At 38.1% G+C, this 72,089-nt stretch overlaps 1 protein-coding gene, 1 long non-coding RNA gene and 1 pseudogene across 4 annotated transcripts in view; 2 read left to right on the forward strand and 1 right to left on the reverse strand.

The window, feature by feature from the left end:
- Nucleotides 1–1,010, forward strand: part of LOC116151498 (guanylate-binding protein 6-like) — a 22,325-nt gene extending 21,315 nt beyond the window's left edge. For both annotated transcript variants that reach the window (XM_064479203.1, XM_064479204.1), the window contains one exon: nt 1–1,010. This exon is cut by the window's left edge and continues 28 nt beyond it. In XM_064479203.1, coding sequence (XP_064335273.1) covers nt 1–200 — 200 coding nt within the window. In that variant the 3' untranslated portion in view covers nt 201–1,010.
- Nucleotides 1,011–9,797: 8,787 nt separating this feature from the next.
- Nucleotides 9,798–54,416, reverse strand: LOC135319334 (uncharacterized). Of its 2 annotated transcripts, XR_010377859.1 has the most exons (9): nt 53,767–54,416; nt 52,669–52,793; nt 51,849–51,959; nt 51,317–51,490; nt 42,277–42,372; nt 34,213–34,386; nt 12,648–12,739; nt 11,503–11,601; nt 9,798–9,952 (listed from the first exon to the last, which is right to left on the reverse strand). It is a non-coding gene; the product is annotated as an uncharacterized LOC135319334 (long non-coding RNA). The 2 variants fall into 2 exon arrangements; XR_010377858.1 differs by lacking the exons at nt 9,798–9,952; nt 11,503–11,601; nt 12,648–12,739; nt 34,213–34,386; nt 51,317–51,490 and adding an exon at nt 37,796–38,683.
- A 24-nt stretch (nt 54,417–54,440) lies between these two features.
- On the forward strand, nt 54,441–55,057 carry LOC135319333 (diphosphoinositol polyphosphate phosphohydrolase 2-like; annotated as a pseudogene).
- Nucleotides 55,058–72,089: the final 17,032 nt, after the last annotated feature.

A 72,089-nucleotide genomic window follows, 5' to 3' on the forward strand; every position in this document is an offset into this window, starting at 1 on the left:
TTAGAAAGAAATGTGAGGAGATGAATGCAGAGATAAATCGTTTGAGAAAGAGGATTGTTGATACTAAAAATGATGATAGTACCTTGCTTGCACAAGCCTTGGACAACCTTGGCAAAAGAATCACTTCATTATTGCCTGCCCCAGCTAACATTCTTGGTAATGTTGTGAAAGGAGTGGGCTCACTATTTAAAAAGAAGTAGCTCTCCTTGTAAAGGAATCAGATATATAATATATTATACATGTATATGCTCTGGCCTATTTCTGATGTCCATGCTTTTCACATTCATTCAGCAATGCTTTAAATATAAAAAGTGGCTTCTAGAGAATATTGATGTCTGGCCCACATTAGATAGAATAAATGCATGGACACTTTGATATAGCATATTTACTTTTAGGAAATATATATATGTGTGCAAAATCATATATATGTATATGTACATACATACAAGAGGTTCACTGAGGCTTCGCTTCTAACGGCAAAAGATTGGAAACCACTTAATGCTCATCTATGTAATTTGGTAATATATATTTTGCATGCACATAGACTAGAATACTAGATTGCTAGTAAATAGATAGTGGAGCTCTATTTGTGTAAGTATAGAACAATCTGGAAGATATGTTGTAGAGTGAAAAAATGAGGCACAAAACAGTTAGTATAAAGTGTTCACCATAAAAAAAGGCAATTATTATGGGCACTCATACATATGTATATATAGAACATTTCTGGAAGGTTCATTAGAAATTGGTATCATTGGTTCTTCCTGGCGAGAACAGCTTGACATCAGGGATGGAAAGGACACATGATTTTCATTATATACACTATCTCTTCAATTTTGCAAAGATAGCTTGTGTTATCATTTCTCAAATAACAAAGAAAGCAAAGTATAATAGTAATATTTAAAATAGTAAATTGAATGTGAATAAATGGAATTGCTCATTGCTTCTAGAAATGACATAATCTGCTCAGTAAGGGGTCTAAGACTAAGATCAAAATACTAGAAAATAAAATTTGCATCCTAATCTTGTTTTCACTTTGGCCTTGGTTTTTAATCCCTTATATTTGCCTCAAAAATAAGGTATGTACTTTCCTGTTACCCCTTGAAATCTCAGCAAGAGTAACCTTTACTTCATAGGTTTGAATTACACTTTTAAGTTGTTTAGAAACAAATTGCCAAACATTAAGAATATTCACTGCTGAGAGGAATTCTCATCATCCTTAATTTCAGTGGTGGCATCTCTGCTGCAGGCAAGTACAGAAGGGGTTATTCACCACTGCAGAAATGGATGCCTTGACAGTACTGGGGAATGATAAACCCAGACACACAGAGGCCAGGTGTTGGCATTTAAACATCAGAATCCAAGTACATATAATGAGAGTAATGAGCATTGTGGTTTGTCTTAGCTCAGGCTGCTATAGCAAATTACCATAGACTGTATGGCTTACAAAACAAACATTTATTTCTCCCAGTTATGGAGACTGTAAGTCAAAATCAGTGTGCCAGCATTGTTATTTTCTTGGTAAGGGTCCTCTTCCAGATTTACAGATGACAAGGTTCTTACTGTGTCCTCACATGGCAAAGAGAGAGAGAGAGAATGAATCTTATGATTCTGTGTTATATGGGCACTAATTAGATTCATGAAGGCCCCACACTCATTATCTAATCCCACCAATCCCCACTTCCAAGCACATTGGGACATTGGGAGTTGGGGTTTCCTCAAATGGACTTTGGAGAACACATTCAAATATTCAGTCTATAATACGGTTGGAGTGACAGCCAGCAGACCTGACCAGAGAAAAGTCTGAAGATGGCAAATAAAACAAGGTGTCTGTAGAGAAAAAAGGAATGGGGAGGAAACAATTAAATGGAATCAAGGATATTTATAGGAGACTGAGAGGTAGCATAGATAAAAGGTTATAATCACTAACCTTGATCTGAACCAATTTCAGATGATGGAACTGTCACCTGGAGGGGAGGGCAGGATTCTAAGAGAAAGGACCTTTAAACTCTGGGATAAGGATAAATGATAATGATTTTCACAGTCCCTCTCCTAGGGGAGTTCTGGAAATGTACTTGGATATGTGTGCTGGGAAATGATAATGCCCAAACATTTCAAGTATTCTCAGAATCAGAATCCAAGCTAACAGTGGTGTTCAGATCCTGAAAAGACATCACAGTTTCCCTGTTAGAGATGCACATGGCATCATGGTAATAAATGCTGTCTTGGCCCAGGTGCAAGTAACTTGGTCTAGTATTTGTTTTCAAATAAAAGTAAAGTTCATCTGAAGACAGACACCATTATATGTATTTTTTTTCTGTATATCTTCATAGTGTATGTTTTGGCACAGATGGTACTTAGTAGAAACTTCTGGAAAAAACAAAAAGCTGACACATGTGTGATTGTTTTCAATTGCCAGAATTCCATGAACACTCCAAAGTTCTGAGGTAATAGATTGTTTGGATTTTAAATATTAGATTAAAGTCTGTAAGTTGACTTAAAGGCCAGAGGAGCAGAAGAAAATCTTTCATTACAGTCTCCCCCTCTGTGACCTTATGCACACAGTCTCTGTATCTCTGTGAGGATGTTAACTCATCTCCACTGGAGACTTTAAATGATTCCATCTAGCCATGGCTTCAGGTGTTCAGAAGGAGGAATGAATGGCTTTGCCTTTTAAAGAAGAAACCATATAGTAATGAATATGTGACCAATATATTGTGGGGTTTAGTGGAAAAGCAAACTATTCTACAGAAGTATCTGTATATTTGTCCCCACTGAGAGCTTGACTTAAGCAGATGTTCAAATCCCCTGGACTAGACACACCCTGAATTGAAGAGCAAAGAGAATTCTTGCCTTTTTTAGAATCGACATGTAAGTGATATCACACTGTACTTGTCTTTCTCTGACCTATCTCACAGCATAATGTGCTCAAGGCCCGTTGATGTTGCAAATGGCAGGATATCTTCCTTCCTTGTGACTGAATAATATTCCCTTGTGTATATGTATATGTATATGTGTCACATCTTTTGTATCCATTCTGGTGTTGATGGGCATTTAGGCTGTTTTCATTTCTTGGCTATTGTGGCTAATGCTGCAATAAACATCAGTGCAGATGTTTCTTTGAAATACTGTTTCTATTTCCTTTCAATAAAAAATAATAAAACTGACTTATAATAATCAGTTAGAAAAATAAAAAGGCTTTAAAAAGTAGTTAACAGTTTATTCACATATCTATTCTAATCCTCATTAAGGAATGCTTAGTTCTAATTATTTACGCTATTTGCTAAATTCTTATGTCCTCCCTGCCATTGTTCTGGATTATGTAAAGAGAGAAAAATAAAGATCTTATCCTCATGCAGCTTACACCATGTATGGACCTTACATAATGTTATTTAGGCAGAAATAAATATTGTAATTATATATATGCGTATACGTGTGTGTGTGTGTATATGTGTGTATGTATGTATGTATGTATATGTGTGTGTGTGTGTGTGTGTGTGTGTGTATCTTATATGTAGTGACCAAGAATCTAAGTAGCAATCAAATAATCATTTTTTTAAGTTTGCTTTCAAACTAGTGCATCTTGCCTGGGGATATAGTTTTGTATTATAGAGCCCTAAGGACCAAATATGATAACATTAAAGTAAGGTAAAACCCAGCGTGCATGGTGATTGAAACAATGAATAAATAGATTAATAGTTGGATGAATGAATAAGTGTGGCATTTGTTTATCTTTTCAAAGGGTAATAAATATCCCTCCTATTACCAATAGGCAAAAATCTAAAGGCTTTGATGAAGAATTTTGTGTTCTTTGATCTCTATTCCTCTATCACCTGTATAAATTTATTATATTTAAACAAACTAAAGTGGATTCTGTTTCTATGACTCTACTAGGACTGATATGTCAACTCTGGAATGTTCTTCCTTGTCTCTCTTTTTCCATGGAAGTGTGGTTGTGCTACTCAACCGTGTTATTTGGATGGAATCTCTTTTACTTCAGATAATGTGATCTTTTTCTCTGACCACTGTTTTTGTGGACAAGTGGCCCACTGTTTTGTGGACATTGGTCCCAGGCTGCATTGAATATGGTGCCCACTCTTGGCCCAGGAAACAGTCCCTGATCAAACATGAGTAATGAATTCCTCCCCTGATATATTTGGTCTAAGGCCCCAATCTCTCTCTGTCCCTGCTGACTGTCCATTAATATAGAAAATGCAGTCAATCAAGTTGTATTTCCCTTCCACTTAAAGTACCTAATTATTTTATTTTGATGAAACATGCACAAGTATTTACTATTTTATCTATTTAAAGTGTACAATATAATGGAATTAAGTAAATTCACATAGATGTTACAATCATCATCACTATCTACCTCCAACACTTTTCATCATGCTCAACTGAATCTCTGTATCCAATGAAAAAGTCCCCATTTCCCTCTTCCCAAGCTCCTGGTAATCTTGAGTAAACTTTCTGTTTCTATGAATTTAACTACCCTGGATACGTCATAAAAATGACATCATATAGTATTTTTCTTTTTGTGACTGGCTTATTTCAGTTAGCATAATGTCCTCAGGTTTATTTAGGCTGTAACATGTGTTAGAATATCCTTCTTTTTAAGGCTGAATAATATTCCATGGTAAGAAGGTACTACATTCTATTTTATTTTTTTAATTTTTAATTTTCATAGAACTTTACATTTCCACTTAATTTGCAATTATTACATAATACTGGCTATGTTCCCTGTGTTGTGCAATACATCTTTGTAGCCCGTCTTATACTCAATATAGTGTTACTCCCACTCCTCCACACCTATATTGCTCACCCCACTTCCGACTGGTAACAACTGGTTTGTTCTCTATATCTGTGAGTCTGCTTCTTTTTTGTTGTTGTTTTGTTATATTCAATAGTTTGTTGTATTTTATACATTCTACATATAAGTGATATCATATAGTATTTGTCTTTCTCTGTCTGACTTATTTCACTTAGATAATGCCATCCAAGTTCATCCATGTTGCTGTTAATGGCAAAATTTCATTTTTTATGGCTGAGTAGTATTCCATTGTGTGTGTGAGTGTATAGTATACAGTAAATATCTATACATATTATATCTATCTATATCTATCTATCTATATGTATGTGCATGTTTGTGTGTATCATATCTTCTTTACACATTCATCTGTTCATGGACACTTAGGTTGCTTCCATACCTTGGCATTTGTAGATAATGATACTATGAACATTGACATGCATGTATCTTTTCAAATTAGTGGTTTTGTTTTTGGTTTTGGTTTTGGTTTTATATACCCAGGAGTGGAATTGCTGGGTCATATGGTAATTCTGTTTTGAGATTTTTGGAGAAACCTCCATAATATTTTCTACAGTGGCTGCATGAATTTACTTTCCCACCAAGAGGCTACCAAGGGTTTCTTTTCTCCACATCATTGCCAATATTTGTTATTTGTGATCTTTTGATGACAGCCATTCTGACCAGCTAATACACTAAAATTTATTTACCCATTCATATGTTGGTGGATAACTAGATTGTTTCCATTTTTTTATTGTTTTGAATAATACTATTATAAACATTGATGTACAACTATATATTTGAGTTCTTACTTTCAGTTTTTTGAGATATATAACTAGAAGTTGAATTGTTGAATCAAATGGTAATTTTATGTTTAATTTTCTAAGGAATTGTTATACTGTTTTTTACAGCAGCTGTTCAATTTTGCATTCCTACCAATGATATACAAGATTATCAATTTCTCTACATCCTCACCAAAATTTGTATTCTGTTTCTAAAGAAAAGGCAACCATATTAATGTATGTGAAGTATATCTCATTTCCTTAATGAATAATGGTGATGAGCACATTTTCAGGTACTTATTGACCATTTATCTCTGTTATTTGGAGAAGGTCTCTTCAAGTCCTTGACTATTTTTGAATTGAGCTCTTTGTTTTTGATTTTGTTGTTGCTGAGTTAAAGGGTTCTTTATATATTCTGAATATTAATTTCTTATCAAATATAAGATTTGTAAACATTTTCTCCTATCCTGTGAGTTGCCCTTTATATTTTGATATTGTCCTTTGATATGCACAAAAGTTTTAAGTGTTTGTAAAAACCAATTTATCTATTTTTTCATTTGTTGTCTGCACACACCTTTGGTTTATATCCAAGAAATCATTGCCAAATGCAATAGAATGAAGAGTTTCCCCTACGTTTTCTTCTAAGAGATTTTGTTCAGCTTTTACATTTAGATCTTTGTTCTACTTTGAGTAAATGTTTGAATATGGAAGAAGGTATGGTATAACTTCATTCTTTTGCATGTGAATATCGAAATTCCCCAGTATCACTTGTTGAAAATATTGTGCTTTCCCCACTGAATGGTCTTGACACTGTTACCAAATCATTTGACCGCATATGAGAATATGTATTTACTCTATTGGTCTATATGTATATTTGGATTACAATAGTTTGTAGTCAGTTTTGAAATCAGGAAGTATGATATCTCCCACTTTGTTCTTCTCTTTCAAGATTTTTTCTTTGCTTATTGGGGATCTCTTGAAATTCCCTATGAATTTTACAATGACTTTTTCTTTTCTGGAAAAATATTCAAAATTTAATAAGAATTACATCAGATCTGTAGATTGTGTTGGGTAGTACTGACATCTTAGTGATATTAAAACTTCCAACCTATGAACATGGATGTATTTCTATTTCTTTATGTCTTATTTAATGTCTTTTGGCAACGTTTATAGTTTTCAGTATACAAGACTTCTTCTAGGCTAAATTTACTTTTAATTATCTTAATCTCTTTGATCCTATTTTAAATAGGATTGCTTTCTTAATTTTTTAATTGTCATGTTAGTGTATAGAAATGCAACTGATTTTTAATTGTTGATTTGTATCCTCCAAATTTGCTGAATTTGTTTATTTTTCTATTATTTTTTGGTGAAAACTTTGATATTTCTATATTTAATACCATGTCGTGTATTAAGAGAGAATTTATTATGTCATTTCCAAATTTAAATCTCTTTCTTTCCCTTGTTTTGTTACACTGGCTAGTACTTCTAATAGTATGTTAAATAGAGGAGGTAAAAATGGGCATTACTGTCTTTTTCTTTACTTTAGGGGAGAAGATTTCAGTCTTTCATCATTGAATATGATGTAGCTGTGGATTTTTCATGCATGGTTTTTATCATGTTGAGGAAGTTTTCTTCTATTCCTAATTTTTGAGTTTTTTTTTTTTTTGTAAAAGAAAGATTATTAAATTTGTTCAAAGGATTTTTGTGAATCAATTGGATGACCAATTTTTTTTCTTTGCTCCCTTAATGTGGTATATTATATTGATTGATTTTTCTATTTGGAATCTACAGGATATAATCAACATTTATAGAATACCAAAGACATCAGAATACACATTCTTCTCAAGCTAACATGAAACATTCACCAAGATAAACCTCATTATGGATCATTAAACACGCCTTAAGAATTGAAAGGAACAGAAATGTTACAATGTATGTCTCAGACTACAGTGAAATTAAACTAGAAATCAACAATGGAAAGATAGCTGGAAAGTCCTAAAATACCTGGATAGTAAACAACAAACTTCTACATTATACATAGGTCAAGTAAGTCTCAAGAGGGATTTTAAAATGTATTCAATGAAATGAAAATAAAAATACAACTCATCAAAATTTGTGAAATGCGGTGAAAGTTGAAGGAGACTTGTACGACACTTTTGTCATGGTATATAATCTTATGGAGACCATAAACTCAATTTTGTGAAGAGGCAAAGAAGACACAAAGCAGCAGTTCCCAGGAATGGAAATGATCCTAAAATTAAATTAAGAAATGATTTCAAAGCAAAGAACAAATCCAGGGTGTTGCCAGATAAGAAAAGAAAAAAAAAAAAAAAGATGGAGGGCTCAAATATGAAATGAAGAATGTGACTGAAGAGTCTTTTGTTTAAACCTCAGAATCATTAAGGTTGGATCCTTGGAGTATGACATAGTAAGAAAAAGACTCTCTGAGGAGATACAGTGTGTATCATAGATGCTGTCAAACAATTGGTTTTCTAGAAAGTTTAAGGGAGTTTTCCTCAGCCTTCTCAGCAAAAACCCAAGGTAGGGATAGGGCTACATTGAAAGTATTTGTGGGTTCAGCATTGTTGAGCCTTGATGAAGCTCACCTCAGAAGGCTTAGACCAAATCAGAGGGTATTTGTGCTAATGAAGAGCTACAGGGGCACCTGTTGATCCAGCCCTGGCATTCCCATGCATGACTATACTTTTATACATTTTTCCTTACCATTTTATTCTCTTCTCTGTTTTTACCCTTTGTTTTTCTTTTTTCTTTTCTCATTTCTTTACCTCTTTTTGGACAGTTTTATGTAAGTAATGGACAGAGGACAGGCCTTGGAGTCAGAGAACTTGCATCTGAGACTAAGCTCTAGAACCAAGCTAAGTGACATAGAAGAGATTAGACCTAATCTCTTCACCTGAATAATTGTAAGAATAATATCTAATTTACTGTGTGATCATGAGAATTAGAGATAGTAAGTGTATTCCTTAAAAGGTAGAAAGTGTCCAATAAGAGTGGCTGTTATATTATTTTTATTACTGTTACTACAATTATGTTTATGTGGTTGATTTGAGTTCCTGGAGCAGCTGTTAGTAAACTCTACACTGAGTCTTTATACTCTTTACATATTCTTTACTATGATTATTTTTATGAGGTTGATTTAGATTTTGATAGCTGCTATTGAGCTCTCTTAGTCTCTTTACAGCAGAGTATCCATCCCAAGATGTTATGAGTGCTGGCTGCTGGAAATGCTCACATGATCTCCCTTGAGAAATGCCTGGCAACCTCCTGTGTCTCCACTTCTCTAAAGATTTTTTCTTAGAGGATTCAAGCAACAAATCATCTACAGGAATTGCCATCTTATGCTTTGCTTCTAAGATACTAACATTAGAAAATTATTTTTTTAATTTTTATTTTTAATACTACAAATATATCTTAGGCCTTCCACTAGCAACCAAAGATACACCAAGCCCTCAGCTAAAGAGAATGCTAATCTATACTGGATCAGTTTCCCCTTCTTGGCTCCACTTCTGGCACTATGGTGTGCAAGTCAGAATCACTCCTCAGCAAAACTGATGAAATTTTTTAAAAACCCATTTAAAAATAGTTGGCCTTATAAGCATAAAAAATGGAAGTGCTGCTACAGATATACAGCAAATAAGGACATATTTACTCAAGAATATTTACTAAAACTCCATAAAATGATGAGTCTTTAGTATTTGAAGATCTGTACTGTTACCCCCTCCACTCATTGAGCTGGGAACTCCACCCAGACTTGTACAACCAAGAACACAAATTTCTGACTCCCCCCAGGTCCTGGTTGCAGGGTTGTCTTCCTGGGAAGGACAGGATATTAGCATTTCTCATACTGTCCCATGATGCTTGTTGCTGAGGCAAAGTTCTGGACAAGTGCAGCCAACAGGTGGGGACTCCATCCTTACACCAAGTTTCCTCTCATGAGACAAAGTTTGTACCTTGGGCATGGTAGGACACTGAGGTCCCAATTGCTCTTGACTCAGCTCATAGGACAGGGGATTGTGCCAAGGGAGACAAGCCAAAGACACCTCGGGCTCTTGCTCATATATCCACTGAGCACTTAGTTCTTCGAACTGGACTGTCTCTTAGAATTGAACTATTGGTCCTTACTCCAGCACCAGAGTTGTGGCTTAGACATTTTTCCTGGGAGGAAAGGTAGTCCATAGAACAGAGAGCTCAAATTATCTCCCCAAAGGAGCCAACTTTATTTCCAACAGCATATGAAGTTCAAATCTAAGGGTGCTTTCAAAAACAGTAGAAGTGTTGGTGAGAGGCAATGGAGAGGAGACTGATAAATTCATTGAAGATGCAGGCTAAATGATAAGCCAATTAGTTGCTGGAGAAAAATGAGAAAACAACTGCAAGAATTAGAGTCTGAATAAATTTCAAACATTGGCCATCAGGAACTGTCCCTTCATACCAGCCTGAATATGATTGGATTAGGGTGTAAATAATTTATTCTCCAGGGCATTGTTACAAACAATAGAGCTTTTAACCAGCAGTTAGTGGAGTTTCATAGGTTAGTGTGGTCAGGTAACTAGACAAACACTGCCAAAGTCCTGCTAAAACCCTGTTATCCCAGAGTGGCTGGGCATATCCAAGGACAAATCTCTGAGGAAAAACATCAGAGGCTTTATTCTGTGTCTGTTTAGGGGATAGAGGGGGAGGAGCAGGGAACAGACATCACTAAAATAATCCAGTTAGTCCTTAAACAAGTAAACAAGCTAACAACAATGACAAGCACTGAAAGAGGGGAGAGATGAAGTCAGTACCCAAAGTTGCTGCAATATCTAAAATGTTCATTTTCCAAAAAATATTTTGAGACATGCAAAATAAGCAGGAAATTATGGCCTAGATACCAGAAGAAAAGCAGGCAATAAAGCCACCTGCAGGAGTGACCAGATGTGAGAAAACAAGCCATTATAAATATGTTCAAAGAAACAAAGGAAACCATGATTTTAGAAGTAAAACATGATGACAGTGTCACATCACATACAGAACATTAATAAAGAGACAGCAATTATTAAAAAATAACCAAATGGAAATTTGGGGGCTGAAAAGAGCAATAACTGAAATTTAAAAATTTGCTAGATGGGATCAATAATACATTTAAACTGGCAGAAAGTAAAAGTACTTAAGAATAGATCAATAGATATAATGCAATCCAAAGAACAGAGTGAAAAAATAATGAACAAAAAATGAGCAAAGCCTCAGAGAAATGTGAGACACTAATGTATACCAACAGACAAGTAAAGGCAGTACCAGAATAACAGAGAGAGAAAGGAGAAGAAAAATATTTGAAAAATTAGTGGCTAAAAATTTCCCAAATTTACTAAAAAAAAATTTAAATCTATATATCCAGGAAGTTCAACAAACTGCAAGTAGGATAAACTTAAAAAGACCCATGAATAGACACATAGTAAAAATGCCAAAGAAAAATTTTAAGGCAGCAAGAGAAAAATAACTATGTGTATCATCAGAAAAATAGAGGGCTGAAGGCAATAGGATAATGTAATCTCAGCCCTCAAATTTTAAAAAACTCTTAATCAAGAATCCTATATCCAGCAAAATTATCATTTAAAAATGAAGATGAAATAAAAAGATGTTCGGATAACAAAATCTGAAAGAATCTGTTGCCAGTAGACCTACCTTACAAGATATACTAAAGTTAGTTCTTCAGGCTGAAAGCAAGTGACCCAAGACAGTAATTTGAATACACACACAAAAAAAAACAAAGATCACTGATAAAGGTAATTATGCAATTATAAAGGAGTATAAATGCCTATTTCTTATCCTTTCTTCTCTTATCTTATTTAAAAAGCATAAAGCAATATATATTTAATTGTATTTGTGGGCATATAACATACAGAAATGTAATATATTTACCAATAGCAGGGCAAGGAGGTTGGTGAGAACAAACCAACATTGGGTTAAGAATTGACCCCAGATGTTTCACTTGAATCCAAAGGAAAAAATGTATAGAACCTGAAATGGAAAGAAGGCTAATATGAGAAAAATTATACATATAACTTAAAAACTGTGTTCTACACTGGAAACTGACAAAACATTGTAAACTGACTATAACTCAATTAAAAAATATTATACATATAAACTTGCTCTCGTTTCTCCTCTCAGTTTCTTTAAAAGGCACAAAATTACATAAAGGTATAATAATTATACTGATATATTGTTGGGCTTATAACATGCATAGAGATAATACCTATGACAAGAATACCACAGTAAGAAAGAAAAGAGAATATGGGAATGCTGTTTCTACATTCTCTGAAGTTACTGGTGTAATTCTGAAACTGTTTTTGATAAGACATATATGGTAAGGCCTAAAGCAATCACTAAGTAAATAATTAAAAATATATAGCAAGAAAATCACTAAAGAAATTAAAAAGTAATTTTAGAAAATATTCCATTAATGAAAAAAAAAGCAATAATGCAAAAAAAAAAAAAAAAGACTTGAGGTATAGAGAAAATAATAAATGGGAAGTGTAAATCCCATTGTTTTGCTTAATTTTGTTTTTATGAATTCTGGATGCAAGTCCCTTGTCAGATATATTATTTGTGAATGTTCTCTACCATAGTGTGAGTTGTCTTTTCATTTTCTTAACATTAAGTTTTTTAATTAATGCTATTTCTCTTTTTTTTTTTCACTTAAAATGAATGAGAGCAAACAGAACATGTGTACAAATGTATAGATACAGGTGCTCTGGAAGAAAGGCATAAATACATGGCAAAGAAATGAGACTTGGCATTTTAACACTGATCATGCCATCCTCAATGCCATAACACCAAATCTGTGCTTGCAACACAGTAAACTATGTGTATCTGCTATACCCTACTTCTCAAATCCAGGACTTATGAACACAAATAAGAATTTGCCATCAAAACTCAAACTTGAATTCTTGTTCTAGGAATGTCTCCAGAAAAGAGCACTAATGTTTTTTGAATATTCGGTGTAAGTAGCTTTAATTGAAATAAGTCTTAGGAAGGAGTTACAACCCTTTCCCATTCCCACATACCTGGGTACACAAGACACAGTCATTTATTCCATATCCATTAACAGTTTACAGAGCACCCACTGTCCCCAGGCACCACATTAGGCCTTGGGATCCTGAGGAGGAAAAGATACACTCTTACCCTCAAGGAATTTAGCCTAGTGAAGAAGACTGCCTGAATCCCCTAATAACCTCTCCTTCCATCAATCAAGGAAAGCATTTACTAATTAATCATACACTTTCCTATCACAAACTACATACATATATGTAGAAAAGCACATGGACTCTAAGCATTTGAAAACAATCAGTTCAGGAGGGCCTTAGAGAAAATCTAGTCAAAATCTCTCATTTTATACCTGGAAACTTTAAACCCAGAGTGGATAAGTGACTTAACCAGGATCACGACAAGAGCTAAGATTAATACGGCACTTCCTATATGCCTAGAACTGCTTTAAGAGTATTGTTTATTTAATCCTCACCACAACTCATATTTCAAATAGAAAATTAAGGCACAGAGAAATTAATTAACAACAAAAATCAAACAGCTCACAAGAGCAAAGTCAGGATTTGAATCTAAGTAGTCTTGGTCTAGAATCCATACTTAAAGTCACCATGCTATATTTAAGTAGCTATGTCTAAAGGCAGTCATGATTTTCTGACTCATGTTTTTACACTGTCTTGCTATTTTATACTTTCAAGGTTTCCAGCATCTCTAGAACCCATTGGTCAAAACTTGTCATAGAAATCTCAAGATATTATGGTACTTTAAAGTCACAAGATCCTTGATTTGGGAAAAATGACTCAATTCAACTTGGATGTATATGTTACCAGAAGGTGAAGATGAAGACATGCACAGCCATGAGAAATATAATAAGTAATCTTGTAATAAGTATTTTTTTAGCTTACTTTGACAAATTTTGCCACTTGTATCTCATTTCCTTGTTTTCCTGAATCACCCCCATGTACTCCTTCTCACTTCCAAATCCCAGTCTTTAAGTGTGTTAATTCCTCAATCAAGTAAGAACATGTTAATGTAGACAGAGCTAGGGATTAAATCTTGAGAAGACACTGCACTATACAAGATAAAGAAGATGTGCATTTCAGAAGTCTCAGACTTTATTTCACTCATTCATTCATTATCTAACAAATATTTATTTGGTGCCTTCCCTATGCACAACAATGCAGTGGATTCTGGGGATGTGCTAGTCTATGTGATGGATGTGACCTTTGCCCTCCTGTGGTCCACATTCTTGCAGCATTCCTGCAGAAGAAGTTAGGGAACCATAGTTAAGCACTTGTCAACTCTCAACCTGCTAGGCCTCTGAATGACGGCTGAGCTACAGGAGGATGAACAGAATGACTCAGCAAGACTGGGGACTGCTAATAGATGCTGTCACTCTCAGGTGTACAGACTACAGAGGAGAGAGCATATTATTTTGAAATGACAGTAATACACTGAGTGATATGCATGAACTATAAAATAGTTTATAAATAGAAATTATTTGCATTATGACTGTGTTTTGTCAGAATGCACACATTTTTTTTTGTCCTTGAGGACCCTGAAGAGCAAAATATTATATCTAATTATTGAATTGGTTAAGTAAATTAAGCAAATCCAGGGATTTTATTTGATAATCAAGTTCACTCAAAGAAGAAGGTAAAATTGTAAAATTTATACCCACTTATATATTTGTTTTCATCCTTCAGTATGCTTCCCCTCTCACTTTTACTTGTAATTAATCTGTCTTTAACTGCCCCAGTTACACAGAGGCCTTTACCAGACACCAAAAGTTATTCTGCTCACAAAAACAACAGGCTTCCTTAAGCCTTAAGTTCTTTAATTTGCCCTTTAGGTCTCAATTTCTCTGAGAAATCTGGGAAGTCCTCTGCACTTTAACCCACTCTTTCATCTACCAATGTAAGACTCAACTAATTTTGCCCTTCAATTTTGTAATGAGATAAAGGACGCCTGATTTCTTATCATACTGCTCTTTTTCATAAGGTGACCTGGTTACATTCAGCTATTATAAAGCGTATTTGAGTCATAGGCTCTGAACCATGTCAATATCCTGTATTAGAAGATTCTACTCAGCCCTATATTTGCTCATATATCCAGCTACATATTTGCCTCTTTTTTTTTTTAACTTTAAGCTTCTTGAGGGCACATGTCTTTTTGCTTATTTCTTACAGAGATCCCTCCAAAAACAATTTGGTAGAGAGAGTGAGTTGGATACAAAGAAGGTGGCAGAGATAAGTTAGTAGAAGAATAAGTGGATAATTGGAAGATGTGTTTGCATTTGGATACGTAGGATTCAGGAGACAAAGCCAAAGAGAATGGTGGTGTGGGGACACACTGGGGTTTGGTTAGCTAGTCCTCACTGATTTATCATGCCCAGCCTAATGGTCCCTGGAGGAATGCTTGGAGACTTGTGGACCCCAGAAGGGCAAAGGCCACATCCATCAAATGGACCAGTGTATCCTCAGAAACCAGTCCAGTGTTTTGTGCACAGTAGGCATAGAATAAATATTTGTTGGATGATAAATGAATGAGTAAAGTGAAACGAAGTCTAAGATATCTGGAACATGAAATAGTCCTATCTTCTCTTCTGATATAGTCCAGGATAGATACATTAAACACATAGAAAACAGAAACTCCTGTCTAGACTGTTAGTTGCTTGCCCCAGATATCACGGCCAGAAGAGCCACAAGCAGGACCCAAGATACCAATTCTCATACACTTTCTGGCACATATCTCTTTTTCTCTATCTCTAAAATGTTCTGAACCTTGTTCTTTTACAATTTATTTTGATTCTTAAAAATTCTTAAACTATATATACACAAACATACACAGACACATGCATACATATTATGTCCTAGTCTTAGAGAATCAGTTAAGGTTAGAATTGAAGTTCAGTATTAAATGTGTATTACAATTAACAGATAGCCTAATATTAGGCCAAGAAACACATGTGCACAAATACATACACACACAGTCATTGAGGAAAAAATGATGGGGGGGGGCATGGAATCAAGGTCTAGCTGGTACTAGACCTGGGTTACTTCTAATCAAAGAAATGAAAGAGTTGACTATGAGGAACCTCAGAAACCAGCTGCTTTCACAGTATCAGGAAAACTTTTGCCCAGATTTCAACATGGTCCAGGGAACACAGGTTGAATCCTTACAGGGATCCCAGCAAGCACTGTCTCAGTCACTAGCAGAACCCATCAGGGCTTTTTTGATCACTTCACAGGAGCTAAGGAGCACCAATTCTGCTTTAATTCTAAGCTTTCAGCCTGGCTTCACTTGCAAATATTTTCTTAGAAGTCTTCATTTTATGGATGGGAAAGAGACAATAGTCAATAAATGGCTGGCTCCTGTGTGGCAGATTTCAATATGGGACCCAGATGACAGTACATATTCTTTAAATGGGATGCATAGGGAACTTTCAAAGAAATATTTGGACATCTTCCCAGAAGACAGATTAGCTGGAGATGGCGGGCATCCTGCTGCAGGAAATTGTGTTTTTCCTTTGAAGAAGAGCCTGGAAGGTCACCTTCCTAACACTTGTCATAAAAGGAAGGGATGTCATATAGTTAAGGCAGAGGGTCAATCAGCACAGTGGGTACTGAGAACACAGAGTAATTGGTCATGAATATTTAAGACTGGGACCATGATAAGGGATCAGCTCACACAGAAGTGCATAGCTGGCCTTGCACAATTACAGTTTCTAGTCAAGCTACCTTATTCCAAAAACACGTGCAAAGTCCACCTCATTCTGTCCTTGGAATTCTCACCACTGAGCTCATTCTCAGGAGTCATTCTCAGAGTTTCTCCCAGGCCTGAGCAGAGCTCACCTTAAACTTCTGCAATCAGGAGATTGAAAAGGTCAGGAAAACATGGTGAAGTCTTTGATCAAAAATAAATAAAAATCATTTATCAATGACAATATGCTCAATTATACACAGTTGAACCAGCAGGATGACTTTCTGAGAATGCAAAGCCATGAATGCCTTCTCACTTTTGTTATTTTCTTTTGAACTGCTGTCTCAGTATAACTAACAAACTTGAACCTTGATGTTGAGAAAATATTCCAAAGTAGTATTTCAATTAAGCACTGTAAAGCTAGCCAAACTTTCCCAGATCCATGTTCCTATGCTCCTCCTTCAAACCTGCATGGCCCCCCAACCTCTCCTCCACTTTCAGGTGCTGCATGCTTCCCCTGTAGAGTACATACCTCTGAGAAAAGGAATAATAATTCCTGTTTACCTTCGTATTCTGCCTCACCTCTCCAGAACTCCAGTGCTTTCTTTTATACACTGTAGACTTTCAATGTTTTAATTAATTTAAAGAAATAGAGAATTTTCCATTATCAGAAATAATTTTAGAATACAGAATTGGAAAAGAACTGTTAATACTGGATAATAATCTCTCTTCCATTAATCATAAAAATTTTCTCATGACAGAGAAAACTGAACTCTTATCAAGGCAGCCACATGGAGCAAAGCTGATGACACTCAGAGTCTCTCTTTTTTATATGTAATTTTTATTTTTTGGTTGGTTTGGCTTTTATTGTTTTGTTTTGTTTTTCAGGGAATCAACTCAGAAGGGCCATGCCAAACCTAGGAGTGAGTTGATTGTTCCATGTGGGTCATGCAGTTCAATAACACAATTTATAGTGATACTTTCATTTCTGTTATTTGTGACTGCTTGTGCCATTGGGCAGAGGAACTGACCACATTGCTGCTCACAGTCATCCCCTTTATCATATGAATGTGAGGAGCCTACCCCTAGATATTTCCCCAAACCAATGAGATGCTGTAGAAAACAGAGTATTTCTGTCTGTTTCTTCTGGACATTCTCAGCTTACCAGAAAGAGATTGACTGAGCCCTGAGGGTGGATTGGTCATTTTAAGACAATATTTGGGGCAGATAAGGCAAAGGTATAGAATTTAGGTCTTTCTAAATTTTGCTTCTCTTTCATGAGACTCTTTCTGATTATTACCACCTGCACTGATCCATCTGTTCATATAAGTAGTACCTGGTTGTTTTCTATGTGTTCATCTAAGTTCTGAGCTGCTTGAGTTCAGAAACCAAGACTGATGCTTTTTTGATATCGTGCTTGATATCTAGCATACTGATGGGCACAAAATGAGTGCTTAATATTTATGATGAGACTTCTAAACACAATTTTACACTTTGACAAATTTGGCTCTGGAAATAGTGACTGAGTCTTTTAAAATTTTCTATGAACAGAATAATTGACTTTCTTTGATCAAAATAAATTGATCGAGGGTCCCTTAGAGAATATCAGATATTCCTCTAAGGACTTGAGCATATTTCAAGACTCTACCTGTCATGTTTCAAAGAGATTGCAATGTAGTCAAAAAACTGTGAACAGGCATAAAACACCAAGTGGTTTTGTATTTCTCATTATAAGGCCTACCCTGGGATGCCAGTAATTTCTGGTTCCTAAATATTCTCTTTTCTTTTGGGGCCCGAATCATGTGAGTAATATTAAAGTTCTTCAAGAAGAGCGTTTGAGGTTATTCAGTTTTCTCCCCACTGTAATGCAGGCAGCAGTTTATGTGAAGTGAAACAGGAGGAAGAAGAAACAAAGAAACATCTATTTGATGCTACAGTTTCAGAGGAGGATTCCCAGGAGCAATATCCCAAGTTCAGAAGTCCACTTTTTCCAGTGTTAGTAATATGTGTTGTTACCATGGAGGGTGATTTTATTAATGAGAAATGGAATAAAATAAACACACTTATAAGCTACATATTTGAGATGAACCAAGAGTTGATATGGTTTTAATAAACTTGAGCACTTTATCTTCCTGCTAATGGTGACTTGGGTTACCAAGGATGGGAGTCACTTTTTTACTCATATCCTCATTGGAATTGAAATCTTAACAGATCACCTAGTTTATAATCTCTTATTTTATAGATAAAGAGATTGACTCCCAAGGACGTTAAGTGACTCCCCCAAATCACATAGGTAGTGATATTGCTGTGACAGAAGAATGCATTCTCTGTTCATAGATTTGGAAGGGGAGAGAATATTCCTTTCTAAATATTCAAAGACACATATGGGAAATTAGACATTTTCAATTTTTAATGTAATGACTTCACAATGAGTATTTCTCATAACACTCACTTCTTCCCCTGTTTTATGTTTAATTCTGTAGCTTTTATTGTCCCCTCCAGATTGTAGTCAGTTTGAGGACAAAACCCAAATCTAAGTTACCTTAAGAAATCTGTCCATAAACTCATACTCTCATCTGTCTCACAATCATAAGCTCAATAAAAATTCTATCGATGACCAAAGGAAGGGATGCTCTTTCAGCCTTTCCTCCAAGACTCAGGAAGAACAGGTGCCAGCTCAGAATGGAGTGGACAAAGATAGAATAGAGCAGTGTCACTCCTTTTTAGGGTAATTCAATCCATAGTCCTAATCAGTCTCTGTCAGACAAATCTCTGTCTCATATAATGCAGTTGTGCCGTTTATTTTCATTTATACAAACTGATCAGATATGCTTCAAATGCTGAGTTTTTTATAGTTTTTATTTTATTCCTTTGGGAGGTTCCTGTAAAAAAAATTTTTTTTTTTAATGGGAGTGTGATCCCTGTAGCAATCTGGAGATAGAGATGTTGCCTAATTGAATCAGAGTGTTGAGGATGATGGTCTGTGCAAAAAGAATCAGTTAAATCTGGGGTGCGGATGAGAGTAGGGGTTGAATGAGGAAAACAGAAATTTTAAATCCCCCAAATTCCTGAATTTGGATTAATTTTCTGTTTGTTCGGCAAGGCTCTTTGTTACTTTTCAAAGGAAGGCCACTCAACTGTAGAAGGAAATGAGCAGGGCAGTAGATGGGTGTACTGGCAGTTTATTAGCCATAAAACCCTCTTTAAGAGTAAAGCAAGACCCCTCTGCCACGGTATTCCCTCCCTATGTTGAGGGTAAGGATTTATGAGAAGCGGATGCTCCTGGAGGCCCAGAATCCTTAATTAAACATCTTAGTTTAATACAAGTGTAAACTGTCACATGGCCCTGCAGCCTTTCTAGGTATGAAGAGGCAAAGCCCACAAAGGAGCCAACACGACCTCCCATGCAGGGTCATTGCCTTCCTACTTTTGTGCTTCTGTAAAACCTCTTGGCTCTAGGAAAACAAAACTTACCCCTAAAATTCCATTGGTTCCCAAAAGCTCACTCCTAAATGGTTCCTTTCTAACACCTCATTTGCATATGGTGCAAACTTAATTGAAACCTAAAACCCTATAAAAGACTCTGTAAACCTAAAGACAGGGCCCAGAGCTTGGAGTGTTAACTCCTCTGGGCCCATTGGCATAATAAACCTGAGTTATCCAACCCTCTGAGCATTGTTTGGTCTCTCAATAGGATTCAGGTTTCTGTAACAAGCACACAGTGTAAGAAAAGATAAAGAGATTTCTGTGTATGAGTTAAGTTCTTTGATGCTCCTCCGAGTCTTCCCTTAGGATCCAAAGCACATCTGTAAATAACAATTTACTCAGGATGTACCTGTGAGAAGGTGGTGGCCCAACACAAATACTGTACTTCCAAAGTCCCTTGCATGTGGACCTGGACAGTCCTAAGCATCTCTCCCAACTCTTGAAAACAGACCCCCGCTTTTCTAGCCCATGAGAGGGGTGCAGCAGTGCCCTGCTGCCCACTCTCAGCAACCCTCTTCCCTCCTCCCAAGAGAAGGGAAGGTAAGTTTTAAAACAAAAACCTATCTGTTAATTTTCTTGAATAAATTTGCCTTACCAAAAACTTCTAAAAGTCCTTGAAAAGATATCAGTATGAAAATTTTAAATTGCAAATACGTGATCAAATTAAAATAGGCTGTGTTCACTGCTTTCCAATAGAAAATGAAATGGCATGTATTTTTATCAGACTGTTAGGTCTGCTAAACCTAAATGTTAGTTTGAAGACACAGAAGCAACCAAACTGCAGTATAATTAGTTAACAATTCCAGTACCCTCCATGTGTTCAGATTCCACCTCCTGAGACCCCAAAATGCTCTTTGGTTTGTGAGTGCCAAGATAACTTTCTTTTGCCCCGGCTTTCTTAGTCAATAGCTTCACCCTTGAAGGAAAACAAAATGGCAGACAACCGCACAAGTAACTGGGTCTGTGTGATTTAAGAATATAAGCCATGACATATCTGATGTTACTCTTAGTTCAAGTAGTGAAGGGGACACAGTTGTCACTGAGTGTACAGTTGAGTTATGGCACTTACACTTACTTACCACTCTACTATATGTTAGAATTAAATTTACAATTCTTTGAAACTTGTTCTGTTTTTATTCATTTGGAAAGGTGTTCCAACATGTCCAGCCTAACATGAACATTCTTACTTTGAGAGTGATTTATTTCATTTTCAATGATTTAGATTTGCTGTTAAGATTTGTTTTTTAAGACCATTCCTCTCCCCATTGCTGTTTCAGTCTTCTGAATCCTTAGAAGGAAGCACTAATATCAGTTAAAATGAAAAGTGCCCTAGTCAATATAACTGGAAAAAGATATCATGTCTTCCAAGGTTTTATTTTGTTTTTTAAAATTTATTTTTAGAGCAGTATTAGGCTCACAGCAAAATTGAGAGTAAGTGCCCAGTCTCCATATACCCCGTGCTCAACTCATGTACACTCTTCCCCATTATCAGCATCCCCCACCAGAATAGTACATTTGATACAATCGATGAACATACATTGATGCATCATTCTCACCCACAGACCATAAGTAGCTTACATTAGGGTTCATTTGGTGTTTTTTACATTCTATGATACATCCACCATTATAGTATCATCAGAGTGTGATAATATATCATATTATCACTGACCTAAAAATCCTGTACTCCACCAAAATCCACTGTGCTCCACCTATTCATACCTCCTTCCCACCTTACCCTTGGCAACCACTCATATGTTTACAGTCTTCATAGTTTTGCCTTTTCCAAAATGTCATATCACTGGAATCAGTCTACAGCCTTTTTGTATTGGCTTCTTGCACTTAATATTATGCATTTAAGTTTCCCTCATGAATTTTTATGGCTTGACAGCTTATTTCTTTTCAGTGTTGAATAATATTCCATTATCCTTCCAAATTTTTTTAGACTGTGTGGGCATTTTCCTGCAGTGGCTTGAAATTAGTGATTTTTTTTTGTTTTGTTTTCTGGGGTCGAAGGGTGGAAATATTTTAATATGTAGAAGATTCTTGCTTAAGACAGTTTTTCAAATTTATAAACAAGGGTTTTTTTTATTTAAAAATTCTCTTGATGGTACTTGAGTATTTTTATATTCCTTTTTGATTTTTTACTGCTCATTCAAAAATAGCCTGTTTTGTCTAATCTCTGAAATTTATTTAGTGTCTCTCACATTGAAGTTCCAACTTTTTTTGTTTGTTTTTTCTCATTTCCAGCATCCATCTTGCATACACTGATAACATCAGGGAAAATATACACTTAAGATTGAACCCAAGACCTCATGCAAGCTAAGCACTCACTCTGGCACTGAGCTACCCTCTCCCCCAGCAGCATGATTTTCATTGTCTTCTATACAGCATATTCTTCTCTGCTTTCCTGACTTGGGGAGTACAGGATGCTCTGCAAACAATTCTGATCTGTGACCACTCAAAAGAAATTTGGGTGGTCCAATTATAGCATAGAGTTTATTTAACTAGTTGTAGAATGCATTGTCATTTCTGTCATGTCTGCTTTCACCTTACTGCCTTTCCTTTTTTTGCTATTACCCACTTGTATTTTATTTCCCATCTATATTTTATAAATTTCCTGTATACATTTATTATGATTTAGTTGTGTTTTTTCCCCTTCTGCTGTTTAAAGTAGTGTCTTTGGCAGACATAACAACTTATCTTTCCCTTTCTGGACTATTAAGATTGATCTCAAATAAAATTAAGCCTGACTCCAATCACTGGATCTCTGCTAAGTTCTTATCAGTGCTATTCATTTAGAAACTGAACAAAGGGTAATAATAAACTCCCTGTTCTATGACTTCCCCTCATTTAGGATTCCACTCAATTGCAACACAATTTATATTCACTTCTTCAATGCTGTTGCGAATCTGTGTAAAGGAAATGAATAAAAATGAGTTGTCAGGGCTTAAACTTTAACCTTTCTTTCTGCCTTTTTGGGCTTTATGCTGTCTTTGATATGGGTCATGTGACGTGGCTTGTCTCTTTCCTGACTGTGCATCTTATCTCCTGCTTCTCTGATTTCAGGGTTCCTTGTAATTCTTCCTTATCTATTTCACCCTGTGGCCATTTCTAGGGCTCTGTTCCACACTGCCCCCTCCTCAGTCAGCAGTATCTTTCAGAGACATAGCTTCTGATTCCTTTCTCTATCCAGATCCATGCAGGTGAAAGATCTTTCTCTGTCCATCTCTGATGGAGACTACATTCTTTACTGCCCAGTAGCATATTCCCTTTGATTGTCTCTTAGGTATGCAGAATTGTGAGCATATTCGAACATTCCTTCTTTTCTTCTGTCAAATTCTTGTCAGCAGTTTTACACACACACACCAATCTCTTGCCCCACCACCAATCTTTTGCAGATTATAAACAGGAGTTCTTCAGGCTTCTGCCTAAGAGTGTGGACTTTGCAGACTGCGGGCCTGGGTTTGAACCTTACATGATAACTTTGGATAAGTTTCTGGATTAGTTAAAATTAGTTGCCAGTTACAGAGACTGAAAGGAACTGTGTCATAAACAAAGTGATGTTTGTTTCTCTTTCACATTAAAAAAAAAAAAAGTTCTATAGAGACAATCCAGAACTGGTATTATGATTTCACAAGTCTCCTAAGACTTAGGCTGGTTCCACCTTTTAGGTTCAGTAAACATCAGATGAGGCCCTCAATCTCATGGTCCTAGATGGAGCTTTATCCATCACATGCAATGTAGAAAGGAGGAAGGAAGAAAGGGAAGGAGACAGAGGAAGGCAAGAATCTATGGTCTCTTAAGGAAATTTCCCAGAGGCTGTCATACACTTCCTGTCACATCTCATTGAACAGAATTTAGTATTGTGACCTCACCTAGCTGGAATAGAGACTGGTGAATACTGTCCTTATTCCAGATAACCTTACGCTCAGCTGAAATGTGGGAGGTTCACAGCCTTAGAAAGAAAGGGGGAAAGGAACATTGGAGTAGCCAAATACCAGTTATTCTATATCTCTTTTTTCTTGACTGTTATTACCCATCTCACAGGAGTCTTAGGATTAAAAGAAATATTACTATGAAAGCATCTAATACAGTATCTAGCATAAAACAAGCTTTTGGTTAATGTTAGTTCATATCCCTCCTTATTCCTTTTTTGTGAATTTTCTCATTTCCCTGCTACCCCGTCATTGGCATCCAAACTCTATTTTAAATACTTGCCCCAGTTGACGGTACTAAGCTGTGGTCTTGTACCTTTTCATGAGCGGGAGCAACAAACACATTATTATTCAATGTCAGCATTTATTTTTAGCTTAAAGTATGGCTTAGATTTAAGACATAGCTCTTGGAATCAAATAGACCTAGATGTGAATCCTGGCTCTGCCGCTTAGTCAGTTTCTAACCCCAGTTTGTTGCTCCCTCCATTTCCTCATCTGTGACCCAGGGGTAAGGTTCAGATATGAGGATTAAATGAAAATAATAGAGATAGAGTGCCTGACAAAGTAAGTGGTAGTTTTTTTCTTATCTTTTTAAATTTGGCCTAATCTGGCTGAACCTTTTTGAAAATGAACTCTCATTCCATTAAAAAAAAGTTTTAAAATTGGTCATCTCCATACATATCCAAATGAGTGTTGTTAAATTGTTAGTCAAACCTTTTGATAATTGTCTCCAAAATCAGTTTAAACCCAAATAGCAGAAAAGTGTTTCTTGTATTTTTTTAAGAAAAAAAAGCATAGCTGAGCCTTAACTTTATTTAGCCTTGATTTGAATGATTTTTGGTAGATCCACTCTTAGAAGCAGAATCATTTCCACTAATGAGTATATTTCATAGTATTTTTCCCCCAGTGGCTAGTTGTTAAGCACCTACTGTGTGCCGGAAGCTGTGCTAGTTTCTGGGGACATATTGGTAAGCAGAAATGCACATGGTCCCTGCTGTTGTGGAAGTTGCAGTTACTGAGGGAGACAGGTGAATCAATCACTGCAAATAAATGAAAAATTGCCATTATTAAAGTTGTTAGGAAGGAGATGTACAGGTGCTGTGAAAGTATGTGGAAACATCTTATGATCCAAAGTTGAATGGTGACTTTAGGAACAAAAAATTGGCCGGTGAGCTGAAGTAAAGAGATGTTATGAGCATATGGTTTGAAATGAGCTCAGACACAAGGTAAGGCTACACTCGGCATGGACCAGGACATGCCATAGTCTCCAGCACCACTCCAAAGAATGCATTCCATGGTTTGGGGCTGTCTTTAAAATAAATGCCCGTGATATATAAGTTCTCAATGTGATACTCTGAAAGGGGCTACATAATTTAGGAATAATTTAAATATTTCATAATTTATTCATGCTATATTGATAAATATTAAATTCACATATCTTTTTTTGTTTTTGATACACCAAGCAGAGGCATCTGAGAGAATTGGCTGTAAAGTAGGATTTTTTCAGAGAGGGTCAGAGGGTTGATCTGCATTACCCATAGTGAGAATTTGAATTTGAAGCCATTTGGCCGAATAGGGTGGCATAAGAAACACTGCTGGCAGAAGAATAGGTAGCCCACAAAGTAGCAGTGGAAGATGACCACAGGATGAGAGGTGTGAGCAGTGTGTTCCAGAGAGCAGGCAGGACTGTACTTGGGATGGCCCATCTCAGAGCCAGCAGGCAGCCTCAACGTCCCATCTCTCCAAGGCATTCCAGGTTCACATAGACAAGAGCCCAGCTTGGCACCTTGGCAGTGGGCACCATTTCTCCTTGTCCTGTCCAGCTGAGCTAATGGGGCATCTTTTGGGGGAAATGTTGCCTCTCTGGTCTTTTTTAGGGTTTTGGAAGTTGGCTGGGAGGCTCTGCTCCCATGTAACATGTTAGGGCATGACTGAGCCTCAGGGGCAGTACTGCCTGCCGTTGGACTGTAGGTGGTTTCTTGTTCTGCGCTGATAAATTTAAGATGAATTCCATTCATCTAAATATTTTTAAGTTCATCTCTCTAGGCAAACCTAAATGAGTTTTAGTTAAATGAGTTATCAAAATAGACAACTGATCAAGGACTTGTCTTCCAAAAGCATTTGTGAGTCATGATGCAGTTTCTAGAGACAGTGTTGTGCATGGTGGGTAGGTTCCCAGCCCTTCCCAAGAGTATTTATGTTATGTATTTACCCTAAGGGGTCACAAGCCTTTCACTTTCACCTTCCCAGGAATGCCATTGGAACTAGGAATTTCCCCAGCTCTTCACTTGCTCTGTATTTGGAAGTCCTCCCTCAGGGTGCAGCAACCTTGTTTCAACCTCGGGGACTTCTCAATCGCTGTTCTCTGCCTGGAACATTCTTCCCTTAAGAATCTGAATGACTGCTTCCTTCTCAATGGAAGGTCAGCTCCAGTGTGACCTCAGGGATACTTTCCATAATATCTAGATAAATTACCATTGCCTGCCACCATCATAGTCCTTCAGGCCTAGGTTCATTGTTTGCTGACTTGTTCATCTTCTGTCCCCCACAACACAGACACCAGAATTTAAGTTCTGTGAAAGCACGGATATTTTCTCCCTTGTTTACCTGTTCTTAAGCCTAGTAGAGAGTAAACTTCCCAACCTGCTGCATGTGATAGTGGGCAAAAGATTTACCCCTTTGACATAAAATGGGGATAACATCACCTGTGCTACCTGCCTCATAGGAAAAATGAGGACCTGGAGTTAGGGTGCTGAAAATACTTTTTCTCCCTGAAATGTGATTAATTTTTTGATTATATATATATATATATATATATATATATATATATATATATTTGCAAATATCAATACCACTTACTCAATTACATAACCCAAAAAAACTTAGAACAAATTTTGTGCTTCTCTTTGCTTTGCTCCCCACTAAACTACTCCTTAAACAATACTAATCAGTTTGTCCAGAGGCCATATCCTTAAGGTCCCTCCCTTCAGCACCCTTCCTTTACAGTATCTTGATTGCCTTGAGTCTTTCCAGGACCACTGCTAATTGTCTTCCAACCAGTAGTCCAGTTTGTATTCTTTCCCCTCTTCCACCTCCCAAATTTGTCACCTACACTGCAGGAAAATAATTGTTGTGAAAGGCAAATTCCACTCCACTACTGCTTAGTTTAATAATCATGTAATGACTTGCTTTGTCACAGGATCATGTCCAAATGCCTTGGAGAGCCATGTGAGACAGTCTTCCTCTGTGTGCTTCTGCAATTCTCCAGCTTCACCTATTTCCCCTCTGTCATTTCTAAATCATCAGTGCACACACCATGGACACAACGTGCACAGTCACATGCCATGCACCAGCCATCTCAAACTGTTTGCAATGCAGAGAGGAAGGTACTAGGTTGCCAGATGGCTTCACTCCCCTCTATTTGTGGTGTTCACCTTGCCTTGTCAAACACCTGCCCATCTTTCAAGAGTCAATTCAAGCATACCTATTCTGAAAGACCATTCCAAACTCTTGCCCTCTTCCCACCACTTCCAAGATCTCCTCATTTCTTTCTCTGCTCTGCCTCTAAGCCTTGTACTACACCTATTATAATACCCATGCCAGAGATCATCTCTGCCTCCTCCTTAGTGTTACTTCATGATCAAGTAATTTTATTCATCTCCTGAGCTTCCTGGCCCAGGCATTATACTTGGCATGTAAATCAATATCTGGAAAAGAATGAAACAGTCAAATTCAGTGTACTTATTATCTAGTAGAGGGCTTCATTCAATAACATACTTTTGACTGATATTTGAAAAATTGAAAGATCTTCTTGAAGGCTAGAGGTAGGAAGGAGGGATATTGTATTTATGCTGTTAATAGATATCAGTTGAATGGCCAAAATATTTTGTCAATGACCTAGTGTTAACTGAACATTTACTGTGTTCAGAGTTCTGGATTTGGCCATTTGCAGGGGATGCTTGAAATAGCTTTTGGATATTTCTGAAATGACTCTGGCTTTATCATTTTATTGGGTCAAAATGTTAAATGGTCAGCACAGGTTCTTGGCTTCCAGGCACTTTAGAATAAAGTGCCTGAATGTTTTTTCATCCACTACCCTCTAAAAGGATTTTGAAACACTGTGCCCTTTCCTCATCCATTTAAAAAGATAATATGTAAAAATTTTAACTTGACTTTAAATCATTATAAAAGATGGTGCTTCTGACATTATAAATATTGATTTACAAAAACCACTCTTTTTAATGTACACAATGGAAGCTAAATTAAATACCAAAGTGATTTTGTATCTACCGTGTCATCCATATAAACAAACACATTATAAACAAACTCTTCTAGAAAAGCCAGGAATTTTACATAGTTGTTTCTCTTGTGGAACTCATTTCATTCCTCTTCTCCTATAAAACTTAATCCCTATATAACAGTCTCATGTTTGATATCTTTCATTGATTACAAGTGCATTCTTAGCTCACTCTCATCCATGTACACCCACCCCTTTTCTCAGGACACCTGCTGAACATTGGTTGAACATCTCTTACTTCAAGAGACAGAAAGGGTACTCACAAAATTGGGAAGGAGAAAAAAGAAAAGTAGAAAAGGAAATCAGTGCAGGACCTGACTTTTGGTGAAGGAGCCAAAAAGGGGAAAACACTCTTACCGGGACACACACAGAGAGGTCAGTTGGGATTGAAGTGGTTCCAATGAGGGTGAGAGGAGGGCACAGCAAGTTCTTGGCTGACAGAACTTAAAGAAACCAGCACAAAATATTTCTGTAATCAATCCTCAGACCTTAAGCTGCTGATGCTGAGCTAGAAATGTCTGCTGAAGCTGAGGGAGAGGGCTGAGGCTGATGGCACAGACTGTGTCTCATGGGGTTGGAGTGTGTTGTTTGCTGTGATTGGTAGTGTCTACAGAACAGAACTTCCTGGGACCTGAATTCAAAAAGCAACATTGCTGATGCACATGGTGTGGATTATCTAGGTATCCCATGGACATAGTCACTATATCTGCAGATCCAGGGCACAATTTGGCATTTTCTCAATAGAGGAGAAGCAGGGCTCTATCAGAACCATCATAATTTTGGTTTGAGGGACCCAGGGGAAGTTGGGGTAGAAATCAGAATCCATGGCCAAAGGATCTGCACATTTTATAGGCCAAACTGTGATTTCTACCGGGTCCAAGGCAAAGGGTGAGGATATGCTCTGTGGTTGCCTTGGTGGTCCATGTCACAAGGAAGAGAGTGCCAAGAGCAGAGATCTGGGTGTACAGCTGGGGAAGTTGAAACCTTTCCATCAGCCTTGTCTACCACATGCAAATGTGACAATAGGGATGGCACTGACCTGGTACTGCACTGAGGACCCAGCTGGGAGACTGAAGGATCATTGCAGCAGGCCCTAATGCATGACTTCTTTAGATTTGTTTCCACTGGTGTTTCTGTGTAGAATTTGGACATTCCCATGGCAATAGAAAGGACAAGGGAACTGTCATGAGTGTGTATTGGAAACATTCCAAAACCACATACCACAACCTGCACCCCAGAAATGGTTTGGAAGCTTCAATTCCAATAAAAGGAGGAGCCCTAGCCACTCTCCAATCTGTGATAAACACCTAATCAAAATGAGGCTCTGCTAAACAATGAGTAGGTTGTGTTCTCCACAACAAAAACCACATAAGCAATCATAGAAATAACAGGCAATGCACACACAAAAATGACGTGGCTTCACACCATACCAAAAACAGATCTCACAGCAATATCATGGAAATGTGCACAGCCAATATAAGAAACCTTCCACTTAAAAAAGTCCTTCAAGTCTACAATAGATAACTGATAATCTTTAACCCATAAAGATAGAGAGATATAATAAAATGAAAAAGAAGAACCATTCCCAGACCCAACCTCCATCACACTTGGAAACTGAACAAAAAATAATTAAAAAAGGAAGCATGTGAAACCCCTTATCTACAGATCAGACTGAAATAAAAATTAGATTATGACTTCTGTAAAAAAAATTGTTTTGCTTTTGTAAAAAGTCTGAATTTTCAAAGCCATATTTTATATTCTCCACCTTCTTTTTCTTGTTAGTGAGCCTGAAAAAGGTGTTTCCTCAATGACCAAGGAGATCTCAGGTGTTGTCAGCAGGACTTAAGGCAAGCTTCCTCTTACTTGCTTCACCAAAAGAATATCGACATACAGTTCCTGCCACTGAGCCTAGAAAGCAGGCAGTGAGACAACATTCAACATTGTTAATCATCAGAGAAATGCAAATTAAAACCACAGTGAGATATTTCCTCATACCTTTCAGGATGGCTATCATCAAAAAGACCACAATAACACAAACATTTGGCAACAATGTGGAGAAAATGGAACCCATATATCCTGTTGATATACAGTTTATACAGAGACTAGTGTGTGAGAGCTGAGTCCTGGAGGCCTGTGACTTACCCAGGAGTTCAAGTCATTGCAGGCAGCAGGTGCTTCTTGAAATCAGTTTTCAGCCCTGGCTGTCCTTGGGCATCAGTCTCCCCAGGAGCTGAGTTCCCCAGCATCACACCCCCCCACCCAGAGATTCTGATACAATTGGCCCAAGCATCCAGATTTGAAAAGCTTCCCACTTAATTCAATGTGCAGTCACATTAAGAGACACTGTGAGCAACTAGTTCACTCTGTGTTTAGTCAGTATAATTTATACACCAAAAGCAGGAACAGTAGGAACAATAGAAATGCAAACTATTACAACCACCATGGAAAACAGGATGGTGGCTTCTCAAAAAACTAAAAATAGAACTACTGTATGTTCTAGCAATTCCTCTTCTGGGTATTCATCCAAAGAAAATGAAAACATTAACCTAAAAAGATATATGCTCCCCAACGTTCATGGCAGCCTTATTTACAATTGCCAAGATATGGAAGCAAACTAAGGGTCCATCAACAAACGACTGGATAAAGAAGTTGTGATATATATACAACGGAATATTACTGAGCCATAGAAAAGAATGAAATGTTGCCATCTGCAATAATATGGATGGACTTGGAGAGTATTATGCTGAGTGAAATAAGTCAGACAGGAAAAACAAATACTGTATAATATCACTTATATATGAACTCTAAAAAAGAAAACTAGTGAACATAACAACAACAACAACAATAACAACAACAACAAACAGACTCACAGGTACAGAGAACAAACTAATGGGTATCCATGGAGAGAGGGAAGAGGGGAGGGCAAGACTAGGGTAGGGGATTAAGACATACAAACTACTATGTATAAAATAAATAAGCTAAAAGATATATTGTACAGCACAGGGAATACAGTTGACATCTTATAATAACTATAAATGGAGTATAACCTTTAAAAACTGCAACCTGAAACATATAATATTGTACATCAACTCTACCTCAACTAGAAAAAAAGTCTAAGACCAGTTTGCCCCATGTGACCCAGGTCCCTCCAGTTTTGCCTTCTTTTCCTATCTGTAGGGCTCAGTGTCATCATCTGTTAAATAAGGTACTCAGGCTACAAGACCAGCCCGACTTCAAGAATTCCGTAAATCTACTGAACGTGAACTAAATGATCAAATGAGAAAACTCAACCCCAGCATGAGCAATCCTTACTGCTGGCAGAATTTTCATCTCCACCATGATGAAATGAGGACTAAATAGTGCACATTTGTTCCTTGCTTTCATGGACAGGAAGACACAGCTAATGTTATGTGAGATTAAAAAAGTAGGCAGAGCAAGACACATAGTGCACTAAATTTAATACTCCCATCTTCCTTTGCTTTCCCTTCCTTGCACATTTACTGGAGGAGAGAGGTGTTTAATTAAGATTATATATCAATAAAAACCAAATTATAATTTGTTTTTACCCATCATAGTTGTCTATATAGGAAAATGTTTTACAATAATAAAAATAACATTTGTTAACTATAAAATTTCAATTAATTTTAAAACACAAAGTGTAGAAAATAAGAGTTATCCATCTCTCATGCCCAGAAATATTTTATTTCCTTTAAGGAGTTTAGCAAATATCATTCAAAACCTTTCCTTATATATATATGTATAAAGTATATTTTAACTAAAATGAAATAATACTATGTGTAAATTTTACAACTTGCTTTTCCATTTAACAATATATACTGTAGACATCTTTTCATTTGAATTTACATTGATTTATCTCATTATTTTTAAAGACTGAATAGTATTCTACTGTCCAGATGAAATAAACTATATTAAGCCCTCCCTACTTAGCCTGGCCCTCTCCTCCCTAAGGTTCAGGTCCCTGCATCTGAGAAGGGAAGACGTGGTCTGGGGGGAAGAGCAGGACATGCAGGCAGAGGTGAGCAGCCAGGGAAGCAGGGCTGGCTGACCACCACTTTCTGACCCTTCCCTCTGGCTGTCAGCAACTATCCCTTCATCTGACAGTTACATGAACTGCCTTTTTCTCCTTTCAAATTTCAAAATTCCCTGCACTCAAAGAATTTTGGAGAAACATTACATGAGCATTTTCTGATTGTTCATTTCAGGTTCCTCCTTCTCTCTGACAACAACACATCTGGCACTAATCTAATACTCACGAAGCAAGACCAGCGAACTCACAGAAAGCATGAGGGGAAGGACCCCCTTGATCTTTCAGTCAACATGGAGGGTTAAAATTGTCCAGTTTAAAATACAGCTGGGCAGATAAGAATAAGAGATATTAGAATTTTTAAATCAAATACTTCTGGTTAACTGAGTCATATTGCCAAGTATTTAAGTCATCCAAACTCCAAGAAAAATATTTTACCAGGAATCTGGCCCTTAACAAATCCTATAAAACAGAAGTCAAATAGAACTGTCTGCAATCTGATGTTAAGAATCTATTTTTCTCAGAATGCTGGGCCTTTAATTCCAGAATGAAATCCAAGCACCTTACCCAAGCAGCTTACACCTTATACAGCAGATGGTGGACATCAATGGGACAGTTCTGTATTACTTTGTCAACAACATCTGAGATGAAGTCCATAAAATCTGGGTTGGCAAACTGAATTTTATACAGATATAAAAGAAATATTACGCATTTCTCTCAACAAGTTTTTTAAAAAGTAACTTTAACAAATACAGAATTCACTATGCCTTGAAAACCATCACATTGGAATGAATGTGTCAAATTAATCCAAGTGACTCTGTGCATGGAGTGATGATGACATGTCCCCTCAGGAGATGAAATGTGTGGCTTTAGTGAAGGAAAAACATCAAACAGTAACAAAGACAGACCAGCCCTGCGTTAGAATACACAGTGACTCACAATTTATGTGAGGTTGTAAAAACAAGTGCACAGTATATGTGACGTGTAATGAAAAATATTGTGAGTAGATAATGAGCATATCATGTATAGACACTAATGTCATGAAAAAGTTAGCCAGGATATAAGAAAAAACCTAGTCAGTGACTCACACTGTAAATCTGAGCTAGAAGACTGGGAAGGGGGAATGGTGGTGGCTTCTAAGTGAAACAATCAATATGGTAACAATCATGTTATTGAGTAAAAAATCTTACATTCAATTCCATAAGTGAAATAAGCTAAAGTATAAGTAATTCAGCTACAAAATTCTGAAATATGCTTTAAAAATCATTGAAAGTGTTAATGTGCTCGAGGGAAGAAGGCACCATGTAGCTGTTCACTGGACGTTGTTGGTTTATGTGTATTTTAACTGAAGACTATCACAAACGATGAGTACCGTGATATTAGGTACAGTCAGACATACATTGTGTGCAATTTCCCTGAACAAATGATCATACACATCGAAGAACAGGCAGTGGTTTGTATTTACCTATTAAATGTAAACTGAATGAGGCAGAAAAATATACAAAATACAAATAAAGTCCATTTTACTTAAACCTTAAAATATTGCCTCTTAGTTACTGCTTTTGCAAAAGCAGTAATCATTCTTTGTGACTACTCATTACACTGATAATATATCTAATTCTTCTTTCCAAGGCTGTCCTCAGACAGAAGCTTTAACTTGCAGCAGGGAACACAGCAGGACCAGCTGTCCTGGGTTAAAAGTTGGAATGAGGACGGATCGTCATGAGTGATGGGAAGGTTATACGTACACTATCATACTCTTACACAAATTCCAATCAGTCCTTGAGATTAACTAGTTTTCATATTAGTATGAAATGAATTTCAAATCCATTATCTTCTATTGCTCTTAAAGCTTCTTCCTAACCACAGTTGGTTTAACCAACCATTAACTATTTAACTGATAGCCAGACCCAAAAAGGAGCACGCTGAAACACCCAGTCAAGTGGGTGGACCATGCAGGAGCCAGAGCAGCCACTGAGGCTGCAGCCTACACTCCCAAGGTCCTCCCTGAAAGGTGACCACCTCACTCAGGAGCCCCACGGAGAGCCACTCTTGCACAAACAAGGTGGCAGCATCTCTCCACACACATCATTCTCTGCACACTCAGAAAGCAAATGTCTTACCTCTGGATGAAAGAAAATTTCAGGGCCTGGGAAACTTTCGTAGCCAACATCCATAATGAACTTCTTCTGGCTGATGGTATTATTCCCTGTGTGCTGTTTGATCTACTTCCACGGATCCACGTCATACTTGGCAAACTCCTTGACTATATCGGGGCAAATGTGACAATACTTCTCCTGCAGACACACACACAAAGATGTCACCAGGCATTAGCCACCACCCAGTCTGTCCTCCAGCAAACACCCAGTAGCTCCAGCATCACAAACCCCGACATCAGTCCTGCCCATGGCCACAGCTCCAAGGGACACTGGACACAGTGATGTCTAACAGCTATGCTCTGGCCATGTACATTTGCTTTCTTTCTAGCTCTGCTGTTAGTCCCAGCCTCACTCTGTCACATGTTGCTGCCTACTATCTGAGATGATGTCTGACGTTGCCTACCAAGTCCCTCGTCTCCATCTCCTCTCACCTTACTTCTTGTATGCCCCCACTTGGCACCTGCCCAGGCACTCACTGCCACCCACTGGGACCAGCAGACCCGCATCACAGCCCAACCCAGAACTGAAGGCAGCAGATCTGGCCCTGTGCTCACCAGAGCCGAACGGCAGGTGGTTAACCTGCTGTGCGGTCTGACACAGCACACTCAGTGGCTCCACAACAGAGTGAGTGCCTAGGAACGTGGGATGCACAAGTGACTAAAACACACACAGACCCCTGCCCACTGGCCCATACACTGGTTGAGAGTCAGAGTAACCAGTGATGGTGATAAATAAGTAAATGGCACAGCACTTTTTAAGGTTCTGGGACCATGAACCAAAGAAAAGGTCGACTTTGGCAGGATGGAGCTGTCACACATTGGGCATGAGCACATTCTCAGTGCCAGCCCCAGCCTGTGCTGTGCAAAGTGTTTCCTCAGCTGATGATGCCTGACTGGGGGTCTCTGGGTTGATCATCTGTCCTTAGAGCTAACCTCACAAGAACAGCAGGTGGCCCCTGGGTACTGGATTCTGAAAGTCAGCTTCCGGTGTGCCAGGTGGGCTTTGTTCAATGCCTGCACTGTGTCAGGCCCAAAGCTGGTGCTCAGGAGGACCTCTGAAGACATTTTCATGATACTAAGTTCAAAATTTCTTAGAATCCCTGAAATGAAACCTAATACTATCCTTGGTATACTCTGCACAACTGTAAGACTGATGGGCCAGACGCTACACACCCCTGTGCTCACTGATAACTGAGTGAGTGGGTCAGTCCATACAACTTCAAATCTACCAGGCTGAGGGCAGAAACAGTAAGTTGTCCTAAAACACCAGGTCAATGTCTTGTAGTATCTCAGAGGCTTAACTGAACGCAGGAAATACCTCCACAGAGTTGACTGTGTGCAGTGTGTCAGCTCCAAGACCTGGACCACCGCTGCCCCCACCAACAGAATCCACGCATCCACAGGCCCACTCCTGCCCACAGGGGCAACAAGACACAGGGTAACTCTGACCCACCCCCACAGAGAGAAGTGGGGCAAGAACTAACTGACAATGGGGTTGGGGCAGCTGACCTGCAGGGAACACAAGGAGCTCTTTCACTCCCGACCTTCATGGCTGAGTGATACACTGTCACTGCCCAAATGGGCCAAACCTGGTTCAGGGTCAGAGATGGACCCCAGAGAGCCAGTGAGGAAGGTAAAGCCCACTACGAGGACTAGGAGAGCAGCCTCTGTCAGTCAGCACACTCAGGGCCCCGCTCACCTGCATGACAACCCCGATGGTCACGAGCCAGAGGCTGTGAGACATATTGGTAATAGGAGTGGGTTGGTGAGAGAACTTGGGTCAAATATCCAAATTTATTTCCTTGAAGAAACACAAGGAAAGGACTAGGGGAAGTTCTAGGAAATATTTTAACATGAAAAGAAAGTTTTATGCTACTTTTGTAAACCTTCCCCCAGAGGGAAAGTATTGACTCCCATGGGCTGCCCAGGACCACACACCCAAGCTCTGAGGTGCCCCAGCCCAGGAAACTCTAGTCCTGGGCACACCCAGTCACTTGGCCACCCTACTCACAGTAGCCCTGTCCCACACCAGTGCACCCTGTCCTAAAAATTCCTCTGCATCCACCGAGTGTCGTGCAAAATGTAGGACTCCCCCCAGACACTACATTTCCTTCAACAAGCCTGTTACTGGGTGCAAAGGGGGGAGGCTAACCTCCCTTAAACTCCCCTGCAGCTCAGAAACTGTGTGTTCAATGTCACATGTCACCTCCATGCTTAAATTCTTCTCCAAAAACAAAATCTTAGCTCTTTATATAATAATTATCCTTGTATTACTAAGAATCTCTTCATTTTGACTAAAACAAAACAAAAATGAAACAGTAATTTGTCCTGATTTTGCAACCTGAAAAGAAAATTGTTTCAAAAGGGGTCTGTCAACTGCTACCTACAGAGTGACACAAAGACCAAACTGATGGATCAGACAAGTGGGCATTTTAAATAAGGACCAATGAGCCATTTTCCTCCGAATCTTACTGATTTAATTTTAGAGCATCCTGTAACTCCTCCAGCATGGTAACGGAGTCTAGAAAGCACAGGTGGACTCTGTTCAATGATTTACCCTCGAACAGCATCCCTCTGAATGGTAATTCTCAGGGTACAGAACCAAACATAGCAAGAGCTGGAAATGAGTTTGAATTCTGGCTGACTGCACAGGATTCCTCACAGTCACTGCTGCTGCTGTCTGCTCCTTACTTGGGAAATGAAGCCTGGAGGGAGAGGTGCAAGACACATTGGCTAATTGAAGGTTCTGTCTAATCAGGCTCCAATTATATGACATCGTACTACACAGGATGCTCAATACCAGTTATCAAGCTGCTCTCATTTACAGCTGGAACCTCCACAAGCATCCATGTTCAGAGAAGAGGCTGAGCTTTCAGCCCCTTAATTCAAGTGGTAAGCAGATGGATACCCACATTCATGGGGAGGGGAGGGAAGACATGATGGGACCAGGGGTGGCAGCCACAAGGGGAAATGTGCAAACACCATTTCTCTCTCACCCCCAAACTGGCCCATTTCCCATCTTTTTTTACATTAATGGCCTTTGTAGTCTCCAGTGGTTGCTCAGGAGGGATTCCCACCTCCCTGTCCCTTGGCAGCTGTTGAATGAAATACATAATATCTCTACCTGCAATAGGGATATGTTTGATGCAGCTTCCAATTACCTAACCTTCCAGAGACAGAGAGGCAACACCATGTGAGTAACCTCAGGAGGGAAGCCCTCCCTGGACTCTAAGTTAGACTCCTGCCCCCACCTGCCCTGGCAATGCAAGCATTTACTGAATCCCCACTCTGTGCAAAGCTCAGGACTGGGGGATGGGGGATAAAATGACCATGCATGCAATTCCATTAGGAGAACCTGAGATGATCTGTAAGCAACCAAAGTGGCCTTTCCAATAGGAATGTGAAGAGAAAACCACAGAAGGTAGTTAATTTCCAAAATGCTGCTGTCTGTCTGAACAATGGATCATTTTATTTTGTTCCTCTAACAAAAAGGAAAAAGTTTTAACTATTAATTTTATAAATATTTTTTATTGATTTATAGGCATTTTACAATGTTGTGTCAAATTCCAGTGTAGAACACAATTTTTTCAGTTATACATGAACATATATATATTCATTGTCACATACATTTTTGCCGTTTAACTATTAATTTTTAAACCAACTACAAATTGGCTTGCATTTAAAAGTCAACAATCTGGTTAGCATGCAGGACTTAGAGTGTAACAACCTGGACTCAGATCCTGGTTCCATATCTGTGGGCAGAGTAACCATGGCCACACCTGTTAACACATATGTTTCAGTCTTGGCACCTTCACCCATCATATGAGGAGAGTGGGTGCACAGAAGGGACCTAGTGACAGGCAGTGGGTCAAGCACACAGCATGGTTTAGGCATGCATTAAGGACTCAATAACCGATCTGCTCACTCTAGTAAGAGCTGCACTTGGTAGGAAGGAACAGTCTGGCAGGTTCCCCTCAACCCTATGCTATGTGAGATCCATGCTGGGGGGAGTTTGGATCTGCTCACCCAGCTGCCCTCCCGGGCCAGTGACCAGGCTGTCAGCCATCACCAGCAGGACAGGGCCAGGAGCTGCTGTGTGACCCCAGGGCCTCACCAGCCCACCAGGGTGCCACTCAACATTCAGGCCACAGGTTGGGAAGATCCAGCTCATGCTGGTGGGAGCAGCTGGGCAGAGTGGACAATGTCCCCAACTGCACCAGGTAGAGGAGGCACTCTGAGCTCCCTGATGGCACTGGCTGCTTGTCACACACTCATGGAGACAGAAGGCTGGAGCAAATCCTCATCCATCTGACAGATGTATCAGTTCCACCGAGTACAAGCACAGACAGTTACCAGTGAAGTTGCAAGAACAGGTGACTGAATTCCTCTTATGCCTTCTGAGGTGCCCAACTTCTAGAAGTGAGAGAGTGTGTAGCCTTTCTCAGGTGTCCAAGCCAATTGTAAAATATTTAAGATCAAGATAAAAGATATGTACATATTATTAAAATCAAAAACTTAAATTCATAAGAACAGTAGCTCTCACAAACAGAAACTATTCATGATTTCTATACTCAATACATTACATATAAATTTTTCTAAAATTAATTCAATCCATATTAAGTAAGTATCAGCTTCATCACAGATTAAATATATTAAAATAACCCACAGCCAACAATAGGAAAACAAGTAAGTGAATTGTGCTATACCCACATGATGGGCTGTTAGGTTGTTACTAAATATTTTTCCACAGAGTATTTAACCATAAAAACACATCAGGGATAAATCAATATGCAAAACACAACTTCAGGAGCACATTGTACAATTAGAACATTAAATCAGATGGAGGGTATCCCAATTGTGTTTAAAATATGATCATGTGTCTAAGAAAAATAGCTCAGAAGGCTATACCAAAAAAGTGTGGCACAGTCCTCTGGGCAGGTTTGTGGGTCACTCTATTTTCTTCTTTACATTTCTCCATTTTATCTAAATTTCGTACAATAAATAATTTTTATAATTGGGGGAAAAAACTGCACTAAGAAACAGAGAAAAATTTGAACAACAACTTTCTCTGTAGGCCTGCGTGCAGTGTGAAACTTGTTTTAGATGCACAGGGGAGGACAGGAAGCAGGCCCACAGGCACTGGCCCTGACCTTGGCCTGCACTGACCTCTGAGGATATGACCTCAGAGAGGAGCCAGGTAGGACCACACAGCAGGTGGCACCAACACACCTCACACCCACGAGGGGGAAGTTTTCTGAGACTGGCTGAAGGGGCTGTGAGCACAGAGCACGCTCTGCAGGCTTCCTGCCTCTCCTCACCCCAGGGCAAAGGGAACACTGGCAGGGTGTGAGGACAGAGGGGAAGGATTTAGTTTTTTCCTCCTGACCGCAGACATGTCAGCCTCCCCCTGCAGTGATTTCTGAACTTTGAGGAATTAAAGCACCATCATATTAGTACATCATCCCTGCAACGTCCTGAAATAAAACAGTGATTATTTTTTAATTGAAGTAAATGAATTGTTTTTAAAAACCCTAGTTTACATTTTTAAATTTAAGTCTTAGTTGATTTACAAAGTTGTGTTAGTTTCCAGTGTATAGCATAGTGATTTATTTATTGCATTTTTAAAAGGAGCTTAACACATACACACATAAACCTATATTCACTCAAAAGATACTTGTAATACACAAAATAACAAACATCAGTATCAGGGGTTGCCTCCAAGAAGGGACCTGTTGGAGGAACGGCAGGTCTGACTTCACACTGTAACTGCCTCCAGATGGCTTCAATTAATTTTCAAAAAAACAAACAAACAAAAAACAAACTTTAAATAATTCATTTAACTAGTCCATTGGACAAATATATATAGTCTCTTGAAGCCTGAATTAGGAATCACTTCTGTAATATTTTGAAAGTTAGGACCGTAAAGTGACATTGCAAAGCATCCTGCAAGTCAAGGTGAACAATCTCTCCTTCTTGGCTCTTAAATAATTTTTAAAAAACAAGAAGCAATCCTCTCCAGCCCGATCTTGTCACAGAACACAGATTCACCCTCCAAATGGCCATGCAACACACCCACTGATATCCAGATAACAGTTCAGAATGAAAGCCAGGAAGACCCTCCTGGCAAAGTGACACCAGGGCCAAGCAGAGCTCGGGGACATCAGACTGCACCTGACTGCAATAACTGCTACCACAAATTTCCAACTGCCAGTGCCAAAGACACTGGGCATCTTCCACTTTCTCACATATCTGGGTTTAAAGACTCTTGTTACCTTTGCTAAATACAGGTATGTCTTCAAAAGTGGTGCTTTAATTAACAGAAAGGTTTTTTCCTTTCACTGCTTCCTTCACCTCAAATCAGGTTAGGCCCACAGAAAGAGCAGAACTGGGTGCCCTGTTGACCACTGGGATAGCATGAGTGACCCCGTCCCTACTGTCAATGATGATTCCTGTTAATGTGTATTCACCAACTTGTCATGATGTCCAGTACACACCTAAGGCCAGGCCTGCCTGCACAAAAGCCACAGAGACCATCAGCATGGGGACTTTCTCAAGTGTTCCACCAGCCTGTCCTCAGGTTTGAGCAATAAGCCCTTTCTTTCTTACTGAGTCTGAATGAACTTTCCCTTCCCTACCTTCAATCTTCCTCCCAAATCCGAATTCTAAAGTGGACAACTAACATGTAAATTTGGTGCACTCAATCTGGAGGAATCAACTTCTCAGTAAGATAAATCAATGCTTTGCAAAGAAAAGCCAGTGAGAAAGGAATTTTATTGTGGAATCAGGAGGTTTTAATTTCTAATTCTCTGGTTTCCAGTGTGGGTCCACAGATGGGTTGCAATAAGACTACTTGTGGAGACTTTAGAAAGACAAAGTACTGGGCCTGTCACCCAGAAACTCTCATCTGGCAGGACCAGGATGGTGGTTCTCAACCAGGGGCAATTTTGCCCCCAAGGAGCACCTGGCAACATATGGTACCATTTCTTGCTGTCACATTTGGGGGAGAGGAAGCTGGTGGTGGTGCTTCCCCTGGTGGGTCAAAACCAGAGATGCTGCTAGACATCCCATAACACACAGCTCAGTACCCACCTCTCCCCCAATGACTGTCTGATCCAAAGTGCTGAGGCTGGAAACCCATGGTCTGATATAAATTCTGAGAATGTGTACTTTGAAAAACCCTTTTGAGGAGACCTTGCTGCACAGACCACTTTGAGAACCACTGGTCCAGTGTTTCCTAAAGTGTCTCCTAGTCCATGGAACAGAAACAGCTTAGGGGAGAGGAAATATTTCTGGTTAAATTTGGAAGTGGTGGAGTAAACACAGTTCTCTAATGCAGGCATTCTCAAAGCCTTTACAATGCTGCTGTGTACTGAGAATCAGCACACAGTGGACACAGCATGTGGAATTTTCCAAGTTAATCATCTATGCAACTCCTCCTCTTTTTTCCTACATTAAGGAAATAGAAAATGCAGGAAACATTTTGGAAACAATTTTATCATTTATTCCCCCAAATTTCAGTCAATTCCCTTATATAGAGTGACAGATACATTACACCTAAAACCAACAACCCCCCCCCAAAAAAACCAAGCAGCTCCAGGGGAAGTTCTGCAAACTCATGGAACCACAGGAGCTCAGATCCACAAGGGGCAACCCTTGAAAGGCATTTGTTTTCTTTTCTTTTTTTTAAAAAACAGATTCTATGGTATGTTTTCTTTTTTATGTTCAGAAGTAAAAGAAGCCAAAGAACCACACCTACATCTTTATCTTGTCTCCCTGATGATACCTTAGATTTGAATGCATGCAAACAGACATAAGCTGGACAAATTACACCAGCAGTAAAAACAAAAATCACAGAACTTACTCTGTACAGTGTTTGAGTTTGGACCTGAATGGGACGTGTTCGTGTGCACTTGAGTGAATGGGAAAGGAAACCACACAACACAATCTTACCGAGGCCTCTAGAATCAACATTTCTTCCACATTAGACAACTAAGGTCACTTGGGAATCATGAAAGTCACTTGTCCTTACCTGAACTGAAATGTAGAGTCCTAGTACATTATATAATTCAAACATAATTTCTGCAAGATATTCTCTATTTTCTGGTGTATTCAGGGGAGGTTCTGTCTGTAAGAAAACATTCACTATATTTAGTGTTCACCCAAATTTCATGTAATTACATCAGAACCACAAAAAGTTAATCTAAAAGCATGTTCATTAAGATGCTGTACAACTCCCTAATTTGACAGACAGTGTACACCTAGAGTGATTGATTAAAGATATTTTGGCTGTGGGGTTTATAATCTTTGAGAGAGCAAAGCCTCTCTAAACACTTCTGCTCTTACTAATCCCCCCCAAAACAAGAACAAGTTACAGAAAAGGAAACTCCACCTCGGATAACAGAACACCCAAACACCGTGAATCTGAAGAGATGTGCATTGAGCTGCCAAGGGCAATAACAACCCCATCGAGACCAGATGAGTGAGGACATGGAAAGTGAAGACCAGTGACTCCAGACACCAGGCAATAGCCAGTTCTCCAGAGAAGAGCAAAAGCAGAGAGCCCTTGCTTGGAACCAGAGCAGTCTGAGCTGCACAGCTGCAGGACCCTTGCTCCCCAGGCCCCTGCCCTCAGACCACAGGCAGAAAGGTGGGATTGAACACCTCCACCATCAGCTGTGAGAAAGACAAGCCCAGGGCAGAAGCTGTTTCACCCAGATGCTGCCCGCCACCCAGCCTAAACTCGCACACACAGCCAGTTCAGGAAGAGCTCCCCTCACTCAAAGATGAGGAAAGAACACAAAAAGATCAGCCAAACACCATATAAAAACACTCATAGAAAAAGAGATGGGAGGGAGAAAATAGGAAAAATAAATGGAAGATAAAAAACATGTATCCAGGAAAATATAAAAATAAAGCAGATGAAAATCATGACATAGATATCTGAATTTTTTGAAATGTCTATTTAAAATAATAACTTATCTTATAGGAAATTAACAGGATTACAGAAAGATAAAAATTAATAAACCTGCTTTTTGTCATTCAGCAATATGTTGTGAACATTTGTCCATGTCAATAAATATGGATTTACATCACATATTTAAGCTGTAAAGAAAAAAAAAAAAAGAAAGAAAAAAATATCTGGGCTTTTTGACAAAAAAATAAATAAATAAATCCACATTAACCTTTGTTATATACTGGGCTGTGTGTCCCAAAACTCTTATGCTGAAGCTGCAACCCTCAGGTGACTGTGTTTGGAGATGAAGCCCCTTGGGGGGTAATCCAGGGTCAGTGAGGTCACAGGACAGCACTAACATCTCTGCAGGAAAAGGCAGAGGCACCAGAGAGCTCTCTCTCACTCACACACAGAGGAAGAGCCACACAATGACCCGATGAGAAGGAGACCATCTGCAAGCCAGGAAGGGAGATATCACCATAAATCAACCATGATGGCACCTTGATCTCAGACCTAAAGCCCCCAGAACTGTGAGAAAACAAATGTCTGTTATTGAAGCCACTCAGCCTGTGATGTTTTGTTAGGCTTATTGAGCAGAGCAACATATTCTTAAAGCAGGAAATAGGCAGCCTGTCTCAGCCATTGGCACAGCTACATGTAGGACACTGGGACACACAGGGCCACACTTACAGACTCTTCCAGCAGGAAAATACGACCCCAGAATTCTACACCTGGCCACATGCCAATCAAGACTGTTGCAAAAACAAAATGCCTTTAAACATACAACAACTTGAGAGAATTTGGTTTCTATGAACCCTTCATGAATTAACCATCAGACAATAAGCTTTAGCCAAATAATAAGAATGCCTAAAGTACAGCCAAAGACTTACAGTGAGCAAGTAGTCCATTTAAGATGTAGGGATAAATACTTTTCTTTTCTAGGAGAATCTATAGCTATAGCTAACAGAAGGTAAATATTATAAATTAAAACAGCAGAAATAGTATCAAGTTGGCAGGCACAGATGGAAAGGAGAAAAATATAAAGACACTGATACCCTTGTGTCATGAAATCAAAAGATATTGTTTTATTGGTAGAGCAGCAGAGACATCAGTAAACATAAAGTTATAAACATAAATATCAGAGTAAGTTCACTAACATAAACAATCAAAAGCAGGTGATAGAAGAAAGGATGAGGAGGTAAGAAATGTGGAAATGTACCAACTTGGTCACTAAACACAGTAGGAAGCAATCATCCCTAAACAAATACAGGTAAATATATTATACAAAAGTACAGTTATGTTAAAATATGTTTTAAAAGATACCAATTATCAGAACGAATATGCACCCAATAGAAACCAAAGAGAAAACCAAGCCTGGGTTTTAAAATATCCATACATAAATAAAACACGTTAAAACCAAAAAGCACAGCGCCCAGTAAAGCAGCTGGGTCCACAGACACCTGCCACACAGCCCAGGCCATTTCAGCACGGTCAATGGGAGAGCTCCAAGTCCAGTCAGCCCAGCCACACCCCACCTTCAATTTTACCAAGCTTGGAAAGTGATTTCCTCTCTCCACACATAATTAGTACTGACCTCACAGGAGTCTAAACAAAGTGCTCATGGCAGCACCTGGCATGGGGAATGTACTCAGTGAAAGTGCATTATTATTACTAAAATCATCAGTGTGTACCAGTGAGAAACTCACCTACTGAAGAGAAAGTCTCTGGGCTAAGACTATGAGACAAAATCAAATCCCACTGTCCAGCCAAGGGACATCTAAAATAAGGTGCCTCAGAGAGGTTCACATTCAACACAGCTTCCAAGATCAGAAACAGCATAACTGCACATCACTAGGAACTGATTACACAGATTAGGCCACATCCATAAAATGCAACATTTTGCAGCAATTAAAAAGGATGGGCAGTGTGTCTGCAGATATGAAACAATCTCTACTATAAACTTGCCACATGAAAAGAGGTCTCTCCATACATGCACATTCTTAAATACACTTCTGTACCTACAACATTTTTTAAAAAAACAAGATGTATGAGGGAAAGAAATGAGGAGCTGTTTATGGGCACGAAGTTTCAATCTTGCAAGATGGAAAAGTTCTAGAGGCCTGTTACACCACAATGTGAATGTGGGTAACATTACCAAGTGATACATTTAAAAATGTGTTAAGGGGGTAAATTTCATATATTTTAAATTATAATTTCTAAAATGTTTAAAGTAAAAATCAAAATATACAATAGTATGTGTAATTTGTTACCATTTTGTGAAACAAGTTTATGTATAATCCATGTGCCTGCACAAAATTATTGCTGGTTAAGCACCAGTAAAGGTGGTTTCCTCCAGGAAGGGGATATGGAAGGCAACACAGAGGTGGGAAGGAGACACTCTTGCACTGGAAATCCTTCTGCATCCTTTGAATTCTGTGCTGTGTGTATGCTATCTCTTCAAGCAAATAATCAAATCTGGTTATCAACTAGCTGGGGGCTTTTGTTTATACCCCTGTCTTATACAAAGCTCAAACATCATGCCCCAAGTAAGTTTCAATTACTCGAATTAGAATCAATACACTCCCTGCATGGGAGAGAGAAAGCAATCTTAAGACATAGACAAGAAGTAATAAAGTCATCAAAAGTAGATTGTAAGTAAAAGATCTAAAAGTCACTCAATAACACACTACTTATTTTAATGTGCCTACCTCAAGGGGCTGAGATCAAATTAGTTAATACCTTAAAGTTCCCAGTACACATTTAGCACTGTGTTAGTGAATACTATTCAGATTTTTTTTTTTTTAGTTTTCTTTCATTTAAAGCACATGAAGAATAGCTACAGATTCCAATATTTAGGTTACAATATGTCTCCTTTTGGCACCTCATATCAACCTGAAAAATAGGCCTAATAACTATCTACCTCACAATTGTCTGTGGGATTAAATAAGTGAGTGAATTCATGCAAATACTTGGAGGGGAGAGGGCTGGGCACTTAGCAAGTGCTGAATATATCAACAATCAACTGTAATATCAACAATATATCTTAGACCAGAAGAAATTGCATGTATTAACTCCAGAGACCTACAGTCATCTCTTACCTTGAAGAGGAATCCAAGCATCTTAATAAGTTAACTTTATAAACATAACATTTAAACTTATTAGAGGGGGGATTAGGATGAAGAGAGGAAGGCTAGAAAGGTATGCAAAGTGGGAGCATAGTCAGGGAATATTTCCTGCCTGCCTGGTTTAAAACAAAAGTGAGACTATAGAAGACAATCCAACAAGAAGTAGATTAACCCTGGCTCTGGATTCTCCCTGGGTTTAAATTCAGTGTCAAGTGATGTTCCAAATAAATCCCAGATGATTGAAAAATATATATAAACATCAAAGGAAAATAGGTTTACTTACATAAAAATTTACAATTACAGATGTTCAAAAATATAACCTACAAAAAAATCAAGTGAGAAAAAAGTATCTGCTTATGACAAAAACTTCTTATTTGTTATATGAAAGAGTTCACACCATAAACAGATTGTGGTCATACATACAACAGAATATTATTCAGCCTTAAAAAAGGAAGGAAATTCTGACTTGTGCTACAATGTGGCTGAACTCTGAAGGCCTTATACCAAGTGAAATAAGCCAGTCATGAAAGGACTAATACTGGATGATTCCACTTATATGAGGACCCAGAATAGTTACAGTCATAAAGACAGAGGGGTTATGGTGGGGGCTAGGGCCGGGAGAGGGGGAAAGAGAGTTATTCTTTAATGGGGACAGTTTCAGTTTGGAAGATGAAGAAGATCCTGAGATGGATGTTGGTGATGGCTGCACAACAATGTCAATGTACTCAACTCACCAAAGTGTACATTCAGAAATGGTTAAAATGGTATATTTTATGGTATGTACATTTTATCACAAAAGAAAAATTTAAGTAAAAAAAAGTTCAAAGAAATCATAGCAACAATAAAAGCAATAAAACACTGATATATACAAAACCCAGGACATGAATAGGCAATTCACAAAGGAGAAAATACAACTAATAAATACATGAAAAAAAGTTTAAAGTCAAAGTTATTCAAAATGCAAATTAAAAAGTCAAATAATCAAAAATGATATTAATCAATCCTAAGAGTTCAAATAATGTGGCTTCTTGTAGATTGAAGATTTCAGTGTGAAATGGTATATCAGAGATTCAAAATTATTAACACATCTGGACCCCCAAATGATATATATATATATATATAATTTTTAAATTCTTAATATAAAAATGCTCTAAATACAGAAAAAAACTGTGCAAAGATTACTTTATATTATTTCTTACAAAACCAAGAAATTGGAAACAAAAGTAAACATCTAAAAATAGTTGGGCTGCTAAACAGATAGGAAACATCCACTGAATACATGATTGTATGGCCATTTAAATGAGGATTATGAAAACCACACAAGAAAATGGGGGGAGAGGGATGGAGGACACAATATTGAATTCAAAATCATATAAAAACATGAGTGAAAAGATTAAATGTAGCTATACTAAATGTTAATATTTATGTTAATGGGACAGGAGTGTGAAAAGTCCCACGAGCATCTTCCAAATTTTCTAAATCACTCTTATAGTTCTATAATAAGAAAAAAAAAAACAAAACTTTACAAGAGTTGTGAAACCCTGGATTACAGCCTGTGTATGAAGGCCACAGAAACTCCCAGTACAACTTCCTGGTTTATTTCTCCACAGGCAGAGAAGCTAACAGAAAAAAGACATCAGCCCAGGGCAGAAGCTGCAGCACATCCTGGTGTGGATTTTCCCTAGCCTGTTGGCTCTGTAATGTGGACAACACTTTCCATATCCAACCACAGTTGTGAAGACAGCTGAATTCTTGTTCTGCCACTGTTTTCATACCTGTAGTCACATCATTATGGCAGGCACTGCAATTTCTGTATCCAGTATCTATTCTGCCTTCTGCCTTAATGACATACCACTGATAAATCACAGGCCCAGAAAACAGCATTTCCCAGACTTCCTGATGGACAGGGATGGCTAAATTCTGGCCAATAAAAAGCAAAGGTTGTTGGATGTGTCTTCTTAGAAAGCTCCTTACAAGGTTGAAGGTAGACTCATGTAGTAGGCCCACTTCTGCTCTTAGCCCCTTCTTTCCTAAAATATGGAGGTGATGACTGGAGGTGCAGTAGCTAACTTGTGATCTAAGGCAATCTTAGAATGGAAGCCATATTCTAAATATACTAGAGCACATAGATTCCCTAATGACACCAGGAAGCTGACATACCAGCACTGCCCTCCCTACTACAAATGTCTTTAAGAAAAATAAAAACTTTAACTTTCTTAAATCACTGATTTTTACACTTTAGTACTTGCTGCCAAGCAATTCACTATCTGTGAAGAATTTACATTAAAATCTACACTTCCATTAAGAGAAAGTTTACAATAAAATTAGGTTCTCCTGGTTCCTGAATCAAATTCAGCATTATTAAAGGCACATTCTTCTGGGTTCTCAGAACCATAATCATAAGTCTATGTTTTCCTCAATCCTCCTTTTCTCCTGTTTACCACCAGTAATTGTTCCTTTAGATGACTAATTTAAATAAAACCTTCCAAAAACCATTATTTATATATAACAAGATCTAAATTGGAGATATCAAGTTTTTTCTTATTTTTTAAATGCTGAAGCATATGATTAAAACTTCACATGAATGCAAGTTACATAAGCATTTTTATTCATAATAATGGTAAAATATCATCAAGTATTAATTCAAAAATGAATAATTAGTCAGTACTATAAAAATCAATCCATATTTCTGGATAAAGAAAGCAAACTGAACACATGCAACTAATATTGCTCCAGTCCCAAACCTCTCCATAACTGCAGTAAAGAAAAATTTTTAAAAACATAAATCCTCAAGGAAGGGCAAGTAGAAACCAAGATGACAATATACTGAAAATGGGAAGCACACGGGCCAGCAGTAACAGACTCAGCAATGCCAAGTAAGTCCAGTTCCACACTGGCCAGTTCTAGTGTACTGGACAGAGCAGGTCTGAGCCACCATCATGAACCAGGAAGGGAGTTACTGTGGTAAGCCAGGACAAATCACATGTCATGGTGAATTTCATGTGTCAGCTTGACTTGGCTAAGTGATACCCCAAGAGCTGGCATACCATTCTTTCTGGGGTGTGTCTGAGAGGGTGTCTCTGGTAGAACTTAGCATGCAGTAGACTGAGTAAGGAGACCTGCCCTTGCCAATGTGGGTGGGCAGCTAACAGGCTACTTGAGTGGAACAAAAGGATGAAGGAAGGGTGATTCTCCATCCCTGATCTGGGACACCCATCTTTCCTGCTTTCGGGTGGATGGCAGAGCTCCTGGTTCCCAGCATCCTTGGGCAGCACTGCTGCTTGCTCTTCCTCCCCTGATTCATATTCAAAAAAGTTTGCAAATCTCCTCTACAGTTACAATTCAATTTCCCCTCCAGAGCACTGCAGTTCTTTAAAATATATGATTCTGTTTTGAACTCTGGGCAACTCAGTATTAGAGAAAGAAGTGTGGTTCCCATTTGCTCTCTGCTCAGTCCACAAGACCAACATGAGTTGCGTCTCTGAAACTTCTTGAAAATCATGAGCCGTACTGAGCTCATTCCCACCATGGATGTGCAGACGTCTGTCATGGCAGTCAGAAGGGACAATTTCATAGGCTACTGAGGCAACTTTAATTTAAAACTTTTAGACTATTTTACACCAAGAAGCCATTAGCTGATGTAGTGGCTCAGTAAATGTCTTCAATGAATTTCTGGATGTGGCCACAAATCCCTTTACCTGCTTCACTCCGCTTTAATTATCCCATTAACTGATGACAAAGGACATAAGCCTGAGAGACACCCACACTTCTCATAACTTCGTCTGTCACATCATGCAGCAAGCCCACCTGATAACTTCAAAGTAAAATACAGGTAACACAATATTTTCTTGTGTTTAATGTAATAAACTTGATTATTTTTGAACATTCACTTCAGATACTCATTTTTGGCAAAGGACTTATGCCTTTCCATATTCATACCAAACACCTCCAATTCCTTCCCAGCAATTGGTTTTATTGTACTGCGCTGTATATGCCAGCTAGAGCAGAAAAATTTCTGGTAGGAAAAATTTCCTGTGGGCTGTGTCCTGGTGGTTGCATTTGCTCCACAGGCCTAAGACTCTGACTCCCTCTGAGCAGAGCAGGATGGGGCAGGCAGAGACAGGCAGCTGGGCCCCAGGCCCATGCCTGGAGTCCTACCACAATGTAGTTATGTAAAGTACTAGAGAAGGGAACAAGCCAATCATGACAGGTGGGAGTGTGTAATTTGTTTTGGCTGTAAAGACAAAGCCACTCAGACATACTGTCAGTTTCCTGGCTCCATGTATTTTACATAAACCATCGTAGATACACAGGAGAGAAAATACACAGTGGCCTGTAAAACACAGTACTTGGACGTGGCAATTCCTAGTTGTGAAGACAGCCAAAAAAAAAGATCAGAGCACTTTCAAGGACTTGATTTAATAGACACTAAATATATAGATTCCACTAACTACTTTAACAGCCTTGTACTTCATATATTTTAAGCCAGATAATTCCAAAGAATATTCCATATTTAACATTAGAAAGAGTTATATAATTGGATCAGGGACCATTTGACAATGCACTAGCATGGAAAAAATCCAAAGCTAAATTATGTAGGTTTTAATATGCAGCTTATGTTACATGCAATTGCTCCCTTTAAAGTAAGTGTTTTATACATGTAATTAATTTTAACTTAAAAAGAACATAGAACAATGAAAACAGACTCCACAACCAAGAGATACTTCTCTTCATTTCTCTGTATTGTTTTATTTCACCTGAACAAGGTCAATTACATCCACAATATCAGGGCCCATAACTCAGCTCAGTGTTAGAGTGAGATTTAAACCTTGGCAAAACAGCACCTTGACTCAGCTCCCTCTGCTGTAAGAAGCAAAAGTCAGAGCCATCCAGTTATTTCATGAGGACACCTAACTACACACGTGGTTTCCTACCCAAACCCCTTCCTGCCTCCTCATTCCTTGCTGCTGGAGGCCGGTTTAGGTGCTTACCTCTTGGGGCCAGGTAATGAGACGTGGTCCCCTCACCAGCAACAGGAGAGAATCTTGACTCATCAAAATGTACCGAAGTAATTTTGTTCCCCTCTAGGGCCCACATTGGGCACAGACAGACAGGGCAAATCTGCCAGGAAGGTTTCTGAGGAAGGGAGTCTTAATTCTAAAACTCTGAAAGTAAATACACCAAGAGTCAGTACAGGATCTCGGGCAGCCACCCTGGGGCCTGAGGGGAACCAGCACAAGAGGCCAAACAGGTGAATTAGGCTGGGTTCTCACCTCCATCTCTGAGCTGCTCAAGTAACCAGCCCTGAGTGGCCTGACTCTGGCATCCTGTTTTCTGGGATAATAAGCCCTATTTGGTTTTGGACATTTTGGTTGAGCCTTCTTGTTATTTGCCCAAAAAGCACTCCAACTCATACAAAGAGCTTTAGTCAGAATTAAAAACTCCCCAGGGAAGAATATCCTGGGTTTCAAATCTAAGCAACCCACAATCCACATGGCTCTTCTCTCAGTCCCAGTTACTCACCATCAAAAAGTGATGGCACTCTGGTTCAGCTCAGGGAAAATTAAAAATCACTTGTTCCATGAACCTCGCCATTAGATCTCAGTCTTCAATTATACCATGTCTTATTGGCCACTACAGCAAGAGAAATCAAACTATGTCAAGCTTCAGTCCATGTCAGTAAGAGCAACAGTTTAAAAGCACTGGCCCAGAAGAGACTGAGTTATTAGAGAAAACAGGTCCTTTGCACTGGGTGAATGTTAATTTATGTAAAGAAATAACAGGCACTTTACCAGAAATAATAAGTTATATTATTGTTTATATTCTACTTCATATCTCTAAGTACAAAGTATCATCTTAACAGTGGAGTAACAGATGGAAAAGTACAGCTAATCCGCCATACCATTCCATTTGGAGTTTGGAGGTTTTTAGAACAAATACCTAGTTAAACAATTTTAGTGCTTCTTTTTAATTAATCAAGCACTTTTACATCTGACAGATTAATGAGTCAACCTGCAATTTTCCACAGAAGCAGGTCTTGCTCTCACATGAAGCCCAGCATTCCCAGAGTCAATCCTGCATTTTGGGTTTTGTAAATTCACTTGATTCCCCACATGAAAAATGCCTTGTTCAACTAGCACAACACTGTAAATCAACTATACTTCAATTTTGAAAAATATCCCATTCAAAACCAACAACAACAAAACCTCTTTTCCAACACAAGAATAAAATACACAGCTCACAAATACAATTGCTATAAAATCTACCATTTTGTATTATTCATCCTACTGCTCTGGTCTTGGTGATACACTTACAGAAGCGAAAATCCCGTTGGGGAGTTTACCTTTGTGGCATATGTGGGTTTATCTATGGCTTCATCCCCTATGAAAAAGTCCAGGTCATCAACTCCCCTTAGCACCCTCCTCTGGGCTTGGTCAACCACATTTGCTGACTCTCTGATGGCAATACCTTAGGGAGAACAGCACAAAGATTTCTGTCAGCATCCATACTCATTTCAAGGATCAAGGAAGCATAATATAGCCCCTGTGTATGTACAAGTAAATTTTCAATGTCAGGGTCTTATTTGGAGTTGAATGTGCTCTCAGAAGAGATGCTATCACAGAGCACATAAAGTAATACAGAAACCTTTCTTATGTTCTGGTATTATTTTTAGAGCTGCACAAAGGAACTTATCTGGTCTGCTTTTAATACTGACAAAAGATGAATTACTAAATTTTTCAGTTTCATCTGAAAAAACATCCCTCATGATAGTGAAGTGAAAAGCACATATCAATCGGTTCCAAATTTTAAAATACAATGTAGAAGGAGACAAAATTAAAAATATAATGTGAAAGAAGAAAGTAAATTGAAAAATGCTCATACAATTTCAAGTCATTTTAATAAAACTCTGTCACATAAATTTAAAATATATTTTTATTCTTGTTACAAAACCACTAAAAGAAAAAACTGAGAGGTTGCTGACTAATAGATGACAAAAAGAAAAATTCAATAATCAAACAACTGTATTATGTAAAAATATTAATGGCTTTATGGTACATTATTTTAATAACAGTTTAACCATGATATTTAGGAATATACTTATAGTTAATAATCATATGAAACTTCACTGTAGAATTTAACATCTAGTGAAATGTGGAAAGCTTCATGAAGATTCAATTTTCCATTTAAATTCCTAATCCCTGGTCACACTTTGCTTTCCCATAAACTCATCTTCATCAAATTTATTCCAAAACAAATGAGTAAACATATACAACTATTTTTAAAAGTAGATTATTTGTAGTTCCCAATGTATTAGAAATGAAGAATAGCAACAAAGCTAAGGGAGTGAATTTTAATCCTTGTCCTCAGAAACGCATCTTGAAGCAATAGCTTGAAAAGGTGAAAAAAAAAAGAGGTACAGGACAGAAATCACTTTGCTCACCTCCTCTTCTGACTCCAACTCACTGCCGCACTTAGTCCAGAAGATTTCAACTTACAGAAGGTGGCACAAATCCAAAGGACAGGATTTCTTCAGGACTAAGACAGCAGGCGTGATGTGGAAATGCTGGGGGCGGAGCCCAGAGAAAGCATCCAGGGCAGAAGCAGTGGGCATGTCAGGACCACGAGGCTGAGAATGGGGCTGGGGAGGGATGGAGGGCCGGAACCAACTGTGGCAATTGCAGACACAAACACACCCGTCCCCGAACACAGACCCCGCCACGAACGGCACACTGACAGACACCGCACAGAGTCACCTGTGCACACTCAGCAGGTCAGAGGCCCCGCAGCCGACCTCAGAACACCTCGCGCGGCCGCGGAGCTGCTGCGGGGCCTGCGGGAGCTCCTGCAGCCGTCTCCTCACGCCTCGCACCTCGCTCCTCGCGCCCGGCTATGCCCTGTGCGGCAGCGGCGGGAGGGAGCCGGGGCGAGCGGGCGGCGGGCTCCGGGGAGAACGGCAGACGCCCGGGCGGAGGCCGCGCTCCCTCCGCGGCGCCCGGCCTGCAGGGACTGGCGCTCGCGCCCCGCCCTGTGTTGGAGCGGCCGCCGGCTCCGGGACTGACCGGCCTCGCCGCCGTGCGTCCCTACTCGTCCTCGCCCCTACTCCCTGGAGGGGTGGCGGCCTCTGGAGGAGCGGAGGCAGCGAGAGCCCGCCTCTGTGATGAGGTCCAAGCCCCACCGGCCACGGACCTAGGACCGCGAGGGCTTCAAGAAGCGGGCAGCGTCCCTGTGCTTCTGGAGCGAGCAGGAGGACGAGGTGCTGCTGGTGGGCAGCCATCGGTCCCAGACCAGTGGACTGGCCCAGGAGGAGGACCGGACCCCCAGGAGGAGCCTGCTGGTGCTGCCGTGAGGGAGGTTTACCAAGAGGCTGGAGTCAAAGGAAACTCAGGCAGACTCCTGGGCAAATTTGAGAACCAAGACAGAAAGCACAGGACATATGTCTATGTCCTTACTGTCACTGAAATATTAGAAGACTGGGAAGATTCTGTTAATAAAGGAAGGAAGACAGAGTGGTTCAAAGTAAAGGATAACATCAAAGTCCTCCAGTGTCATAAGCCTTACATGCAGAATGTCTGGAAAAATTAAAGCTGGGTTGATGGCCAATCAGTGGAAATTCCACAGTCCCTTCCCTTCCAGATAGTAACACCTTGTTTGTAGCTGCTGCACAGAGAACCTCTGGGCTGCCATCTAGCATAAGATAGACAGGGTTGGAAGGTCCTCTTCCACCATGTGCAATCTCATGGGCAGAGGCTTCTTTATTTTCTTTGGCAAACATCCAAATGATGTTTACAAACTGTCTGAATTTGCCATGTGGGATTTTTTTTTTAACAATTTGCATGTTTTTTAGGTGCTTTCAAATCTTCTTTTTTTAAAAAACCAAAAAAGATAGTGTAAAATATTTTAATAAGCCAAAGCCATGTGAAATTTTTTAAGTTCCTTTAATGTGCTCTCCCACCCAGCCCACCCACCTTGTTATCTTGGTGGCATTTTCACTTTTTCCCAGTAATTTTTATCCATTTGATGTCAGTCTGTGCTTTTTGTCAGATCAACTTACTTGTGGGTATATTATCCCCATGAATTGTTTTCTCATTCACAGCATTAACATATTCAATTAATCCATTTGTCAACACATTTATTTCAATTTTCACAACTGGTACTATGCCACTAGCTACCTGATATGGCCAATTCCCCTGTAACTCAATAGTCCTTTAACACAAAGTTTAACTCTGTGGAGCTGGTGATTTTTAGGCAGTTAACTGTAAGCAAAATGCATGTAGTAGATATCTTATCATAAAACCTGTATTCATGGAATTTGAACTATGATACTCAGTTGTCAGTTCCCTTTATTCATAATCTCTCTTTACACAGAACAAACAAGAACCATATTTCCCTCTATGTAAATTGCCTCTTTTAAAAATACATTTTCAGTTTGAATTTAGTGACATCTATTCAGTTAAACTTGCTGGTTACCAGTGAACACCTTAAATGCCAGTCAGTGGTGACTGAATCACAATTGAGTAAAATGACCTTCTTGTTCAGCTGTTACAGACCTAGATTTTTAGGGTGCCTTAGAATGTCTCATATTTTATAGGTGGTGAGCAGGTAGGTACTATTTATCATGTAACTAACTACTGGGGCATTGGAACATACCTGAAGTAAGAATTATTTTGTCTTATCTTTATATTCACATAAATCCAAGAATCCCATCTAAAACACACAAATACCTAGTCCGAAATGCCTGTACTTCCCCAATCAAGTCAGAGATGAGATGGGGCAAGTAAAAGATGCTTCTCTATGTAGATGTTAGCTTTCTGTAAACATCATAGCTGGTGAGTATAAGGTAGGAATAAGCATAGTTAGACATTTGTTCTACAAATTGTTAACCTTTAAAAATATAATTGCTCCTAAAAATAGTGCTGTTATAAGGGAAATCAGTGCCACTATTTTGAAACTGAGCTCTTGTGCCATAAAAGCAGCTGAGCTAAATACAAGTATTAGTCCCCAAATTAATGCTGTCAAAAGAATGAGTAAGACAGAAAAACTTTAAACCAGTGACATTTCATTCTAAATTATGTAGTGTGATCAGACATGATCATCCAGAATTTTTATATTTTTCTTTGTACAGACATTATGTTTTCTGGGTGTTTTTTTAAAAAAGGAAATATTTTAAAATCCCACAGATTGACACTTTGTATCAATCTTCAATGAACTAAGTTTTTTTCCTCAGCAATCTCTGAAGTTTCTTTAAATTATATACTTAACAGAGCAGAGAAACTGGATTGTTTTTGTACATAACACTGTGTCCACCTGAAATGTCACAAGTGCTGGGGGGGGACTGGGTATCTTGTACATTGATATTCTTAGAGGTAATTATGCATGAATTTCTTTTATAAACTCCTGGACTATGTATTTGACATGTAAAATATGTACAGTATTAATGTCAACCATTTCTTAAAGGTGAGCCTATAAATATTGCTGTGTAATTTTCTTTGGTCAGTAACATTTGGACTTAGTAGTGACACTTGGGTCAGGATTTTCTTCAGTGCCATTTAGCAAACAACCTGTCTTTGGCCTATGCAACTAGCAAAATTTTGCATAATGCATCAGAATACTTCAGAGTTGTTACAATTTAAATTTCACATCAGGGGTTCTTCACTATTCTTAAACTCAGTCCATCAAAACTAGAGGAAAGGCCCTGAGGAGATTTATTTCTGTTAAGAGAAAAAAGCCTACATTTGCAGTCTCAACAATTGAACCTACTACAGATAACAAATAGTGTCTAATCTCTCAGTCCATCAAAGTTTACAGAGTGTTCAGACTGTCATTTGTGCTGCTTTCTGTGAGGCAGTTGGATAAAACTGGGCAGCTAAAATTTTCAGTCCCATGTGCCTCCTAAATTAAAAAAATATTTGTAAATGGACTTGCAGACACAAAGTAGCAGGTATCCTACATGTTTGATTTTGAGTTTTCTTCTTCTTCCTTTTTTTTTTTTTTTGTAAACAGGTGAAATTTTCCAACTAGGCACATGCCATTCAATTTTCTGTCGATCACATAGTTGTATAAAGTAGCAAAACTGAAGGGGGGAATGATTGTTGTATACACTTTAAAATTGCTTTGTATGGTCTCATTTGAGATAATTGGTGTAAGAATCTTGATGTTTTATATATTTGGAAATATCAAATAAAAAAATTGAAATTAAAAAAAAAAATCCTCACACAGTCTATCAATGCAAGGTCGTCTATCAGTGCAAGTTCCAGACTCCATCCTCTGTACAAGATTAAACTTAATTATGCATGGACTTAGAATTAAACTGCCAAGTAAACATGAAAGACTATAATGAGAAAAAGGCAAAAAGGTTCTTCAATTCATGACTTTACTCAAGTCCACCAAGAATTTGTGGGCAATATTTCTACTCAAAAGCAAAAATCACCACCCTAAAGAAAAAGTGCTAATTTAGAGAGAATGAAACTACTGTGCTCAAAAATTTAAATAATAACAAAGTAAATTTTATCTTTCCCAAAATGTAGATACAAGTACTCTGACCCCAAATCATAGTAGACCTGTGTTTTAGTGCCCCTTAGAAATAACAACAACAAAGCACATAAATTCTGTTAACTATTATGTGGAAGCACCTAAACACATGAAAGTGAATAAGGGTGTATAGAGCTTATACTCAAAGCTTTTGTTGACACCTATGAAAAGCAAGCTGTGGACCAAAGAGCCCTTGTGAAATTGATGAAGAACCAAGTCTAGGAGAGCAGCTGTAATGAGTATCTCCAAATACTTATGGAGTATACATATGACTTATCATAGAATGAAATTAAGTCACCAGCAGCTGTCTCCAACACACTTCAGCTTACACAGGACCCTGACTCAGGTGTACACAGAAAACACAAGAAATGTGCAGAAGACACTAAGATGGAAGGGAAAATAAATATATCAGGTAACAGGACAAACACCTAAATAGTGCAAGTGGTTACATACACATGGCATCTCCATGCACTGAAACAGCATGAGGCCATGAAAAATGGTGAAGCAGTCTTCTTGTATGAATCCAGAAGATTCACTAAAATGGAGAGTTATGAGAAAAAAAAAACAAAACAGGATGTGATACGGTGTATGCAGTATGCCACCACCTGGGTAACAATGCATCTGTGTACCTCTGCTGGTGTCTGTAAAGTTACCTCAGAAGGAAGCACAAGTAACCAGAAGCACTGTTGCCATCTAAGAGGGGAAGTGGGTGGGAGAAAGTTAATTTCACTGTAACCTCTTTTTATACCATTCAAGTTGTGTGTCACATGAATGTATTACCCATTCAAAGTTAATTAAATCTGGACTTCTGCTTCTGGAAAGATGGATAAACATACTTTTCCCTGCTCCTCCCACTAAGTATGGCTAGACTCCCTAGACTTTATATTTGAAAGAAACATAAGAAATGCTGAAAGGTGAAGAGAATGTGGCAGACTGGCCATGGATCTGGACCTGAGGAAGTACACAGTGGTGACTTCCTGAGTTTTCTTTTTGTCTAGTGTATCCCACACTAGGTGCCAGGGAAGCCAACAACCCAGAAACACCGAAGGGAGCAAACTAAAAAGGTCCCCAGAAAGCCTGATTTCTCCAGCCAAAGGAGATGAAGGGGCAGTGGAAACACAGAAAACTTACACAGTAACTGCCTGACTCCAGCCAAACATTACAGGAAAACAAGCCCCCACCTGCAGTGTAGACACCACATGGGGAAACAGGACCTCCATTCCCCTACACTGCCTCCATGTTGGGGTTATGACAGGAGGCCCAAGTGGAACATCAGGAATTCCACCAATGACAGCAGGGCACCCCTTGCCATCCCAGCCAGATGGTACCTGCAGAGGCCTTGGGGGGAAGCCCAAACTCTGGTCCACAATCAGCAGTAACATGGAGCTCCTCCCCAAATGAGTGTCAACAAAGGCTGAGAGTAAAATCTGAACTTCAATTCCTAACTGGCATTATCCCCTTCTCCCTGCTGAAGCAATAACAGAAATGACTTACTAAAACATAATATTTAAATAAGATCTGGAATCTCATAATATAATACCCAAAATGTCCAGCATTGAATAACAAAAATTCTCTCACCATAGCAAGAACCAGGAATATCTCAACTGAAATAAGAAAAGATGATCGAGAGATGTTACCTGGCATGACACAGGTTAACAATTACCAAACAAGAAATTAGAAGCCATCACAGAATGCTTCAGTGAGCAACTACAAACACACCTGAAACAAATGAAAAGCAAACAAACAAAAAGTCAGGAAAGAAACACAAAGTCACAGCAAAGGTAAAAGGCCACATGGAAAATTTAGAACCAAAAAACATAATACCTGAAATAAAAATCTCAATACATGGGCTCAACAGCAAAAAAGGACAGAGAAATCACTAAATTTGAAGACAGGACAATAGAAATTACCCAATCTGAAAAACAAAGAGATAACAGACTGAAAAACAAATGAACAGATCCTCAGGGACATATGGGCTCAATATCAATGGATGTGACATTCACACATTCTGAATCCCAGAGAGGATAAAGAGGTAGGGCTTGAAAAGTAGTCAAAGAAATGATGACTAAAATTTTGCCAAATTTGGCATAAATAAATAAATATAAACAAACCTAAATATTTAAGACTGAACAAACTCCAAACAGGATCTTAACACAAAGAAATCCACTCTGACATATTATAGTCAAATACCTAAAACTAAAGACCAAAGAAAAAATTCTGAATGCCTCCAGCAAATTTCTCATCAGAAATCAGGGAGCCCAAAAGGAAGTTAAGTATTTTTCAAATGTTCAGAGAACTGCCCACTTGGAATTCTGTATTAAGCAAAAATGAAGAACAAATCAACTAACTATTATCTATAAAATAGATAAGCAACAAGGTCCTCCTGTACAGCGTGGAAATTCAGTATCTCATAATGGCCTATATATATAAAGTTGAATCACTCTGTGGTACACCAGAAAGTAACACAACATTGTAAATAGACTGTACTTCAATAAAAGAAAATGTTTTTACTTTAAGTATATATTTTTAACTGAAGTGTAGACAGTTTACAATGTTGTGTCAATAATTTTTTTTTAATAGCAAAGTAAGTCAAACTCAGATGAACAAAAGTAACAGAATTTGTTAACCAACATATCTACTCTAAAAGAATGGATAAAACAAGGAGGAAATTATAAAAGAAGTAATCCTGGAACATCAGGAAGGAAGGAAGAACAATAAAAAGAGTACAAATATGGACAGTTACAGTTTCCTACTCCAACTGTGTTTGCTAAATTTTGTTTGGTACTTGAAGCAAAAATTATAATGCCTTTGTGTTTCTCAGTGTGTGAAGAGGAAACATACAAGACTATTATAACAAACTGGTAAGTGTTGACAAAAGCAGACTAAGAAAAGTTATGTGTATATAATGTAATATTTACAGTAACCACTTAAAAAGATACACAAAGAGGTGTAACACAGGGAACTATATTCAATATCTTGTAGTAACCTATAATGAAAATAATATATCTGTATGACTAAACTACTATGCTGTACACCAGAAACTGACACAACATTGTAAACTGACTCAACTTCAATTAAAAAAGAAATGATACACAAAGAGAAGCAGTCAAAAACACCACAGATAAGTCAAAATGAAGTTCTAAAACATGCTCAAGTAATCCACAGGAAGTCAGGTAAAACAAAATAGAGAAATGAAAAACAGAACAAACAGAAAAAGCACTAATCAATAACCACGATAAATCTAAGTGGTCTAAACACACCAATTAAAAGACAGTCAATTAAAAAAAAAAAAAAACAGAATGACTGAGCTCTATGTTGTCTCTAAGAAACTCTCTTCAAATTTAACAATATACAAGCACACTTGTTTTACTACACCACTTTTTTTTTTTTTTTTTTTACAAATTGAAGGTTTGTGGCAATTCAGCATCAAGCAAGAATATCAGCACCACTTTTCCAACAGCATTTACTCACTTTGTGTCTCTGTGTCACCATTTGGTAATTCTCACACCATTTCAAACTGTTTCATTATTATTATATTTTTTATGGAGATCTGTGATCAAAGATCTTTGATGTAACTACCATGACTCACTGAAGGCTCAGGTGATGGTTAGCATTTTTTAGCAATAAAATAGTTTCAAATTAAGGTACATACATTGTTGTTTTAGACATAGTGCTATTGCACACTTAACAGACTACAGCACAGTGTAAACATAACTTTAAAATGGACTAGGAAACCAAAATTTCATATGACTGGCTTTCTTGTGATATTTGCTTTATTGCAGTGGTCTGGAACCAAAACCGCCACATCTACAAGTTATGCCTATATGTAAGTTAAAACTAGAAAGATGAAAAAAGATATTCGACATAAACTTTTATCAAAGAAAGTATGAGTGGACACATTGCTATCAGAAAAAGTAAACTTTATGGCAAAGAAAATTACCACTAACAGAGAGGGATATTAAATAATGAGCAAAAGTCAGTCCCTCAAGAAGACATAGCAATTCTAAATGTGTATGTACCAAAGAAGAGTGCTGCACAATACATGAAACAAAAACCAAAAGGAGAAGTAGAAGAGTGCACAGTTACAGCTGCAGACTTCAATCCCTTCTCTCAGCAACTGATGGCACAAGTAGACGGGAACTCAGCAAGGATACAGGACTCAACAATACTATCAACCTGCAGGGTCTAACCAACACGAAGAGAGTACTCCGCCCAGCAGGAGCAAAACGCACATTGTTTTCAAGTGCACAGGGGACCAAAGTAAACTTAATACTGATCATAATACAAATCTCAACAACTTTAAAAGAACTGAAACCATACAGACAATGCTTTCTGACTACAATGGAATTAACCCAAAAATCAGCAAATGATGAGTAATGAGAAAATTCCCCCAAACACTTGGAAACTAAACAACATGTTTCTGAATAATCTGTGGATCAAAGAGGAAGGTTCAGGGAAACTGAAAACTACACGAACAGGATGAAAATAGAAAATACAAAATATTAAAATGTGTGGAACATAACTAAAGCAGTGCCAAAATGAAAATATTTTGAAAAGAGAAAAAGTCTCAAATCAATAATCTAAGTTCTCACCTTAAGAACCTAGAAGAAGATAAAAATATACCCAAAGCAAGCAAATGAAAGGAAATAAAGAGTGGAAATTAATGAAATGTAAAACAAAAAAATAGAGAAAAATCAATGAATCAAGAAGACAATTCAAAAAAGTTAAAACTTTTGCTCAGTAAATTACCCTGGGAAGAAGACGAGAAGACAAGCTATGTGATGGGAGAAATTACACACAACTGACAAATAACTCATATCTAGTATATACCAAGAATCCTCAAAATAACAAAATTATAGAGATGGAAACAGATGAGTGGTTGTCAGAGGCCAGGAATAATGGAGGGGGGGAGTGTGTAATTATAAAGAAATAGCATGTGAAAGATCTTTGCGATTGAGACAGTTCTGTATCTTGACTGTAATGGTGATTACAGGAATCCGTACATGGGATGAAATAACAGTGAAGTGCACTTACATTGTACCAATGTCAAACCTCTGGTTATGATGTTGTACTATAATTGTGTAAGATGTAACCTTTGGAGGAAACAGAAAGAAGGGTAAATAGAACTTTCTAAACTCTCTTTACAACTTCTTATGGCTCTAAATTTGTTTCAAAATAAAATATTTTAAAGACAAAAAATAGTTTTAAATGATTTAAACAAATTAAAAATTAAAACACCTCAGTTATCTGTAATGATGAATCAAAACTAATGAGATTAAACTCAATAAAGAACAATGTAAAAATTTTTAAGATTTTTTTTTTAAATAGAATGTGTGTAACCAGAAGAGACATGCTACTCTCCAAGTGCTAAAAAGTCATCTGAGGGCAATCTAAGGAAGATGCTTAGGGACCATATATCTAGGGAAGGTTTCATCTAAAGATTTACATATAAATTCTGGATCTTAAGAACACCTGCTACAGCAGTTGACAATAGTAATTTTTAAAATAAAAATATCCAATATGTTTCCCAAAAGAATGTCATATATTTTACTAAACCTTTACAGAATAAATATCCCTAACTTATATAAACTGTTTCAAAGAATAGAAAAAGAAAGCTAACAAATTCATTTTACAAAGCCAGTAAAATTCTGACACAAAAACTGGATTAAACTAGTACAAGAAAGGAAAATTATCTCACTTTTGAATATTGATAAAAAAAATCCCAAAAATATGCAAATACAATTTAGCACGTACTCGATATTTCATAACCAAGTAGGGTTTACCTCAAGAATAAAATAAAAGACTGTTCAATATTTGAAAATGTATCAATGTAATTCATCATGTTAGGAGCTTAATTATAAAAGCTATATAATCGTCTTAGCAGATATACAAAAAGCCTTAAATGTCAACATCTATTCATAATAATTTTAAAAAAATAAAACCTCTTGGTAAACTAGGAATGCAAAGGCATTGTATTGACCTGAAAAAGCATTTCTACAAAAACCTATAGTAATCACCAGTGAAACACTAAAATCATTATTTTTTAAGTCAGAAATAAAAAAGTGCCTGCTATTCCCAAGCTGTAGCCAGTGCCGCCAGGCAAAAAAAAAAAAAAAAAAAAAGTATTGGCATGAAAAGTGACACAATAACCATCATCTGCAGTACATATTGAAGGGTTTTAATAGATATTGTTCAAAAAATATTTACACACAGCACATAAAAAATAAGTACATTAAAAAATGTCAAGCCTCATTAGTCATTAGGGAAATGAAACTAAAAATCAGTATGAGATACAACTTCACACCTTCTAGGATGGCTAAAATTTAAAAAAAAGGACAATAACAACTTTTGGAAGGATGTGGAAAAGTTGGAACTTTCAGCTTTGCTGGTGTGAATATTAAACGGTGTACCCACTCTAAATAACAGCTTCACAGTTCCTCAAAATTTAAACAAAGTGTTATTATGTGTGTAACAATTGCATTCCTAGGCATGTATCTAAAAGAATAAAAACATATGTCTACACACAAACTATACACGAATGTTTATAGTAACCAAAAGTGAAAACAACTCGAAAAGCTATCAATTGATGAATGGACAAAAGCAAAATTGAATACCTATATACAATAGAATATTTTTTTTACCAATTAAAAGGAATATAGTACTGATATATACTACAATATAAATTAATCTTGAAAATATTATGGTAATGAAAAAAGCCTCCAATTGTATGGGTTAATTTATATGAAAACATCCAGAATGGCCTAATCTATTGGGACAGAAAATAGGTTTGTCTTACCAGAAGCTGAGGGGGTTGGGTGCTAGAAATAACCACTAATAGCTATGGAATCCTATTATTCTAAATTTTAATAGCTTTCATGACTGAATAATGTTGGTACTATACTAGGAACCACTAAATTGCACATTTAAAGGGGTTAATTTTATCATATGAGAATTATATTTCAATAAAGTTGTTATTAAAAATAAATTATGTATGGAGTACATAAAAATGAAAAATTAAATATATTAAAATAAAGCCATATATCACTTTGGCTAATGGAATCTTTATGAATATTAAAAAAATTAGAAATCTAGAAAGAATGATCAATATGTTTCTCTAAAGAAGAAACACTGCATTACAAAACATTGTAAGCTTGAAAGATAATAACCCACAGACTATGTATGCAAAATGAAAAAGCAAATCATCAGTGCATTTGAATCCTACTTACATAGAAGCTATTATATGCCAGATACTTAATCTAAGTGATTCATACATATTGACATATTTGATCTTATAACAAACCAACGACAAGAGACTACTACAATCCTCCCATTTTAGAGCGGGGGATACTGAGAAGTCAAGTCATCTCCTTAGTTTCACTTGGTCCCTAGTTAGCAGAGCTAGCCTCAGACACCAGGTAGGTTTCCTCCAGATTCTGGGCTTTTAAGCCCCTACACACACTGCTGACTTTGTCAATCATGAACTGAAATCAGAATAAAGACAGGAAAGGAGAACAAAGAAGACAGCAGAGAGAAAAATGCCCAAGTCAAAAGAGGTCAAATATCCTGGTAGGTCTGAAGACGAGAGGCTAGAAATAGAGTGGAAATGCATTGGTAAAGGGGAGAAAAGTGGACAGTTCTCCTGAGATCAGAAAACAACAGCCTGTAAACTAGAGTCAAAAGTGGTGTCTTCACTGTCACAGCAGCAGGGAATGAGGATGACAAGGAGGGTGATGGTACACCTGACTTCTTAAGCTGTGATTTGCACATTTTCAGTATCTCTTACTGTAGGTGTTATTTAAAGGTGTTTGTTCATATATTTGGTAATGATTAGGATGCACCCTCTAAGAATTGTTTGTTTATTATCTTTTCCAACTTTTAAGTTTTGAGTTTACTATTTTTCATGTTGATTCCCCAATTTTACTTTTAATGTATTTCTCATCTTTTAATTTTGTGTAGAACATTTTTGATTGGGATTCTTTTTTTCATTCCTTATGTCAACTTTATGATTAGGAAACCCTTTTTCATTCTAATTTAATACATTTCCCAATATATATTTCCCTCATTCCCTTACTGTTGTAACAATTCCATCAAATCCTTTAACATTTCCTTTCAAATTGTTTTTAAGGAAGTGAGTATCCATCTTTACTTCTTTTTCTAAACTGTAACTAATTGTGTCAACATCATTTGTTTAAGAAAACTTTCCCCCATCTGTTATTTTTTATCCCTGTATCTTTAAAATATGGTAGCACCCAAAGGATTAGCAATATTCACAAAGCATTGCTCTAAAAATCTACTGTACAAGTTTCTGAATTTACCTGTATTCACAACATATGCATTTCATATGCTTCCCTCCAACTGATAGACACAGATTGATAATAATCAAGAAAAAAATTATTATGTGGCTGTTGAATCTAGGTCTTGAGTGATGAAAATATTCTCTCCATCAAGAAAGTCAAGAAGATGGTAAAGAGGAGGAGGGGCTGAAGAGAAAGGGAAACATCCTGTGTGTTCTGGCTGCCATATTATTTAGCTCAAGAAGAATATATTCTTAATAACTATCAAATAAAATTCCTCAACGTCATATTATAGAAGATTATGCATACCATGTTTATGCAGCTCCCAGGGGGAGCTTTTGTGGACTTACAGGAAAAGCCTCATGACCTGGACAATGGGAGAAAATTTGGGGCTTAGACCCTAACAAAGACATCGCCATGTAGCACTAATGTGTGATAACACCCCCAACACCACAGCAGGATATCATGAAAAACAGGGTTCCTGGTTGAGCCCTTAGGCAGTAGAACAGAGATTCCAAACAGAAAGGCCAGAGCCATCCCTCCAGTTAACACCAAGGCAGGTAGTGGACACATGGCCAGGGAAGAGGTCAAACTTCTGCAGATATCAATTCAGGATGATTCAAGTTAAAAATATTTTGAAAAATCTCATGAGCTAAAAAGAATTCTTGATGACCTGAAGTGTAACAGTAAGATATCCAGTGTGTGTAAGATAGACAAGCACACAGGGATGCAAGTATGAGAAAGATTTGTCACAAACAGAACAGCTCAGGGGGATACATCAGAACAAAGATGAGCCCCTTTGCTGGATAAGAATAACGAAATAATCATCAAAACACAAAGTATATCTGATATTTGTAATTACATATATATTCTTTTATGCCAAACTGCATAACGTGTTTTTAAAGTCTATTTTCAAATAATCTTTTAAAAATAACCCTTAAGATCTGAAATACACAAGTTTTCCACCATTTTCCTGTATGGCTACCTAGAAAGCACAGCCCTTTTCTATCTGCTATAATCAAGATCCCTTCACCCAGTGAAGTGAAAATTATCCAAGAATGTAACCTTGAGAATGTTTATTAAAGTATCTTATTTTGCTATCTTTGTCATTCTGCAATAGGAAATCCCTTTAATTTAGATATTTTCCCAATCAGAATATTGTGTGATCACCTCTAACTTACATATCTTTTCATGTTTTTTCCTCTTTCTTCTAAGTGGAAGCAGAATCTTCCAGACTCAACTTCTTTCAATATACAACTTTACAATCACCATTCCAGACAGCATTTATGAATAAGTCATATTTTAATATTGCCTCCCAACTTTGAATAAATCATGGATTTTTTCACTACACTTAAAGTAAAACTCGATAAATATTTATTGATCACTTAAATATGTCAGGCAATGTGATTAAGAATTTAAATAAATAATTATATTTCATCCTTTAAACTATCTTTTTTAAATGCACTACTACTAGCCCCATGGTATATACAAGAAAACTGAAATATACTGATGTTAAATTAAGTTTGGGGGTCATCGAACGCTATGGGCTGAATGTGTGCCCCACCACACAGTTCATCTGTTGAAATCCTCATGCCTGTGGGAGGTGATTAGGTTGTGAGGGTGAAGCCCCCAAGAATGGGTCAGTGCCCTTAGAAAAGAGACTCCACAGAGATCTCTCACCCATTCCATCATTTGAGAACACAGAAGACTGGCTATGAGCCATAAGATGGGGCCCTCACTCAGGACATTAACATGCTCATACCTTGATGTTGAACTTAGCCTCAGAACTGTGAGGAAGACATTTTTGTTGTTTATGTCACTAATGTGGTAGGATTTTGTCACAGCAGCCCAGCAGAATAAGACATCTGTCAAAGCAATGGTCTAAGATTGGTATCCAACCAGTCAGACTCTAGAACTGACCTGCTCTTATCATTTTACAATTACTAACCCACCTTCCTCTTTCCCAATTCTCCACTACTTTAACCAAACATCAAAATCACTTGTTGAGTTTTTCTTTAACACAGATACATCAGTTCTACTCTTTACCTCCATCCTGATTCAACATTTCTGATCTTTTACTCTTTGATTTTCTCAGCATTCTCCCAATCTTAAATAGATGAAATCAAATGTCTGATTGTGATGCTCAGTCACCAGTGAGAGCTACGGCCTTAGAGCCGACACTTCTTATATTCAGGGACAAAATATTGACTTATTCAGAACCCCTATTGCACCTCTATAGTCTTGCTGCTAATAGACACTCCATAAATATTTCCTCAGTGATTAAATCTTTATAGGCCTCAACACCAATAAACAGTTGCCTCAGGGCCCTAATATCTGGAAAGTCAATAGGAAAAACCTAAAATAATGTATTATATTTAGTTGATTGCTAATTTTATTTTCAAGACAGTACAGAAGGGAACTGTGGATGGGGGAAGAAAATTTGTAGCACATTTCTAAAATTTTGAAAATTTTATGGCTAGTGCTAATTGACTGTAATATATTGTGTGAGAATAATAATCACAAGGTTTGACAACCTGTAGATGATGAGCACTTTTCAGTCAGAATGTACAAGGCAGTGAATATCAGGTGTGATTACACCAGACTCCAACAGCTGAATTTCAGACCTGTATTTAACCACAGGTGTTTGTCACAATCTAAAAGATAAATTCTGTCTGTTACAATGTGGCCAATTTTAAATTTAAGTTTGTTTTCCCATTTCATATTATGTTTGTACTCACGGTTCTAAATTACATGGTCTCCACATATTAGTACAGTTTAAATGTGGTTTTCTATGTACTATACATTGCTTTGATATACAGTGACATTAAAGTCATTTCCTTTCTAAGTTTGATTATGTCATTATGCTTTTTACTTTGTAATATTGTGAAAACTGTTTTCCTAGCTTTTTATGTGCACACAATATATGTTTATAAAATAGCAATAAAAGTAATTTAGGCTAGCTTCTAATTATTGAAGGTCACAGAAATACTATTTTCTAAAAATGTATGTGATTTTCTAAAAATTATGTTAATTTTTTACTGGCCTATTTACTTAGATATTTAATCTTTCATCAATAAATAACACAGTGAAATATAAATTAAATATATAAATTGAATTTGATAGATACATTACTCTTAACACTTTCCTTTCCTAAAGTAAAAAATTTCATGTATCAATTCAAAGAAACACAGCAAAAAACGAAATGTACAGGAATTAAAATTCTTATTTCAAATTGGTAGCAAACAAAAAGTGAAGCAACTGGGTTATTTGCTAGAAAAACTACCACCAGGCGACGCAGCTGAGCCCCGAGCCAGGAGTGGCCGCGCGCTCCCGCTCGTGCGCGCCGCGCTGGGTAATTGGGAGCCGGATCGCTGCCCTTTGAGCCTGGGGTGGCTGCCGTGGGGCGCCAGCTACCAGCTGGGGTGGGGGCTGGTTTTCTCGCCGGCCATCGCGGAAGGCCGCTGGAGAGAGGGGAGGGAGGACAGGGGGTGGGAGGGGCGGGAGGGCAGCTGGAGAGCAGGGCGAGGAGGCGGTAAGGGGAGGGGAGGGGCCGCGCGAAGCTGCGGTCAGGACGGGAGGAGTGCGGGGAGGCTTGGGACCAAGAGAGAAATTAACTCCAGGACGAGACCGGAGCGCCCCGAGCCGCGGGCAAGGGCGGCGTGCCTGCGCCCGAGCCCGCGCCGCCGCTCCCGCTCCAACGTAAGCCCGGCGCGGGCGCCACCATTCAGCGATGCGCACCCCTGTCCCTACGTGGCTGCGATGCCCAGAAAGTCGCCCAGCCGGGATTCGGACCTGGGCAGGGGCGGCGGGACCCGTGGCGCGGGGACATCCAGCATCAAGGCCTGGCGTGGAATGGGGAACTGCCCACGTGGCCGGCCCTGGCCCCGGGTAGAACTTGCAAGGCAGGTTGGGGGCTCATGTCCTGGCACACGGGCCTCAGTGCAGGGCCGGCGAGTATCCGGGGTCAGAGCCCGGCTCCCGGAGCTGGGGCTTTGGGCTGAATGGGCCCAGCTTGGTGTCCAAATCAGAGAGAGAAAAGGTCTCCAAGCGGGATAGATGTGCGTCCTCTGACGCCCACCCGCGAGTCCGAATTGGAGTGGGAGTGGCTGGCGCGCTGCTGGTCGTGCCAAGCACGCGGAGTCTAGAGCCCCAGGCGGGGAGCTAGGAGACGTGATCGCCCCGCGGGAACCCCGCTGCCCGCGGGCATCCCGGGATCTGAACCGTGCACCGCATGCACTCGCAAACAGCCCCCTCCCCCGGAACTGGAGCTTATTTCCCTTCCTCGTCCCCCACCCGTGACTGCAGAAAGATAAGCTTCAAATTTTCACTCCGTGTCTCAAATGTGCCTGAAGGAATTTAACTGCACGAGTGAATAACAGCATTAGGTTCAATTTCTTTTTAATCCCTGCAACAATCAACTTTGAGAACAACAAAAAAAGAAAACTAAAACCAAAACTATGAAAATTCTATGTGACAATATTATTTGATGGTACATGTGCTTAGTTAGATTAATTATATTTTATTTCACTTAAGAAAACAATAATATAAATTTCTATTAACATGCGTAATAAAAATATCACTTACTTTTACAGAACTATTATTCAAAGTGTTTTACATATGTGGAGTCAGAATTGCCATGAAGCTGATGGAATTTGTTTCCGAGCCCCTCATTTGTACAAGCCTTTCCAGGGACCTGAAAACAATCCTAGAATGTGTTTATATGGTCAGTTATTTTTGTTAAATTTAGAAATATATTTATAATTGTGATTTTTTCTTATTCTAATTAATATTTTATTTTGTCACTGATAGTTATTTATAATTTGCCTTCTATTTCTTAAGTACAGCCGCTTCAAAATGGACAGGCTTTAAAACTTAAAGGGTTAAATAGCCTTGAGCTGTATTAGCTATATGAATCGACTGCATTAATTTGTTTAATTAATATGACAATATGTTTTACACACAAAGAAACAGGACAGGAAAGTTAACTAACTTCTCGATGAAGGCTGTTAAGTTACTGATATAATATTTAAAACAAGGCCATCTGGCTCTTAAGTTCATGTTCTGAAAGTCCACACTATAGACACAGATATTAAAACAGATAGAACTCCAGACTCTGTCATATATGTACAGAATGCAGTATGGCTCAATTTATGTAAAATCCCAAACAGGCAAAAATAAATGGCATGTTTTACAGATACATACATTTACAGTAAAAATACAAAGACTAGCAAAGAACTGGTTAACATAGGACTCATGGTAGGTGTTACCTCTAGAGAAAAAGGAGAATATAGTGGGGAAGAGCCTCCAAAGGCTTCAAGTATCTTTGCCATCATATATTTTTAAATGATTATTAATTATATAGTTATCAGAGTATTATTTTACTTTAAGTCGTATGTAACTTATAGATACCCTCATGTGTGTAATACATATAAAAATATTCAATAAAAAATTCACATATTTCAAAGTATATAGGTTCCATTAAGTATGTGTAGAAAATCCCAAATCTGTTTTTTATTACTTTAAATAGACAGGAACTGTATTTTTTAATTTAATGGAATAAAAATAAAACATTAAATTTTAAGCTATATTTTGGCATATTTCAAAGGAGGAACACATCTTTGTTTTGGTTTCATCAAGAAATATTAATAACATAGTAACCAAAAGCACCTGGAATCTTGGTAACCATGAATAATTAGTGATTTAATCACATGTATTACAGAGACCTGGTTCCATCTAAGGATAGATACATGGAAAGAGTGTCATACTTATCAAACCATAAGAAGAAGCTGGGAAATCTGCAAAATCACACTGCTGCTGAACCCATCAGAGTGCTGACTTTGAAGGGCTATCATGAGGGTAAAATTTGAGGAACGCTGGCATGATCCTCCAGATAGATAAGACACTGGCAATACCTCACCTGTCCCAGAGCACTGGAAGTGGT

This window comes from Camelus dromedarius, chromosome 25, assembly GCF_036321535.1.
Source record: "Camelus dromedarius isolate mCamDro1 chromosome 25, mCamDro1.pat, whole genome shotgun sequence".
Classification (NCBI taxonomy): Eukaryota; Metazoa; Chordata; class Mammalia; order Artiodactyla; family Camelidae; genus Camelus; species Camelus dromedarius.